General features: G+C 34.9%; 1 protein-coding gene across 1 annotated transcript; it reads right to left on the reverse strand.

The window, feature by feature from the left end:
* Positions 1-10407: 10407 nt before the first annotated feature.
* LOC128554104 (guanylate-binding protein 1-like) lies at positions 10408-53583 on the reverse strand. Its single transcript, XM_053535347.1, has 7 exons — positions 53461-53583; positions 31101-31210; positions 29375-29808; positions 25352-25626; positions 14390-14611; positions 13834-13930; positions 10408-12375 (listed from the first exon to the last, which is right to left on the reverse strand). Exons 2-7 carry the CDS (start codon positions 31139-31141, stop codon positions 11573-11575), a joined length of 1872 nt encoding a protein of 623 aa, XP_053391322.1. The 5' UTR covers positions 31142-31210; positions 53461-53583; the 3' UTR covers positions 10408-11572.
* Positions 53584-61599: the final 8016 nt, after the last annotated feature.

A 61599-nucleotide genomic window follows, 5' to 3' on the forward strand; every position in this document is an offset into this window, starting at 1 on the left:
ATGTTTTTCTGTATTTCATAACTTAAATTTTCATGTAAATTTTATTAAAATTAAATTCGGTTCAGTAATAAGGAAGTTGATATTTTCTAAACTTCTGTAATTTATGTTTTTATCCCCAAAACCACTATAACGGGCCTTAAATTGTCCAATTCAAATCCGCGCAAAATTAGTCGGATTTTCCGGCTATATCGTGATTCCCGTGGAAATCGAGATAGTCAAATTTCACGGCTATGTAGTGAGTCCCGTGTAAATCCAATATTTGGCGGGACATAACCCTACAAATAGACTGGACTAGATATGCCTTGTGCACAACATTTTTTGAGAGACAGATGAATTTATGTCACTTTGATTTCTTTTAGTAGAAATTTTGCTCGATCGAGGTAAGAAATTTATTGATTAGATATTTGTATAATTTTTGAATTACGATTTTTATTTAGTAAATATTTGTTCATTCTACAGAATTTTGTAACATGTTTACTTTTCGGCAAGAGATAAGCTAGTTTCGGTGTGCCAGGCTAATTTATTAAATTTTTCAGACTTTTGGTAATTTATTTCGAAATAGGAATCTAAAATATTTCGTCTGTATAAGCTGTAAGATGTGTACTGAAATTTGTGTAACATGATAATTGTAAAGTACTCTTTGTCATAAACATATATGTCAAACATTTCGTTGTTAATTATGGAACGCCGATACTGCATTGCATTGTAACGTATAAATGTATATGTTGGCAAGTATAGTACCGTGCATTTGATATGTTATTGTAATTTGAAATTATTGTGTGCCAGTCTGTAGCATACCTATATAATGTCCGTTTTGTTGTATGATAATTGACATTACATTCATACCAGCTATTGTATAACGTTTAATTTGCATTGCATTGTGTTAAGTTGTGGTTGTAAATAATAGCTGCAGTTTATCATTTCCTTATCTATAATTTTTTATCATAATCTTTTCATATCTTTTCCATACTTTAACATTAGACTTGTAAGTAATTAATTTGAGAAATAATGGAAGTAATAAGTGACGTATTGTAATCACGTGACGTATGAACTTAGTAGCACGTACATTTTATATAAGTAACACGTATTATTTATGTGAGCCTACGGAGGTATGGTGTACCCAAAGGAGTAGTTGTATGCCCTTATTTGTTTTTGCTATGGTGCTTACTATATGTTATATATTTTAGCTTCTTCCACCAGAAGACTTTTTACCTGGTGATGATGTCACGACCCGGAAGTTCAATACCCGAGGTTCGCTTTAGTGTACTCGACTGGATGTGATTTTCCCAGCGCAGAGCTTTCGTCCCAGGGATTTTTTTTGTTTTCTTTTCATTCTTTTCTTGTAATAAGATTTTTTTTTCATTCATTGTAAATAATCATTTTCTGTAAACAAACTTGTAAATATTGTAATGAGTGTTTAGCTGTTCCGATAGTTGCTGTCCCCGATTCTTCCAGTATTATTATTATTATTATTATTATACCTAACTTATATAGCACTCTTTTCATACAAAATATGTACGTTCAAAAGTGCTTTACAAAAAGATAAAGAACGCATACATACACCTACATACATGAAAATATATTGGTAAATTAAAATGAATTGTAATAAAAACAAGATCATCCATAAATTATGTTCAACGTTAAATTACAAATAATTACGAGACCAATCCCTTTTAAACACGAAACAAACCTTTCATGGTTTTTGGTTTAACGCAATTTTCAACAGTATTTCAGACTTTGTTATTTATTTATAACATATCTGAAAGAGATGCGTTTCCAAAGATTTTTTAAATGCAGACAGTGAGCTTGAATCTCTAATGCTTGCTGGGGAGGGGGTGGGGGGGTGGGGGGGGGGGGGGGGGGGGGGGGAGTGGGCATTCCAAAGCTTTGGAGCTGCATGCTCGAAACTTCGGTCACCATACTTTACGGTTTGACTCCTCGGCACAAACAACCAAAGACACCGAGCCATTTGCCGACCTTAAGTCTCTACGAGGCTTGTACATGTCCAGCATATCGACAATGTACTTAGGAGATTCATTGTGCACGGCTTTGTATGTAAGTGTCAAGATTTTGAACTCAATGCGGTGCTGAACCGGAAGCCAATGCAACTCCTTCAAGACCGGCATGATATGTTCGTATCTTGGAGTCCTGGTTATGATGCGGGCCGCTGTGATTTGTACACATTGAATTTTTTGCAGTGAGTCTTTGGAAATTCCAAAGAGCAGCGAGTTACAGTAGTCTGCTTTCGATTTAACCAGACAGTTCTCAAGAGACTTGGTAGCATCACCTGTGATATACTGCCTGATGTGCCCAATTTGCCGAAGTTGTAACGTAACTAGCTCGACAGAGAGTGTTAACATGCTGTGTCATGACCATGTTTAAATCCATTCTAGCACCGAGATTCTTCACACAAATTGATGGTTTAATCTGAGAGAGTCCTACTTTCACGCAGATATCTTCGGGTATTTTTGTGTGATGTGTGTGAAACAAAATGACATCAGTTATGTCAGTATTGAGCTTCAGCCTGTTCTGATGCATCCAAGATAGGGCTTCTTGTTGGTGGGAAATATTTTTTGGCTTAAACGATAAGTATAGTTGTGAGTCATCGGCATAAAAGTGATTATTCAGTCCATGGCTTCTGCAGATTGAACCAACGGGTTTTGTGCACATGATGTAGTTTTTCGGCCCTAGGACAGATCCTTGTGGTACACTGTACTTTATATTTACTGAGACTGTTTGGTAGCGGTCATTCAGATAAGAAGTCATCCACTGTAGTGGTTTGCCAATGATCCCGAAGTCCCTTTCCAAGCGTTTAAGCAACGTTTCATGGTCGATAGTATCAAACGCAGCTGATAAGTCAAGCATTACCAAGATTGTGATTTCGTTTTGATCCAGGGATTGAAGAATGTCATTTTGAACTTTGAGAAGTGCAGTTTCTGTCGAGTGATGCTTTCTGTATGCAGACTGATGCTGTTCATGTAGGTTCTTCGAAGTCAGGTGGTACTCAATGCGTTTATCTACTACTTTTTCCAGTACTTTTGAGACAAATGATAGGTTTATAACAGGCCTGTAGTTCTTTAGTTCATTGGAATCAAGGCCTGTTTTTTCAAAAGAGGTATAACGTGAGACTTTTTAAATTCGTTTGGAACATACGCGGATTCCAGTGATGTGTTGATAATTTTTGTCAAAGCCGGAAGGAGCTCGTCAAGGCATGTCTTTAAAAGCCAAGATGGTATTGGGTCTAATTCACACGTCTTACATGGAGATGCCTGAATAATATTCACTTCTTCTGGTGTTGCTGTAGTAAAACAGTTTAGACAGTCCTCCATTGATGGTTGTGTTTCAGTGTCATCAGTAATGTCTGTCCGTATTTTGTCTGTTTTGCTTATGAAAAAAGTCACTAAAGTCTTCCATCCTGTCACATTGGTGTCAGAAGTGGGATGGTCGACCAGACACAGTAGCTATTCGAACATTATTAACACTCATTAAACTGCAGCAATAGTTTGTAAAGATTCCTCTTGTTTTGTTCTATTGTTGTTACACATATAATAATTTTATCCATTTTTCAGAGTGACGACTTACCTCAGACAAGACAAGACAGGTCCATAGCTTCAGCTAACCAGATTTAGTGGTCACCGACTGATAGACAGGTGCACACGACACATGGAATCTGGGGTGAGTTCGTTCCTTTTATTTTTCTTTTGTGTTTAGTGTGTCACTCGGTGATGAAGCCACCATGTATCTGTGCTGAGAGTGACCGCCCTTGACAAGGAGAATTATCCTACTCCCTCTTACTTGTGCGTCGTCCTACTTCTCCCAGTGATTCTATTATGTATTAGTGTACTGTATATATACTAGATACAGTATTTTAATTTGTGTGTGTTTGCAAGCTTGTTACTTGCATATACTTTTAACCTACTCATGTTTTAGTGCTCCGCAGTTGTGGTATACCTACACTTTATCATAGGATAAAGCACTTTTGTTTATTTTTGTTTTTATTTATTTCACTAAAGTGTTAACACTAGTTAATGTTGATAATTACTTTGTTAGGCTATGATATTGATATAGCCTACTGTCACTGTACATTGTTTAGTGTTGCCTATACAACCTTGATTGACACATAGTACTGTTGCGCAACTTAGTGTCTTAATTTAGTGAGGACGTCTGTGTAGTATATACTTTGTAAGTATAGTATTTTGTTTTGGCTTCAGTGGTAGTGGTAACTGTAGAGCTTTATTTTAAACTGGTGTAGTTTAGTATTCCCTCACGTTTGTTTAACTAGTGTCTCAGGTTGTTCTAGTGTCTAAGGTTGTTATAGTAGCTGTTGTACTGTAGTGTTGTATAGTGTTAATATAGTGTAATCATTTAAACATGACTAGTGTAGTAGAGTTAACGAAGGTAGGACAGGAGTTAGGTTATGAAGGGGAGGAGTTACGTAACTTTGTTAAGAAAGAGCAGGCTAGGGAACGTGAGGAAAGATATATTAGATTAGAAGCAGGGAAAGATAGATTAGAAGCAGAGAAATTAAGAATAGAAGCTGAGAAGGAAAGATTAAAGTTAGAAGCTAGGTTACAGAAGGAAAAGATATAATATGAACGAAATAGTACTTTAGAAGCAGAGAAGGAAAGATTAGAATTAGAAGCTAGCTTACAGAAGGAAAAGACAGAATATGAAAGACAAAGTAGCTTAGAAGCTGAGAAGGAAAAGTTAGAGTTAGAATCTAGGTTGCAGAAGGAAAAGATCGAATTTAAACATAAGTTAGGAGTACAGTTAGAAAAGGATAAGTTAGAAATGGAAAAGCAGAAGTTAACGTTAGCTAGGGAGTTTGATAAAACAGAAGGAGGAAGCAGCAAGTAAGAAATTAGAGACAGAACATAAGTTTAAGAGAGACTTAGAAACAATGAGCAAGAAAAAGGTAAAGGTTAAGATTTCTCCCTTTGATGAGAAAATTGATTCCATGGATGCGTATTGGAATGTGTACGAAACGTACGCTGTTGCACAGGATTGGGGCGAAGAGATATGGTCTCTTAACTTATCGTTCCTTCTGAAAGACACGGCGAGAGAGGTCTTTGATAGGCTTCCATTAGAAGATCGGAAGGACTATGATAAACTAAAAGCCGCTTTGTTACGTCAGTTTGAACTCACTGACGATGGCTATAAGAAAAAGTTTAGATTTGAAAGGCCCCGTGATAATGAGACATTTTTAACGTTTTTAGCTAGAATAAATAGGTACTTAGACGGATGGCTTAGGCTGAGTAAGGTAGAGAAAACTTACGAAGGGTTGTTAGATTTTATGCTTAGGGATCAATTCTTAGATGTATGTAATAGAGAACTCTATCAGAATTTGAGTAGTAAGAGGTTAGTTAAAGCTAGGGATGTAGCAGAAGATGCAGATTTGTTTGCAAAGACACGTGGAGGTCCCAAGTATGAATCGAACCAATAAGGACCGAGGAAATAAACCGTATGAAATGCCTCAGAGACATTTTCCTAGTAATAGAAATGCAGGCACTGCTAAAAGAGGTAGTAGTAATGATGTGAATAGAGGTAGAGGTTATCAGCCCTTTGGTGTACTGAAGTGTACTAATTGTGGTCGTTTATGGCATAGCTCTTATTACTGTAGGAGCGGAAAGTCCGGTAATAGTTCGAATTCAGCTGCAGAGGTAGAGCAGGAACAGGAGATAGTAAATAGAGATAGTAAGGAAAATAGAAATAGAGATAGAGGCCGTGACCGAACTAGGAGTAGATGTAGAGGAAGAAATAGAGATAGAGATAGGAGTAAGTCTAATAGGTCGGGGAGTGGAAATAGTATTATAGAACTCAGTGATGTTGAGGAGTTAGGTATGCTTAGTGTAAACTCGTGTCCTACAAAACCCGGTACTTGTAATAGTAGGGATATAATCGCTATGCGAGATACAGGTTGTACATGTGTGATAGTGAAACGGGACTTAGTAGAAAGAAGTCAGTTTGTAGAGAAAACCCGTAGATGCAAGTACATAGATGGGAGTGAACACAGGCTAGATGTAGCTAGAGTAAATAATGATTGTCCGTATTTCAAGGGTACAGTAGAGGCGTTGTTTGTAGATAATCCTACCAATGATGTTATAATTGGTAATGTAGAGGTAGCTGTCGAACCTCAGTTTAGTAGCTTAACGTCAGCAGTAGAAACTAGGGCGCAGGCCAAAGTTAAGAAGCAAGTTAAGCTTAAAGTTCCATCTCAGATTTTAGGTATATCTAGAGAGGAAGTTTTGGAAAAGCAACAGAAAAATAGCACTTTAGCTTTGTGAAGAAAGAGGGCCGAGGAAGGTACAATTAAGCAGTGTAGAGGTAAGGGTTCAGTGAAGTTTGAGGTTAGGAATGAGTTATTATATAGAGAGTATACCGCCCAGAATGTAGAGAAAAGTAAACAGTTGGTTGTACTTAAATGTCTTAGAGAAACTGTGCTGAAAGTTACACATGATTCGTTACTGTCAGGTCATTTAGGAGTAAGGAAAACTAGTGATAGGGTATTAGGTGAATTTTACTGGCCAGGAGTAATGGCAGAGGTTAGGAGGTATTGCCGGTCATGTAGTATATATGTCAACGTACTATAGCTAAGGGAAGAATTAGCAAAGTTCCTTTAGGAAAAATGCCTTTGATTGATACTCCGTTTAAGAGAGTTGCTGTCGACATTGTTGGTCCGATCGAACCTATGACTGATAGGAAAAAAAGATATATTTTGACTATGGCAGATTATGCTACTAGATATCAGGACGCCATAGCACTACCTAGTATTGAAACTGAGAGAGTAGCAGATGCATTAGTAGATATATATTGTGGATTAGGAGTTCCAGAGGAAATGCTTACTGACTGTGGATCGCAGTTTAAGTCAGACCTTATGGCAGAAGTTAGTAGGTTATTGTCATTAAGGCAGTTAACTACAACACCGTATCGCCCTATGTGTAACGGGTTAGTAGAGAAGTTTAACGGTAGTTTGAAGCAAATGTTGAAGCGTATGTGTAGTGACAGACCTAGAGATTGGGATAGGTATTTGAATGCTATGTTGTTTGCTTACCGTGAAGTTCTGCAAGAAAGTTTGGGTTTTTCTCCCTTTGAGTTACTTTACGGCAGAGCAATCCGTAAACCGATAACTGTTCTAAGAGAGTTATGGGCTAGTAAGACGGAGAATGATGAGGTGAAAACCACTTACCAGTATGTTATGGATTTGCAAGAAAAGTTGGAGGATACGTGTAAGACAGCTCAGCAACAGTTAGCGAAAAGTAGTGCTAGGTACAAGAAGTATTACAATAGGAAGGCTAGGGATAGGAGGTTTAAGGCAGGTAGTAAGGTACTTGTATTGTTACCTACGAAACATAATAAGTTGTTGTTACATTGGAAAGGTCCTTACGAAGTAGCAGAGGTAGTAAATAGACTAGATTACAGAATAGATGTAGACGGGAAGTTGAAAACTTTTCACGCAAACATGTTAAAACAGTACTGTGAAAGAAAAGATGAAAGTAAGTCTATACGAGATAAGGGTATATTAAGTAAGGTTGGAGCAGCTATTGTAGAGGTGGGTCAGAGAGATTACGATAGATTAGATCCGAATGTGTTTAATGAATATCTATTACTGTAGTACTGACATCGTATATAAGTACTTTACGACACCGTTCTATTCATACCAGGGTTAAATAGATATGTTTGAGATGCGTAGTAATTTTGGCGAACTACTCTATCATTTGAATACCATATTACAGCTAAAGTTGTTTAACGTATTCAAGTGTTCAAGTAATTTGTTATTTCAAATTAAACGATGCCCTTCCTAAACTTATATTTTATTAGAAAAAAGTAGACTTATTTAGCAAAAGGAATTTATTAGATGTTGAACAAAATAAGTTACTCCTATAAATAGTCAGAGAGACTATTAACCCAATATATCTCATCATTCTTTGTACTTACGTATACTTCGTATATTAATGTAGATCTCATTAAAGCATTCGAAACTAAAATGACATATATTTTGCTTTTATTTACAATGACAAAGATATTTATTAAAGTCTGCCTGGTGTATAACATTTAATTGTTCCATATAATGAAGAGGCACAATGTGACTGCGGCATTCATCATTAGGATCATCAAAGTTTCGTGTCAACATATCATTGTTTTCAGACACAAATTAATCTATGTAGCCTAAAACCTCACTGACCTTGTAAAAGGACGGTCAGACAGACAAAGCTCGACCACAATACCCTGCGCAATATGCAGGTCTGTTGACAGACAGAATTAATGCATCTTGATTAAGACGAAATATAAGGATATATCAAGAGTTCGCAAGTGATTCTTTTCATTTTATCTTTTCTTGTTTTTTTAAAAAAAAAAAAATAATTTCAACTTTATATCCCGACTGTTCACAAATGTCACAGGACTGTCAAGAATCAAACGAACATTTGAAAGAACTAGGCTGCCCATCAAAAGGAACTAGTCTATGTTAGCCGGCCATGCCTTATCTAAACGATCTCTCTTTCTCTCTCTCTGTTCTGTTATTTTCTCTCTCTTTGTCCCTCTTGAGTAGCTGTGTTTTTATGTTAAGCATATTTAAATGTGTTTATCAGTAAATGAGTGCTATATAAAAAAGATGTTATCTAGATCTTGAAGTTTGGTAGCTACAAACTGTCGTGTTTATTTACTAATTAATGGTATGGTCATTTGTTAAAACTGAAGCCTATAATTGCATAATAGTTAGATAATTCACTATTGCGTATTTTGTAGTTAACATTGAAAATGGCAAAATATATATATGCGAGGTAAAATGACACGATCTCTTCTTATGGAACGTTAGATTCCATGAGATTGCATGTTTTACGGGAAAATGTATATGAAGGAATGGTAACTGCAATCTGACCTTTAATCATAACATTATATATATTTTTATATTTCTGGAATAAGTGTTTATGAAAGTTAGAATAAACAATAACACTACGAATAGTTCTTCAGTTTCCACAGTGTATCAGACTAAAACGTAATGTTTTCTCAGCAACATATTTACAGATATGAAATAGTTTACGTATTTTTCACTTGCTCTTGCAAAATATCATTATAAAAAGAAAACATTTATTATACATATGCAGCGATACATAGGCGAATAGTCAAGAGATGTCTCCTATTGGAAGAGATATGATCTGTCTGAAAATAGTTCATGTCATTGTCTGCAACTCTATCATCATAGTGGGCCTCCGTGGCCGAGTTGGTTCGGGCCTCACATGGGGTTTTCAATTCTTCACATGAGGAAGACATCCAGCTGGCTTACAGAAGATCGGTGGTTCTACCCAGGTGCTCGTCCGTGATGAAACAATGCACGGAAGGGCACCTGGGGTCTTCCTTCACCATAAAAGCTGGAAAGACGCTATACGACCTATGATTGTGTCAGTGCGACGTTAAACCAAACCAACCAACATAACAAAGAAAGAAACAAACAAACGAACAGGCTATCATCATAAGACAGCTTTTTGACAGGTATGTCAAAACGCCATTCATTGTAGCTGCTTTCTGTAGCATTACACATTGAGAACTTCAATGTATATTTCTTTATTGACGACTGCCAAAATGCCTTGTTCTGTATAAAATATTTATCATCGTGTAAACGATTCACTAGAACTTCAATTCATTGTAGTTTTTGCTTTCTTTAGCACTAGCGCACTGAGTGTATTTCTTTATTGATGAAAGCTGAAATGATTTGTCTGTATAAAATGTTTATCATCGGCTTCCTTGGCAGGCAAGGTATATTTGAATTAGAGAAAAGTTATTATTCAAAACTTTATGAATCAGCAGTAAAATGCACATCTTCCTTGAATATAGTATAACACAGAATAATACAGTTATGGCATTGAGTTTTACTATCATAACAGAAGTCTGCTTAAGCTCGGACTGGGAGTGTGTGTGTGTGTGTGTGCGGGGGTGGTGGTGGGGGGGGGGGGGGGGGGGTGCGTGTAGACATGAGGGATGTTGCACATTTCATCACCTCCGATGTAAGGAGTCAATCAACCCGTGTCTGCTATTATTTTGCTTGGTTGCATTTTGATCCAAAGGCACTTCTTATAGATTTTATGAAAAATCAAATAAGGTAGGTAAACATAAGAAATGCAACTGCATACATTAGAAACATAATTTATATACAGCCACACATGTATGTGAAAAAATAAGGAGGTTAATTATACTGTTGACGAATATTTGTAAGTGTAAGTTTAGGCAGGTTGTTTCAGTACAATTTTGCTTGAAGTACTTTCAGCACTTTCCTGTTTTTAAATTTACTTCCAATCTTACTATGTGTAAGCGAAGACGTACACGAACCTCTTTACGAGTCAGGTTAACCTCGACAACTACTAAATCATCTCAGCAAAGTATTAATTGAACAAAAGAATGACAAACACTATCAATGGTAAAAAGGATTCTATAATAAACAATTAAACAAATATAATTTCATCTAGCCTGACGTTATATCAAAACTTTTGCACAAGATTTCTTTTATTTTGATTCTCATCAATATAATTATTATCACATATCATATATACACTTAAAATAAACATTACTATCATGAAATACACTGACAATCAATTTATGAATTATAAGAGACTATACATATCGCACTATAGATACTAAAAACACTGTACGTTTATGCAAATATCTACAAGATAACACCAGGAAGAAGCTGCTTATCGTTGTATTAAACATAACAATAAGGAAAAATGTCTAAATATTGTTTATGTGTATTGGTTTAAAAATACTCCAATACGGTCAGATTTGAATTGTTCAACCTTTTTTCTGCCTGTCACTATTTTGACTGTGTTCAGTATGTTAAATGTTTGTGGTTTTAAACGGTGGCGAGTTGATATATCTCTTACTTTCCCTTCCCGGTGAGAAAGCACGGAAATCCCGCGCCGGTGCGCCTGTTAATGCCCTTGTGAGGTTCAAATTGAAAATAGTAGATTTACTTACTCACTACACTTTAATAGACGGACATTTACCAAAAGCTAAATTTCGTAAACTTCGTGACAGGAAGAGAAAAGGGGTTACAAATACGGCACAGTCACGGATTTTTTTTAACGTTCTGTTCGATGTTTAACTTTACGGTAACAGTATCTTGTTCTAAAACCGTATGTATATCAGACACCAAAGTAGGGAGCATTATATGTACGTTACGATAGAATAACTACGATCATCAGCCGCCATCTTGTTTGTCCATGCTTCTGCACACTCTTGACAATGGGTATAGACCTGATTAATTAGGCAATGTTGATTATCAGCAACAATAACATATCTTTAAAGCAAGTAAATAATTGCGAAAAGCCATAAACTTTGAGGTCAGTACCTTATAAAAATACTTTATATATGCATTTGAAATACAACCACCAGTTTCAGTCGTTTATAACATCCGCGATTCTTTATGTAAATACATGTATATGCATTTACAGAACAAATTTTGAAATTTTGTCTTATTCGTGATTCTGTTTCTTCCCTTCTCTATATTTACTACTTACTTGTTTGCACAAATTGATATGAAACGATTTATTGTTGGTTAGTAACAGGTTTTGAAAGGCCATTACACATCCACATCAAGTATTCTGTCTAGTAGGCCGCGGTTTTTCATTCGTTCTACTTTGTTTTCAGACGCTTTTCTCCTTTCTTCCTCTTTTATCTTGGCTTTTGCTAGCTGTGCTTTCTCATTTTCTAATCGTTCATTTTCTTTTGTTGTCTGTTTCTTTTCTAGTTCCAATTGCTCATTTGCAGAGGTTAACAATTCTTTTTCTTCCATGGCCTTTTTCTTTTCTTTTGATTCACATTCTGCTTGTCGTTTAGCTTTCTCTTTTTCTTGTTCAAGACTGCGCTTTTCTTTTTCATGTTTTTGTCTTTCTTCATCCTTTTCTTGTTTTGTCTTCTGTAACTCACTGCGAAATATCTGCATTTCTTGTGCCATTTTCTTTTTGTCTTCTTTTTCCATTTCTAGTAGACTGTCAAATGTTTCCTTCATTTCAACATGCTGCATGCGGTTTTTCATTTGTTCTTTTTCAAGCAGCTTTTCGAAGCGTTCCTCGCATTCCCTTTCTCGAACTAGAATCTCATCATTCAGTCTTTTAATTTCCAACTTAAATTCTTCTCGTTGTTTTTCGTTTTCTGTTGTCATCATTTGAATTTGTTTTTCACTAAGTTCCTTTTGATCTTTCCATTTATCCATCAATATCTTCATTTTGTCTTGTTCCTGTTTCAAATACATTTGCCTGTCCTTTTCCATTTTTGCGAGATGTTTATCAGAACGATCTTTTTCCTCTTTTAACATTGTTTGGAATAGTTTCTTTTGCTCCGTTTGCGCCTGTTGATTTTCTTTTTGTATCTTATCGAGTTCCCCTGTACATGAAATAGATCGGATTGTATTTTTATTATTACAAATTTGCTAAAAGGTGGCTGATCGCAGTTGAGAACTAATTCAATAACTTGAGATCTTCATTTATCTTAGTAGACGTTTACTAAATCAATATTTTTTTATGTCTTAATAGAACGATTCAAGCTCTTATCTAAAATGTATATTTGAATGACCCTTATTAAATATTTTATTAACTCCCATTATGGAAAGTGTTTGTAAATTGGTATTTTTGACAGAAATGTCTGTTTTACAGCAACTAGTCTGTATTAATAAGCCACAGTAGCAAATGATTTTGTATTAGCAGATCTGACTAATTGACATCGAAATCAACAATCTGCATATTGCTCAATCTTTTATTACCCGCCCGCTTAGCTCAGTAGGTAAGAGCGTTGGTCTACGGATCGCGGGATCGTGAGTTCGATCCTCGGGCGGGGCGAATGTTCTCCGTGACTATTTGATAAACGACATTGTGTCTGAAATCATTAGTCCTCCACTTCTGATTCATGTGGGGAAGTTGGCAGTTACTTGCGGAGAACAGGCTTGTACTGGAACAGCATCCAGGAACACTGGTTAGGTTAACTGTCCGACGTTACATGACTGAAATACTGTTGAAAAACGGCGTTAAACCCAAAACAACAACAACAACAATCTTTTATGTTTTCCTTCTGATCTGTGGAAATTGTAATACCGTCATTTTAATTTTCAATGACAAAAGACAAACATGTTTATTATTTTTTTTAAAAAATGTATTGGACCCATTGATCCATTATTACACAACTGTAAGGAAGTTCAACTAATAAAAAAAAGGCCAACCATCTTTGTTAAATGTTCACATTGAATTTCTAAAACTGCTCTTTACCTAAAGTGTTCCTATATTTGCCTTACTTTTTGTATATATTTGTAAATATAGATTTTTTCTGAAGCTAGAAGATGCATCTCTAGCTACAAATGTACATGTAGATATATTAAAGTGTTGCCATACACGCTATGTTTTTCATTGGATAGATAATTGTATTTAACAAGGAAAACATCAACACTGCATAAACCATTATCCTAATTATTTTAATGCTGTTTACCTGTCATGACATGCTTTTTATTTCATTTATGTTGCAATGCTTCAATTTGGTATATGTGATGATACATGTAAGTAAATGCATTTATGTAGAAAAATGCAATTAGAATACTATTCTAACCTTCAGCCTGCTGGTTCAAGTGATTCGGCCTTTGCGAACAGCGCAGACCAAGATCAGCCTGCATATCCCACATCCGTGCAGGCTGATCATGGTCTGCACTGTTCGCTCTTCAGTCAGTAAATTTTCATTGAACAACCCTTTGAATAATAAATGGTACTGCCTAAATTGAATGATGGACCAGTCCATTATAGAAATTCAGCAGGCTAAAGGTTAAACACTTTTTGTGCCGAACTTAAAAGCAGTTCTTACGTTTTCTGTCTGCTTCTGTAAGTTTTTGATCAGCCATCATGATCTTCCTTTCATTTATAACTTCATCCTCTAGAAATTTTTGCAAAACATGTTGTGTCTGAAAGATTTATGTAATGAGCTTGAAACAAGATGTCTGTATATATAACTTTAAGCTATCAGGCTAACCTGACGCTAAAACTTCATTAACGGTATAAATATCTTTAAAATAATTTTAGTACTAATATGACCATGCGTCTATAAACTATAAGCAGACATCGATAAAAGTGGTAGTTAGTAACATGTCTTTCAATGACATCTTGAAATGCGGTCAAGAAATATAATTGATAATTCCACAGCCAAAAAAATAAATAAATATAAAACAAAGCCATTGCAATTACTTTATAAATAAAAACAATGTTTTATTTGCACCTAGGGGCCCCCGTGAACCCATACCTTATATTTTCGCTGGTGGCAACGCCACTCGTGAAAACATTGCATCTGATGTTAACTCATCGAAAGATATTTCACTATTACACTAAAACAAAAGCTGCTCTCAATATATATCACTCAAGGTTACCTGATAGTACTCGACGTTTTTTGTTCTATTATTGTAGTTTATCTTCATATCATATAATTCTATTCTGTAGATTGAATATCCTCCAGCTACATTATATTCTCCGCTGCGCATGCGTTTTCCCACCGAATTGTTGTAGACATCTAAAAGTTGGTCGTAACAGTGCTTTTGTATTAATCTCATATTTTCCGTTGACGTCTTCCTCCATAATTCTTCCATTTTCATCTACAATATTTACATTATAAATTCATATAAAATAATGGTACATTGTTCCATGTTTTCTAATTATATCAACTATAAAGTATAATAACTTGAATGTACCATTTGCCAACTCAATTATCTGGAATTACCAAATCGTTTTTTCTATACCCTATATCATTGCGGAAGATTGTTTGAGCCCCGAATAGCCAGATGATATTAATTATCTTACAAAAATTATCCATATGAAAATTTTAAACACTATCACTACTATTACCAGAATGCGTCTTAAATCGCTACGCTTTCGTATTTGATGGTGCGTCTTACAATCACTACCCTATTAAATCGTGCGATGACTAATAAAGTGTAAGACTCTCTGATGCTTTACTCTTAAATCCTACATAAATAAAACGGACGGAGGGGGTGGAATTTTGTCTTGCAGCTTACTTAGTTATGCCCTTAAAAGTTAGGCTCTTGGTGTTCTGACTTCAGACAAGTTGTTGAGTACATTGTTGATATACCTTAGATTTACCCTATTTTTCTGTTTTACTTTAAATGATCTGGTATTTTGTCACTTAGGCTAGAGCCTTTCTCAGCGGGGAGTGATTTTATTTACAATGTTTTGTCTAACTTGTTGAAAATAGGGGAAGTGCAAGGTTGGCATGCCCTAAATGCGTTCAAACCCCCCAGTTTTCTTTATATAGGTTACTGAAAATTCCAAGGCGGTGCCCCTATTTTCAACTTGTTTTCTGTCCGTCTTGTATTTTGTGTTGCGTATGTTATCTTGTTTGTTTTTGGCGTTTCTTTTCTCTTTCTCCTCACTACCCCCATCGCCCCTCCCATCCCTTCCCATTGCATTTGCGCTCCCTTGCATTTGCATCCCTCTACTTCTACTATGAGTAAGTTATCGTGCCCACCATAATTTTGGCCGCCGGCCGTCCTTAGGCGGTACCCGACTGTTGTTGTTTCCTGCTTATGTGTGTGTCTGTGTGTACGTGCGTGCGTGCGTGTCTTTGGCGGTGACCCAATAGTGTTTTTTTTTACTTGTCTGCTTGTTTATCTGTGTATGTTAGTCGTGTGTGTTTTTCTTTTATACGTGCTGTGATTTGCTGTGTAGGGAGGGTGCGTTAAAGGAACGTGGCTTTCCCTGTTAAATATGCATCCTTACTCCACTTTCCCCCATCACCCGACCCTTTTATCTACCCCTTACCCCTCCCCCTTGTTCACTGTATTTTGCATATAATTGTCATGAACTTGTTGTAGGATTTTTGAAGTAACCCGTCTAAAATATTTTTCCGCTACATCTTCGTTTTGGTATGGGCCTACTTTGCGATGCATGGCTCTTTGGCTTTGTTTGGGTTGCTCTATGTTTCCGGGAAATCTTTTATCTAATTTACAGATTTGTATAAATCAATCCATTTAGATTGGAAGGACAATTTTAATCTAAAACATCGTTAAGTCTGAGATAATTTATTTGGTTTAATACATTAGCCAACCACGAATACTGAAATATGATAGTTTTAAAGTAAGAACAAATATATTTTATTTGGCAGCAGTGGTTTTGAGAGGACATTGTACCACGATCACGATGCATAATTTTATAATAACATGTGGTCCAAATGGGCATTAGTCGTTCATCTGAGAAGGACCTTTACTTGCCTGTTGAGCCAGGCGTTAAAAAAAGTGCACTAAACACTCTGAATATATCTATGCTGTAAATATTTTTATTGGTTGCTTACTTGTTTCTATACATTCCAATGCCACTCAGGCATAAGTAACACATATAGAGGATATTTGTTTGTTTCAGTGTAAGATCAAAATATATTTCGAACTTAGTTTTTAAAAATTAGTGTGACATGTATATAAAATAGGCTAATATTGAACTAACTAAGGATTCTAAAATCCAGTAGTTTCAATTCAGAATCAACCATAGAATCCTGGGGACAAACTATTTATTAAAAAAATTTGGACTTAAACCAGACGATTTATGTACGTTCTGTAAGCAACAGCCAGAAACCTTAGTCCATTTGTTCTGGGACTGTAACACAACACATTTTTTGGCAAAGTGAGAAGAAAATATAACATTATAGAATGAGAATGGTAAAAAATAAATGTCATTTTAGGAAATAGAATTACCCCAACTGCCTTAAATAATAATGACAGCTAAATATCATATCTATCAAAGGAAAATGATTTTTTCTGACCTAAATATTCAAGTTTTTATAAAACAGATTTCACTGCTTTTTAACATGGAAAAGTTTCAAGGAAAGCAATCAATGTCAATGAATAAATTAAATAAAATATGTGTCGGCCATGCAGTATTATTTGGAGACGACAACTAACACAAAAGGCATAATAACATTATTGAAAAAACTATGTCCTATTACCATATACCTTTTCCCCCTTTGTAATATTGGTCTTTGAAACACTCACCAAAGACTACCTTTGTACCTTTATATATTATACTTTAAACATACATTTAAGATAATAGTGACTTATTACTTTATTTGCTGGAAAAATAAATCACATTTACAAATTTGCTTCAAAAATTGGAAGGCGATGATCAGCAAGAGCCTAAATATATTCTTTATTCACCATATTTTATTTCCATGACAGAAGTTATAGTCATATATAAAGAAATTTTCTATCCTAACTAAGAGCATTTAGTGCAAGGGAAGAAAATCTTTCAAACACATTATTGAAAATGCCAGTGGGTTAATTCCCTTTTTTATCCGGTAAAAGCATATTTCTCCAATTTCAATTTTCCAAAATGTTGAGTCTTGCCGTTTCGAATTTCCAGCAAGGAACACAATAATTTTACTATTCTGAAAATAAGATTAAAAAATTCCAAAGACTATTCGATATTTATATTTATTAAAAAAACAGCTAGGTGTATGCAAATGGCTTTGTAAAATGGATATGTATGCAAGATACTCTCGTAATTATAATCAGCTCTTTCATTTATTTACTGTTTGTTAATGACACAAAAAAATGTTTTGCTTTTTGAGAATTTTGATATTGAATAAAATGATAGAAATCTCTTACCCTCAGTTATATGCAGTACTATATTTTTTTGTTATATTAAAAGTACATTTACAGGTATTAATTAGTTTAAAAAAAATAGTTAAGGGACTCGTCCCATTGATGAAATGCTAGAAAGCTTGTTTGTATATTGTAAGTGTGGAAGAAAAATAAAATGATATAGAAAAATGATCTTTCACCGAGTAAACATTAGAAAAATGCACCATTTAAAATCCGGTATCCTGTGTGAAAGATATTTCGATCTTGCATGTAAAACAGACATATATTCATTCTCGATGTATCAGTTTTACCTGCAGTGTCACGCGCATAGGGTAACGCCACAGGCAAAATCATGACGTCAAAATGTTTATACTGAAAAAAGTTAAATCATTCTTCTACTTTTTTAATTCAGTACGGTAGAGTGCATAATTATCTTTATCATTGAAAAGGTATTTAAGTACTTCTATTCCTTTATTGATGTATACCTTCAAAATAATGTCCGATTGTAGATATCTATATAGAGCGCTAATTCATATTTTCTCGCGCTGTAGTTCCGAAACAATGAAAATTGAAAATAAAAATCTCACTGTGTGAAACAGTGAAAGTTTCAAATATAATTCAGAGTTATATTTCAATAAACCACTGACAGACATGATGTCTTAAGGTGCCTCCTAATCTGATTTTGGTATCAATCAAAGGCAAACTTTGTCCAAAAATACATGAAAAGGGCAAGTGTAACTCGGAACAATATTTTCCTATTTCTTCCATAAAAATGTCTTGGTTTTAAATGATTCAGTTCCTTTCATATCTGTATGAAGGTTACCGTTAGGTAAGGAGTAATGCGGAACCTTTATATGAACACAGAATCAAAGAAAATAAGACCATTAAAATGCTCAATTTGCTTAAATGTGTATATATTTCTATATATTTTGAAGATGAAAGCAAAATTTAAATGTTATACTCAGTTATAAATAATACACGTATATATTGGCACGCATCCTTTATAGTTGTTTTTAATAATTCAAAAGTTTAGATACTATCCCTATATAATCTAATATATAAAAAGAGACCTATATTATTACAAGATAATCACATTAACCCTTAGACAGACATAGACGTACCTGAAAAAAAGGTTCTGTGTATACTTAATGGGTAAAAAATTATTAAAAAAAATTGAGATAGGTCTATACGAGGATGCATACAAAGATGCTACCAGTTTGGTGAAGATCCATCAAGTGGTACACGAGAAGGTCAGTTTAAGTATCTCTGGATAGCGGCATCTAAGTGGTGTCAATGGGAACCATTTGAACAAGTTGGAGTCAAGTCTATACAAGAATGCTGCAGAACGAGTTTATCGTTACCGTCTTCTTTTAGTGTAAGTCTGACTGTTGATTAGAGAGGAAGATGTTTTACAATGTAGTTCAAATGATGACCCAGGACGCTGGATGACAAACAGTGGACAATGGACGCCGGAACATCCACCTATACTAATAGCTTCCCCAGGAACTGAATTGTTCTCAGATTTATATTTAAACAGCAGATTTGTTATATATACACCAACACACCAGAGTTTCAGCATTCAAGATTTACCAACAAAAGTTGTTACAGAGAGATCATTATCGAGTACACTTCAAAGATACTTTACATACTTTTTTTAATATTAAAAGTATCACCTTTGCACAAGCTTATCTGAATACAATTTGCTTCAAACATTTAGTCGAACATCCTTCATGTGAAGATGATCTGTACTTAAAACTTTGCTATTTAGATGAAGGGGCATCTGTGTCCAATGGACACAATACTTGTTTTTGTCTATTAACCATTTACTGTATTCTATATTGCTAAATGCATTACCAACAATATTACTTTTGACAAAAGTGCTTTTATGCAAGAAAAGAATAGCCTTATCATCTGCTTAGTAAACTAATTTATATTTTTTCACTTAATACCATCCTGATACCATTGACATGCACGTAACATAAACAAGGTGGATCTGGTAAACTACCGTTGGTAACCGCCTGATTAGGCAAGTGACTGATTTGGGATTTTTCTTAATACTATACTTTAGTTTGTTTTTTTGTTGTTGTTGATTAATCTAATATTTTTCTAAGAAAATGTTGTATGATTGATTTTCTGTCATATGTATTAAGCTTCTGTAATTCATATTCATTTATTTATTTTGTTTGGTTCAACGTCCAACCGACACAATTATAGGTCATATGGCGACGTTCCAGCTTTGCTGGTGGAGAAAGTCCCCAGGTGCCCCTCCGTGTATTATTTCATCACGAGCGGGCACCTGGGTAGAACCACCGACCTTCCGTTAGCCAGCTGGATGGCTTCCTCACATGAAACATTCAACGCCCCGAGTGAGGCTCGAACTCATTGATAAGGGCCAGTGAATTGAAGTCAGCGACCTTAACAACTCGGCCACGGTGGCCCCTCTGCAGTTCATACGAAACAAATATTTAATCACCTTTTTAAAGTATGTTAAACCATTAAACATGAATTCAATTTATTACGACAATATATACATAGCGTTTATTTTGATACCAATTAGTGATTAAAGGAGCTCATTCTCTAATTTTGTAGTAACTTGTGGTCCAACCCTTTTGGTTTTGTTTGTAATTGCTTGTAATAATGCTCCTACGTTAAATTTATTATTTCATGTTACGTAAATATCTTTTATTGACAAACGTTAAGAGAAAGTAAGAAAATATTATATAACTAAATCTAGAAGTACAAATTACTATGTACGTGATATATTCTGCAATTGTAAAAGTCTGCGTTTTTCTACCTGAAATAGGGGTCTTGAACGTTTGCGTTTCATATTTCTGCAGTGATACCTGAAGTGAGAATTTATATTTTTGCTGTTTGAAAGCCTTTGTTGAATAAATATCTTAAAACGTCTCAAAATGTGTTTGTTTTGTCGGAAGAGATACCTGTTTAAGAAGGCATTTTGTGTACACATTTTATTTTATCAAATTTAACCATCCTAAGAAACGAAATTCCCTACAAAAAGTGTTATAATTTCCAGATCGAATAGTGTACTACTGCTGTTTTGTTAACCAGGTAACTATACCAGTCAATAATTTATCAATAGCAGGCCATTTAGTTATCATAATTCGGCATGTTTAAATTTAATCCGACGTATTTATATTGTACATTAAAATGGTTACACCTTAGCAAAAGGTAAATGTATAATGGTTATAGGTATACAGATCTTAAAAACAGAACCAATTTAATAAGTAATGAAGTAATGTACTGTTTTTGTTTTGTAAATTAAAAAAAAAACAACAACAAAATAATGCAAACAATAAGAGCAGGTTGACAGTTGTACATGACATGTTCACTCCGTAATTATTTACTGTATTTGTGTTCGTATTTGTTTCCCTTTACTGACTATATGTATGTTATACCTTGCCGATATGAATGTTTCGGTCGCCTACTCGAAAGTTTGATCAAGAATTTGCGATTTTTTTTCTGAGGAATTAATTTCTACGTTACAATGGTATTCCAAAAACAGAGCAGAAATAATGTTCCCGCACACAAAAAACACTTATAAATACGGTAATTCTGACAAGGAGTGCCGAATTTATAGTTTTATGAGCGGAATTTATACTTTTTACTTCGCAGAATTACTTTTCATACCTTTGGCTCAAATTTATACAGGTAAAAATTGTAATTGTATTACACGTTCTCGTAATTCCGAGTCAAGAATACACAGATCTTTGGTCAGATATACTTTAAGATAAAATTTTCCGAATAATTATTTTTCATAATATATAGTAAAACATTCTTCTAGCTTCTCTAGAAAAAATATAATATGTTTGTGCAATATAATTTTTCAAAATATTTCCAGAAATTAACTATTTATCATGATTAATTTACACGTAATTTGGAAAGAAGAGATGTCGCGAAATGATACTTGTTAAATCGTCTTTTTAAATCATTAACCGTGTAAACAATAGGGCCATGAGTGTCCTATATCGCTCATTTGAGTTTCAGAGCTTAAACATGCTAGAGAGTACCCCTAAAAGGTGCCATAACATAATCCCTATTTGCATAAAACTGGGAGGAAACCTAATAATGATGCTACATCCTAAGCTTCTTGGATTCATGAGAAGACGTTATTTAAAGGTATTCTATATTCAACTCTACTGACCCCTAAATTTGCACTGATCATCAACAGTTATTATAATTGTACGTTACCATTGCAATGTTCACACCAATGTCTTTCAATGCATTTCAATACACAGACTAAACAATATTGATTTTATTTGTAAGAGATAGTATATGCATGTGATGAAATCGAAGGAGATCCAAAATCAGAGTAAAATAACAACAGAAACATAAAGAGTGAAAATAAGTCTTCGATTACTATTTGGATACATGAGTCAATGTACTGTAGGCTCCACCTAAATGAATATTAATGAGCTTTACTACTTAAAGTATCGATTAGATGTCAAAGATTATTAATGAGATTATGTAGGTTCCATGGTGTAGCAGAATTCCTCAAAGGTTCTGATATGGAAGTGGCAGACGCCTTATCAAGATCACCGTTACAAATATGTGAGGCAAATATTGAAAGTGAGGTGAATCTGTTTGTAGAAAATATCTATGAACATTTACCAGTGTCAGATTTAAGGTTGAAATCCTTATCAGAGGCTACCAAAATGATGCAGATTTGCAATACATCATGTCATATGTTAAAACAGGGTGGCCAGAAAAAGCTTCAAAGTGCCAGAATCAATTCAAGTATATTTTGGTGTAAGAAATGATTTGTCAGTTGTTAATAAATTAGTATTGTTAAGACGAAGAATAGCGACCCCAAAAGGTGAAAGAGTAATAGTACTTGAAAACTGCATAAAGGACATCAAGGGGTAAATAAATCAAGAAATCTTGTGCAACAAAGTGTGTGGTGGACGTCTATTAACAGAGACATTGAATAGGCTACACAAACTGTCAGGAAGAAAAGCCATCAAATAGGAGAGAACCGTTAAACCATCGGACATTCCGCAAGGGCCATGGATTAACGTTTCTGCAGACATCTGTGAACACTTAAACAAACAATATCTTGACTCTTATTCAGATATACTTTGAAATAAGACACCTTGCAAAGGCAACAACGGAAACTGTCATTCAAAAGTTACAGAGCCAATTCCTTCACTTGGGTGACTCAGGACAAATATAAACAGATAGAGGATCACAAACCACTTCGCAGTAAATGGCTGATTTCTGTGAACAACGTAGAATTAAACATAATTGTAAATTTTCAAGCCCGCATTATCACGAAACCAATTTTGCTGAGGCGGGAGTCCAAATTGCAAAAAGATTCTTACGACAGAAAGACATGTTTACAGCGATGATGGCTTATCATAATACAAGTACATCAGCGACAGGGTTTAGTCCTAATCAGCTGATGATGGTAAGAAACATCAGGACTGACATTCTGTGTATACCAGAGAAAACCAGACCTAAATGGCCAGAGTTTTCACACAAGAAAAATATTATTAACAAGAGGACCATGATGGTCCTGAACCGCTCACTTGTTCCCACATGACCCAGTTTTGAGTATGACGTCGTTTTTTTCTATAATTTGACATAGTGACCTAGTGTTTGAGCTCATGTGATCCAGTTTTGAAATTGACCTAGATATTATCAAGATAAAAATTCTGACCAATTTTCATGAAGATCCATTTAAAAAAATGGCCTCTAGAGAGGTCACAAGGTTTTTCTATTATCTGACCTACTGACCTAGTTTTCGAAGGTACGTGACGCTGTTTTGAACTCTACCTAGATATCATCAAGGTGAGCATTCAGATTAATTTTCATGAAGATCCATTGAAAAATATGGCCTCTAGAGAGGTCAAAAGATTTTTCTAATTTTAGACCTACTGACCTAGTTTTTGACCGCAGTTGACCCAGTTTCGAACTTGACCTAGATATCATCAAGATAAACATTCAGACTAACTTTCATACAGATCCCGTGAAAAAGTATGGCCTCTAGAGAGGTCACAAGGTTTTCTTATTATTTAACCTACTGACCTAGTTTTTAACGGCATGTAACCCAGTTTCAAACTTGACCTATATATCATCAAATGAACATTCTGACCAATTTTTATGGAGATCCATTCACAAGTATGGCCTCTAGAGAGGTCACAAGGTTTTTCTATTTTTAGATCTACTGATCTAGTTTTTGACCGCACGTAATCCAGTTTCAAACTTGACCTAGATATCACCAAGATAAACATTCAGACCAACTTTCATACAGATCCCATGAAAAATATGGCCTTTAGAGAGGTCACAAGGTTTTTCTATTATTTGACCTTCTGACCTAGTTTTTGACGGCACATGATCTACTTTTGAAGTTGTCCTAGATATCATCAAGATGAACATTCTGACTAATTTTCATGAAGATCTAATGAAATGTATGGCCTCTAGAGAGGTCACAAGGTTTTTCTAGTTTTAGACCTACTGACCTAGTTTTTGACCGCACGTGACCCAGTTTCGAACTTGACCTAGATATCATCAAGATAAACATTCTGACCAATTTTCATAAAGACCCCTTGAAAAATGTGACCTCTAGAGTGGTCACAAGCAAAAGTTTACGCACGCACGCACGGACGACGGACGCTGCGCGATCACAAATGCTCACCTTGTCACTTTGTGACAGGTGAGCTAAAAACTCCAAAGTACAGCACAAAAAATTTTGTGACAGAAAAAGGACTTAGCATTTCCTACGTAGGACTTCTAAGTCTTACGTAGATACTAAGTCCTACGGAAGAAGTACTTACTCCTACGTAGGAAATATTATGTTCTACGTAGGAGACACTATGTCCTACGTAGGATATATAATGTCCTACATAGGAGATACGAAGACATACGTAGGAGATGCTAACTCCTACGTAGAAGATAATTCCTACGTAGGAGATACTAACTCCTACGTAGTACTTATTAATAATATCTCCTACGTAAGAGATACTAAGTCCTACGTAGGAGATACTAAGTCTTTCATAGGAGATACTAAGTCCTATGTAAGACAAAATTATTTTGCCATGGCAACACATTTTGCCATGGCAAAAGACCGATTTGCCATGGCAAAACCGTTTTTGCCATGGCAAATGTAATTTTCTCGTACTGATTTACAAAAAACTAGTAATGATATCATATCAAAACATACTAACTTTAAAATAGGTGGGTTAATGTAACAATTTAAGGCAATTTTCATTTTTGTAAAGCGCGTATAAATATGGGCTGAATTTGCCAAATACCGGCGTGGCAAAAAGAAACCGGCGGCTATTTTAATATCTCCTACGTAAGAGATACTAAGTCCTACGTAGGAGATACTAAGTCTTTCATAGGAGATACTAAGTCCTATGTAAGACAAATTTAAATCTCGCTGCTGGCACCAGGACGCTACGGCACAGCGTTACTCAATAGGAAACCAATAGTCATTGAAATCGTTTTTCTGCTATCTGTATTTCATCTTTTATGTTACTTTAAGTTACTTTGCATAAATATTTCGGGTATAGTAGAAAACACGTGAACCAGTCTTCGAACTCATCGTCGAGTAGAACGAGTTTGCCAACTTTTCTAATTTGTAGGCACACAATACTTGTACATACTGTTATGACTGATAAAATCTGAGTATATTGGCTTGATACAAGGGTTGCTAGTACATTAAATGATAAAAGTGGTCAGTCGAACACTAATAAAGTTTGCTGATGCATATATTGTTAAACTTACGGCTGCTTCCTTTTCAAATGGTTCAGTGTCAAACATTGCATCTTGTCTGAAAGTTAAAAGGGATGATTCCTGTATGCTCTGAAATAGTTTCCTGAAATCGTCTTTTTTGATGACTGGTAGTTTGATGCGTTTCAGTTGTTGGGAAAACGATTGTATTGCCTTATCGGAAGCTCGTCGGTTTTCAAGTTTAGATACAACCGATATTGCGTCATCTACGTCTGGAACTGCCCCATTTTGTATTGCATGCACATATGATTCCATCAATGATGCTAACACTGCAAATGTAAAGTATTAGTTTGATAGAGAAAACAAGTTTTCGATACCAAATCTGTATCAATTGCAGCTGATAAAACGAAACTTAAGAAAAATTAATTTGTTGCGAGTACATTATTTTCTGTATAATAATTGCAAGAGACAGTGTATGTATCAATGTTTTGAAACAAAAGAAGGACTATTTCATTACAAACTGAAAAGGAAAGACCATTCTAAGTTTCATCCAAGCATACGTAAGCTTTTCATCAATTGATAGGAATGTTAGGAAAGAAGTTAGATGTTTATAGAAACCGAACGATTGACTTTTTCTTTCAGTAATTTTAAGTTTATGATAAAAAAATGGCAAAATATGCATCTTTTATTCGAATTTTGTTTTCTACCTTCTACTTAAATTGTTAGTTTTGTTTTTGTTATCAGCTTAATCAGAAAACTACCAGGGTATATTTTCTCATTTTATACATCGATTGTTTTGTTGATTCCGGCGGGAAAATCACATCATATGGAAGAACATATATTCAACTTTATTTAATTGAATAACTCTTTCATCTTATCAATAGTTGAGAAGCAGATGTCAAAATAAGAATTTCAAACCGCATATATCAAATACTATTTGTATTGTATTATGAAACATATTGTCATATTAATAAAACATTAAATGCCAACAAAGCGTTATTTGTATGTCTGGACTTGTGTTGTCCAATTTTCTGGAGATAAAAGTACAGATAAAAAAGTTTGTATCATCATCGCCGTTTATTGGTATGGAGATAAAATTACATATTCGTGCTAATTATGTCTGATGTTCCATTAACCAATAAGCTGATATTCTTAGCATATTTTACAAAAAGTGCTTTATTTCAATGAACCATTACTACTTATACAAATTTGGTGTTGGTTAAAATTTCAGAGGCGACGTTTGTATATCAAACTGTGCTTATAACATTATGATTCACTATTGCTAAATATTTTTTTTTGATTTTCTCAACCAATTGTCAATACTTTTGAGTCTTGTTATTGACATTCGTTGTAAAAGTGTTGTAGTGAATTATTCAAACTGCATAGTACCAAGATAAAGGACATTAAAGAACACTGTTCTGTACAATACCATTCCCTTGTTCACCTTTTAAATTTACTCTCTTAACTCAAGGGCAGTAACTCCAAAAGTAGTGATGAATTGAATGTATTCAAACTGCATACACATAGGGAGAACATAAAGAGAAATTGTTATGTACAAGAACCATTTCTTTTTAATTACCTTTCTTTACGTATACAACATTATTAACTGGAGAATAACACCCAAACCTATCGGACGGATCTGGTTGATTTCATACAATGACAGGTGACGTTGAGAAGTACAGTGTACAAGAACCATAACTCCACCATGCTGAAGTTTTTTATTATCATCCAGCATTACTAAAACTATAGAAGGAAGTTCATTTAAACTGCGCCCAAGTATAGATTACATTTTCTGTAAAAATATAACTCTACTTTGCCTCACTTATCAATCATTACCCCTTATAACCTTCATCCTCTTTAATACATTTTAAATGATTTCTCAAGAAATATTTAAGCGGGTTGGTACATATTTCATAAAATGATAGAGAATATTTAGAGAAATTGCACCGTCAAAGAACCATATTTCTACATTGCCATATATAAATTATATTCCTTTATTTCATTATATCATGCTTTTCCCGATCATTACTAAAACTGCTCACAATTCACACAATAATATAGAGGACATTGAGAAAAGATGTAATGTCCAAGAACTGTAGCTATTTCGATTGTCTATACAAATTTATACCACGTTTGTGATTTTGGTCCAACAACCTTCTTGTTGGTATTGAATATTCTGTCGTTTTTACACAACGACTTCAAATGCGATAGACTTTGAACAACACATTGAAAATGTTTTATTAGGTGTGTTCCTCTGAGTGCTGATGTTTTAGTCCACGCAGTTTCTTTAACACAACTCGACTATATACTTAAAGAGTTTGAAAAATAAGTTTCGTGTGTGTTTATGCAAAATACTTGTTTCAGTAGGCAAAGAAATTTAAGAAATTAGCTTAACGAAAAACTAAAAATCCCTCTCCACAAATGTAATACAAAGCAACGAAAAAAAAAAAAAAAAAGAAAAAAACAACAACATTTTATGGCGTGAAAATGTCAAACTATGAACTGCAACTGTATTTGTAAATAATATTAATACAAATGTACTATTACTTTTGTGTTAATATTACATTTATATTTACTGTGACGTTGTTATTCCGTAATACAAAAGCATTACTAAAATTACATATAATACCACACCAGTTGAACCAACATATTATACCGAGCCAAATAGCTAACCTCCAGTTTGTTATTTTGTCATTACGTTATAACTGACTTGAAATTAACGTACACTCAGAACAATATTGTTGACGAAATATCAAATTTTAAACAAAATGAAACAATTTTGTCAGATAGATTTACTCATTTTACGACTTTAGCCCAGTTTGAAAAGTCATAAACATAAGCTAAAATGTCTACAATTACAAAGTATCAAAATACGTTATGTAGGATAAAATTGTCGTGCCCTTTCTAAAATTATTTGTAGGATATTAAACCCTTTACTAGTAAATGAAACAATAAGAACACCGCTGTTTTTTTATAAGTGATATTCAATAGAACTTTTATTTGCAATATGAGACATTTTACAAGAGTTGGGGTAGTCCAATTAATAAAATTATATCTTTTTGTCATTTGATATTTTTGAAATTTTAAAATGTTATCAACAATATTTTGTTCTAAATGTATTTACAGTAACTTTTAAGATATTGGCAAAATATCAGATGGTTCGGTTAGCTGACTTCTACACCCTGTAACCATTAACCTTAATAAATGACCCCACGATACATTTTTTGAGTGCAAGTCTATCATTTTAATTGCATACAAGTAAATATAATAATTTAAACCTAAATGTAAATTAAATCAAATATAACATTAACTTGCTGATGAATCATTGCAGCAGTTCCGTAAAGTTATGTGAGAATATCGGTTTTAACTAATAACATTTCTATTATTTGCATATAAAGGCCATATATTGTTCGAAGACGGCACCCAGATGAACCGGGGTTGTTTCTACCTTTATAAGGTATTTGTCTCGAACCATCAACATTCTGGTTCTCATTAACTTTTTCAGGAGCAAAGACCACATTTCTAACTTGCCGTTATCTTGTTATCTTGAATTGTTGTTTTTATTTAAAATAAATTGATTGTGATAGTGAAATGCAAAACAAACAATGTTTCATTTTCACCAACTAATGGCAAATTAGCAACCGGGAAACAGTTCAAATACAATACTGATTACCTTTGTGATTGCAACTTAAAGTAACAGAAATCATCTGCGACGAAACACAAAATCGACTCGGAAAATGGTGCTTTTTCATAGTAAAATATTAATTTTCCAAATCACCTGTTGTAAAATTCTTCTTTAAAGGAAGCAGTTGTAAATATGTCTAGCCTTTGTTCTATATTTTTACTTATGAAATTAGGACAAAGCTAGCTTGAAGTCGAAGTAAAATCAATTTGATATAAAAGCATTTTGTTCAAAATCGTTTGATATATTTTATGTTCCGATTATTAAACTTTGTGAACATGCCTAAAACAAAATATATGTTTTCAATACTGTGCAACAGTTGAGATCGTTATTGAAGTAAGAAATCAATTTATACTTAATCAGTGACAATATTAACAAATATTTATATCGCATACTTATCCCTCTCACAGGTTTACTGCTCAGCAGAACTTTTCCTTTGCATCCGTAAACAAAGTGAATGAAGCATTCCGTATCTTCAACAAATGATTTTGACAAATCTTTAACATGAACTGTTTCAAGTTTTTGCATAATTTCTCTGTCGCCTGGTCTGTCAAATGTGAAGCATCTTCGAGTTGGGAAATATTTTCTTATGCACTTTCGAGGTCTGTTGTATTTTTCTGCGTCGTTGTCTTTTCCTGGTTTTAGGTCTAGACAATCTTCAAGATATTGATCTGCACTTATTTTGACGCCATCTTTTACTAATGCCAGAGAGAAATCTCTTACACAAAGGACAAACGTTGGTAAGATTAGAGCTAGCTTATCACCGCTGTATTGGTCCATTTCTGACCTGCTCTTGAAGTTTATGTTCTTTGACATTTCCGTTATGAATCTGTATGAATCATTGTAAGGAATATGTCTACACATGTGTTTTCTTTTAACTTTCGAAGTTCATTCATTAAGCATATTCAACATTAATATAAAAGTGAGAGTTCGGGGATATAACAAGTTTCTTCCATATTGCATTAGTTAATGTGCTGTTTCAAAAAACATGATCATCTGATAGTCTAACGATTAATTACGGTAATAAATTCCCAATTATCTAGCCCAAAGGGTGATTTATGCACTTTCAGACATGTTTTCTGATTTAGCAGCCGATTTTACCACGTAACGAGCTCAGGTACGATGTGCATATATCACCTCTACTACCAAGTTGTGAATTCATGCAGTGAGAAAAACTGAGAAGAATTGTTTTTTATTAAATGAAGCTCAAGACTGGTATTCAGTCTTAAAGTTGACAGTTTTGTTTATAAAGAATACAGTTACATGTAAATATAAAATTGATTTAAATATCGGTCATGTATATCTTATTACCTTGACTGATTTATGTCTTTCACATTTTTTAGTTATTTTATACTTTTCGTTTTTTAAAGATTATTTATAGAATTATTTCCTCTTGATGTCTAGGAATACTCTAGTTTCATTATTTTGAAAACGTTAGATTTCGTTACAATATAATTACATATAGATACTTATAGACATCTAAGAAGTACTTTATTTCTCATATATTTCTAAATGTATTCTTTCTTTAAATCTACATAAAGAGGACATTCTAAAAATGTTCTCCATCTTCTTATGTCTTACGAATTATATATATTTTTTTTTCGTCAAATGGCAAACGGTAACTTTTAAGGTTTTTCCCTCGGCCAAAGTCTATGAGATGACATTCTTAGTTTGATAATAAAATACAATAATTTGTCACATTTGTGATATTCAAATACAGTTTAAATTAAAGAGATGCGACTAAACTGTAAAATAAAGTTTCAGAAGACTCATTAAAATTAACTTGCCATTCTTGTTAAATGTTGCAATAGGAAGAAAAACAACTTGATTTAGCAATACGTCGTAAATCTCCATAACGACTGAGAAAGCCGTGAAGAAGTGCTACGTATGTGCAAGCCATTCCTACAAAAAACTCTACTTTACCATGACAAATCGAAAAAATATTTTTTATGATTTTTTATTTTTGGCGGAAGTTTCGGGCACTCTGTTATTTTAAAAGCGACTAAAATGGCTAAAAATAGTAAAACCAGTGTAAACGTTACAAGTGTAACAAATCATGCGTGACATATGCACGTACCCTTGACATGTAAACCAAGAAAATAAACAGTAAGAAAAGGATACGTCAGTTTTTCTACGGCATCCTGGTTAAATGCAGACATCATATTGTAGACGAGTACGTTGCAGAGTAACGCAGCAAGTGTGAATATCTTATTATCATGCAATGAGTCACCCTGAAAAGAAAAATGCATTCGTTGGTGTCATATAAATATAAGACTTCTTGAAAGAATTTAACGATTTTCTCTCATAAAGATAAAAGACTTTTCGCACTTTGTTCTGTTTGTCAAAAGGTTCTTAGACCGTAACTGATAGTCCTTCAATAGCAAAATTTAAGTGATGTTTTGACTTTAATTAATGACTATACAAGAGCATTATGCGATTATGTCAGTTACCACTTAGACAACTAACCGTAATGTTTCTGGAGCTAGTTAGTTTAATTTATGGTTCAGCAATGGCATTAACAAATGCTTATTCATTGCGTTATGATTTGTTACTGTCACATATATAAATTTACACAGCATTGTTTGTGATTTTTCTTACAATTGCGTCTATAACAAAGTCATTTTCCGGAAACAACTTTATTTATACCCCCGCCAAAGGCGAGGGGGATATTAGAAATGCTCTCCGTCCGTGCGTGCGTCCGTCCGTGCGTCCGCAACGATCTTTGTCCGGAGCATAACTCCAAAAGTATTGGAGGGATTTTCTTCAAACTTCATACACTGATAGAACACACTGGGAGAAAGTGCAGTGTGCAAGAACAATAACTCTACCTTGCCTATTTTTTGAGTTATTCCCCTTGATAATATTTTCTTAAAAAATTTTGTCCGGAGCATAACTCCAAAAGTACTGGAGGGATTTTCTTCAAACTTCATACACTGATAGAACACATTGGGAGGAAGTGCAATGTGCAAGAACAATAACTCTACCCTGCCTATTTTTAGAGTTATTCCCCTTTATCATATTTTCTTTAAAAATTTTGTCCGAAGCATAACTCCAAAAGTACTGTAGGGATTTTCTTCAAACTTCATACACTGATAGAACACATTGAGAGGAAGTGCAGTGTGCAAGAACAATAACTCTACCTAGCCTACTTTTTGAGTTATTCCCCATTATCATATTTTCTTAAAAAAATTGTCCGCAGCATATCTTTTTCATGCATGGAGGGATTTTGATATATCTTGGCACAAATGTTCACCACCACGAGGTGGAGTGTCCTGCGCAAGAACCAGGTCCCTAGTTCTAAGGTCAAGGTCACACTTAGAGGTCAAAGGATACAAGAATGAAAACCTTGTCCGGAGCACTTCTTCTTCATGCATAGAGGGATTTTGATATAACTTGGCACAAATGTTCACCACCACAAGACAGAGTGTCATGCGCAAGATCCAGGTCCCTAGGTCTAAGGTCTAGGTCACACTTAGAGGTCAAAGGTCAGATACAAGAATGACTTTGTCCGAAGCATTTCTTCTTCATGCATGGAGGGATTTTGATGTAACTTGGCACAATTATACACCATCATGAGACGAAGTGTCATGCGCAGTTCCCTTCTTTAGAATTATTTCCCTTTGTTGTTACTTTATATAGCTTTTATTATAACTTTTTCATTACTAGTCGTAGGGAAAAATCGATACCACTTTTCAGTAGTACAACATGCATGCTACATTCAATTTTGAGGTGTATTTTGACCAATCTCTACCTAGTAAAGATTTTTATGTGGACTTACAATTTTTTTTTTTTTTTTTTTTTTTTTTTTAAACATTAACTTCCATTAGTTGTTACTATAAATAACTTATGTTGTAACATTGTAACATTGTTATAATTGACCACAGGGAAAAAACAAGACCACTTTTCTGTGGTACAACCGGGATGTTACTTTCCAATTTTAGGTGTATTTTAAGACATCTCTACCTGGTAAGGAGTATTTTGTGGACTTAGAAAAACAAAAGACTTACAATGATTACTAAACAACCACAAAATTAAAATTCCATTTGCAAACACAGCTGCTAGAGTAAAGAAATTTGCTGTGACGGGCATATATTGTGACATTCTGGCACTCTTGTTCCCTGTTAGCTTTCCATTCCTTCTTTTTATAGTAGCCATATAGAAAAACATCATACAGCTATACTGTTCATGAAAATTAATAAAATTTAGCAGTAAACCACCTCACCACTGAATAATTCTTTCTTCCACATCTAACAAATCCCTGATGTGGACCACAACTAAACGGTTTTTCAAAGCTTCTCCCAAAATGAATACTTTCAGACACTAATTTGCCAGGAACTTTTAGCCTTCAATTATAATATGCCCGGCGGGGGGATTGGCCATGTCTAACATGGCTCTTGTTTAATTTAAACGTACTCATAACCAACAAAATACATATTTATTTTACATATAGCGATGGTAAGGATTAGAACGAAAGACAGGCTTATGTTCTAAAATTAGAAGGAAAGTGTGCTAAGTGTTGATTCAAGAAACCTTTTCAAATAAGGACTCCAAACCTCTGTTTTAGTTCTAGGATGAAACTAAACATGCTGGTCGATGTTCTAATGATAAAGAATTGACAATGAATGACAGAGACAGAAATACATTTTTGCCGAAAAGTAAAGTTGATTGTCAATTCTGTGACATTATTAATGTTCCTATGAAAAATCTCTTTTGAACTGTATATGATTTTACTGTTTCTAGTTTTGGAAATGACAACCGTATAGATGATAATCTATCAGATGGTGGTCAGTTTTGGTAATAAAACAATAACAAGAGGGCCATGATGGCCCTATATCGCTCACCTGTTATCATTGCACTTGAGGACAAGAAGGTCCTCAGAAAAAATATCTAAATCCAAAGGACAGGAACAACCAAGGGAAGAAATTTAACCAAAAAGAGAAAACAATTCTTACAAGGTATAGATATGTCAAAATACACCTAAACATTGGAGGTACCATCCATGTTGTACCACAGAAAAGTGGTCTCGGTTTTTCCCTATGGCCAATAATAAAAAAGTTACTAAAATAAGCTATTTATAGTAACGTCAAAGGGAAGTAATTAAAAAAAAATATTGTAAGTGAACAAAAGAAGGATCTGCCAAATAAATCTGTTGGCATAAATGAAATTTCAGATCAGTATCTTTATTAGTTACGGAGATATACCCATTTTAATTTGAAATAAAGGGAGGTAATTGACATAAAATCAGTCCATAGTTATCTACCCTGATTGTCTCAGTCCAACTAATACTAATAATGAAATTTCAAATAAGTCCTATAAGTACTTACTGATATAAATCCATTTTGATTACTATCAGGGGAGGTAATCAGATATAAAATAACTCTGGAACCTACGACTGGATCTGATTGGTCATGGAATCCAAGATTTATTGTTGTTGAAGATATTTTGGAAGTTTGTATCAAACAAAACCATAAATGAAGTCTCTATATGGCTGCAAAAGCCAAAATAGCCGATTTTTGACCTTAAAGGGACCATAACTCTGGAACCCATTAAGGAATTTGGCCAGTTCAAGAAAGGAAGAGAGATCTTGTGGTGATACAAGTTGTGTGCAAGTTTGGTTAAAATCAAATCATAAATGAAGCTGCTATTGTGCAGACAAGGTCAAAATAGCTAATTTTGGCCCTTGCAGGGGCCATAACTCTGGACCCCATTATGGGATCTGGCCGGTTCAAGAAAGGAAGAGAGATCTTGTGGTGACACAAGTTGTGTGCAAGTCTGATTAAATTCAAATCATAAACGAAGCTGCTATTGTGCAGACAAGGTCAAAATAGCTTATTCTGGCCCTTTCAGGGGCCATAACTCTGGAACCCATAAAGGAATCTCGCCAGTTCAAGAAACGAAATAAGATCGTATAGTGATACAAGTTGTATGCAAGTTTGGTTAAAATAAAATAATAAATGAAGCTGTTATTGTGCAGACAAGGTCAAAATAGCTAATTCTGGCCATTTCAGGGGCCATAACTCTGGAACCCATAACGGAATCTGGCCAGTTCAAAAAAGAAACAAGATCTTATGGTGATACAAGTTGTGTGCCAGTTTGGTAAAAACCAAATCATAAATAAAGCTGATATTGTGCAGACAAGGTCAAAATAGCTATTTTTGGCCTTTTCAAGGGCCATAACTCTGGAACCCATAAAGAGATCTGGCCAGTTCAAGTGATGTGTGGTGTGATCTTGTGGTGATACAAGCTGTGTGCAAGTTTGGTTAAAATAAAATCATAAATAAAACCACTATCGTGCAGACAAGAAATTGTTGACGTACGGACGGACGCACGGACGCACAGACGACGGACGACGGACGAAGGGTGATCACAAAAGCTCACCTTGTCACTATGTGACAGGTGAGCTAAAACGGTACTAAATTGAGCTGAGAAACTGGTATTTTATTATCAGCTTTCTTATAATTAATAAACTAATTTGCATATTAATGAGAATGTTACTAAATGACACAATGTTGTTCAAAAAAATCTTTTTGAGTTTAAAATCAATTTCAATGTATCAGGTAGTTTTAATTTGGTTTTAAAGTCCCTTTGTAATTTCTGAAATAGTGTTTGTTACTATGATGATAAATGATTTACTCCACTTTAGGGATGTTTGGCTAATTTGCATAAAATCAACCAATGCCACAACCAAAGTTTTCAAAAGAAAAATAATAAAACATATGATGCAACATTTAAAAAGAAACAGTTAATTGTTTGGACTCAGGTTTTGAGCCATTACTTAACATGCTTAACATAAATTATGTTAATATATATTAGTATTTTCTGTAATTATAACTTGATTATCTGTCTGTTTATTGCAAAAGTATGCAGGGCTACATGTGTCTGAAAATGTTAATGTAGTAAGGTAACAAGTCGCCCCGACTTCATCTCAGTGTTGTTATATTATTTGGTCCTTCGGGATCATTGATTTCAACTCATTTAGATTTGAAGATTGAATACTACTTAAGCCGGTGCTAGGGGGCGTGGGCAGTGTTGCATTTTCCATTACTGCTCATGAACAGACTCAATCAAACCGAGTCTGCAATTTTCACTGTTTGCCTTGCTCTCGGTGCTTCCGAGGGATCTATTTTTCAGATTATATTTACTTCACAACAGCGGGTGTTAAGTGTTGTGTGGCGGCCGTAAAAAGTCGCCCCGACTTCATCTCAGTGTTGTTATTTTTTCTGGTCCTTCGGGATCATTGATTTAAACTCATTTAGATTTGAAGATTGAATACTGCTTAAGCCGGTGCTAGGGGGCGTGGGCAGTGTTGCATTTTCCATTACTCCTCATGAACAGACTCAATCAAACCGAGTCTGCAATTTTCACTGTTTGCCTTGTTCTCGGTGCTTCCGAGGGATCTACTTTTCAGATTATATTTACTTCACAACAGCGGGTGTTAAGTGCTGTGTGGCGGCCGAAAAAAGTCGCCCCGACTTCATCTCAGTGTTGTTATATTTTCTGGTCCTTCGGGATCATTGATTTCAACTCATTTAGATTTGAAGATTGAATACTGCTTAAGCCGGTGCTAGGGGGCGTGGGCAGTGTTGCATTTTCCATTACTGCTCATGAACAGACTCAATCAAACCGAGTCTGCAATTTTCACTGTTTGCCTTGTTCTCGGTACTTCCGAGGGATCTACTGTTCAGATTATATTTACTTCACAACAGCGGGTGTTAAGTGCTGTGTGGCGGCCGTAAAAGTCGCCCCGACTTCATCTCAGTGTTGTTATTTTTTCTGGTCCTTCGGGATCATTGATTTCAACTCATTTAGATTTGAAGATTGAATACTGCTTAAGCCGGTGCTAGGGGGCGTGGGCAGTGTTGCATTTTCCATTACTGCTCATGAACAGACTCAATCAAACCGAGTCTGCAATTTTCACTGTTTGCCTTGTTCTCGGTGCTTCCGAGGGATCTACTTTTAGATTATATTTACTTCACAACACCGGGTGTTAAGTGCTGTGTGGCGGCCGTTAAAAGTCGCTCCGACTTCATCTCAGTGTTGTTATATTTTCTGGTCCTTCGGGATCATTGATTTCAACTCATTTAGATTTGAAGATTGAATACTGCTTAAGCCGGTGCTAGGGGGCGTGGGCAGTGTTGCATTTTCCATTACTGCTCATGAACAGACTCAATCAAACCGAGTCTGCAATTTTCACTGTTTGCCTTGTTCTCGGTGCTTCCGAGGGATCTACTTTTCAGATTATATTTACTTCACAACAGCGGGTGTTAAGTGCTGTGTGGCGGCCGAAAAAAGTCGCCCCGACTTCATCTCAGTGTTGTTATATTTTCTGGTCCTTCGGGATCATTGATTTCAACTCATTTAGATTTGAAGATTGAATACTGCTTAAGCCGGTGCTAGGGGGCGTGGGCAGTGTTGCATTTTCCATTACTGCTCAAGAACAGACTCAATCAAACCGAGTCTGCAATTTTCACTGTTTGCCTTGTTCTCGGTGCCTCCGAGGGATCTGCTTTTCAGATTATATTTACTTCACAACAGCGGGTGTTAAGTGCTGTGTGGCGGCCGTAAAAAGTCGCCCCGACTTCATCTCAGTGTTGTTATATTTTCTGGTCCTTCGGGATCATTGATTTCAACTCATTTAGATTTGAAGATTGAATACTGCTTAAGCCGGTGCTAGGGGGCGTGGGCAGTGTTGCATTTTCCATTACTGCTCATGAACAGACTCAATCAAACCGAGTCTGCAATTTTCACTGTTTGCCTTGTTCTCGGTGCCTCCGAGGGATCTACTTTTCAGATTATATTTACTTCACAACAGCGGGTGTTAAGTGCTGTGTGGCGGCCGTAAAAAGTCGCCCCGACTTCATCTCAGTGTTGTTATATTTTCTGGTCCTTCGGGATCATTGATTTCAACTCATTTAGATTTGAAAATTGAATACTGCTGAAGCCGGTGCTAGGGGGCGTGGGCAGTGTTGCATTTTCCATTACTGCTCATGAACAGACTCAATCAAACCGAGTCTTCAATTTTCACTGTTTGCCTTGTTCTCGGTGCTTCCGAGGGATCTACTTTTCAGATTATATTTACTTCACAACAGCGGGTGTTAAGTGCTATGTGGCGGCCGTAAAAAGTCGCCCCGACTTCATCTCAGTGTTGTTATATTTCTGGTCCTTCGGGATTATTGATTTCAACTCATTTAGATTTGAAGATTGAATACTGCTGAAGCCGGTGCTAGGGGGCGTGGGCAGTGTTGCATTTTCCATTACTGCTCATGAACAGACTCAATCAAACCGAGTCTGCAATTTTCACTGTTTGCCTTGTTCTCGTTGCTTCCGAGGGATCTACTTTTCAGATTATATTTACTTCACAACAGCGGGTGTTAAGCGCTGTGTGGCGGGCGTAAAAAGTCGCCCCGACTTCATCTCAGTGTTGTTATATTTTCTGGTCCTTCGGGATCAATGATTTCAACACATTTAGATTTGAAGATTGAATACTGCTTAAACCGGTGTTAGGGGGCGTGGGCAGTGTTGCATTTTCCATTACTGCACATGAACAGACTCAATCAAACCGAGTCTGCAATTTTCACTGTTTGCCTTGTTCTCGGTGCTTCCGAGGGATCTACTTTTCAGATCATATTTACTCCACAACAGCGGGTGTTAAGTGCTGTGTGGCGGCCGTAAAAAGTCGCCCCGACTTCATCTCAGTGTTTTTATATTTTCTGGTCCTTCGGGATCATTGATTTCAACTCATTTAGATTTGAAGATTGAATACTGCTTAAGCCGGTGCTAGGGGGCGTGGGCAGTGTTGCATTTTCCATTACTGCTCATGAACAGACTCAATCAAACCGAGTCTGCAATTTTCACTGTTTGCCTTGTTCTCGGTGCTTCCGAGGGATCTACTTTTCAGATTATATTTACTTCACAACAGCGGGTGTTAAGTGCTGTGTGGCGGGCGTAAAAAGTCGCCCCGACTTCATCTCAGTGTTGTTATATTTTCTGGTCCTTCGGGATCATTGATTTCAACTCATTTAGATTTGAAGATTGAATACTACTTATGCCGGTGCTAGGGGGCGTGGGCAGTGTTGCATTTTCCATTACTGCTCAAGAACAGACTCAATCAAACCGAGTCTGCAATTTTCACTGTTTGCCTTGTTCTCGGTGCTTCCGAGGGATCTACTTTTCAGATTATATTTCTTTCAATTTACATGGTATGTGCAGGATACTTTCATTTAATGAAAACTTGACTGATGAAGTTACCCTATAAACAAGTAAAAAGGGAATCAGTTGAGCATAATAAGCGCTTCCTCTTCTATACAACCTTAGTACTTGCAAAACGGGGTAAATTATCATATTGTTTTAACTGTCTATAGTATATTACACCATAATTTTGTATAGGCTGGTCATTTTAATTTTTGGGGTTGACACCAATTCCATCATATCGGTTTTAGTGTGGAATAAGTAGTATATAAGGAAATGAAACATACAAAAAAGTCCTCAAAAATATCATGGCACATTTTTGAGATATAGCATCTGGAATTTTGAAGTAACGTCTGTTATGTATTGTGACCGTTACTGTGTACCGTATGTTGTATTTTCCACTACTTGTATATTATAGCATAAAGGTCTGCTTTGTGTATATCAGAAAGAAAAATCGGAAAAAAATATAGTTTAAGATTACTTGCAAGTACTGGTCGACTACATTTAGTATTTAATCAGCTTTGTCAAAAAGCCTTGATTGTCAAAATTCAGAACACGGGTGTCTAAAGTTAGAAAATATAATTTCTAACCAATTGTATACATACATGTTTCTAAAACAAAGTCATCGGCATTGGAGTTAAAGTGGCTGAAGACCAAACATGTTTATCTCCAAGTAAGAAACAAGAAATAAAATCATTCACAGGAGATTCGTATTCACAATATTACTGTAAACTTGTAGGGTACTTGATGACGTCAATATTTGCTTGAAAGTAATAAACACAGCAATTATTTAAAACAAAGCTTTCTGAACTGCTCATACATATTAAAGAAATATGCTAATTTCATTTTAGATAAATTTGCAATGCATTGTTTAATTAAAGTCCTTGCATATCACCTGATTTTCAGAGTTTGGTTTGAATTTCTTGTATTTCATTACAAAAATAATATTAATACAGGCAAGGAAAACTAACTTATATGCAAATATACATTAGGAAGAATCTGTGTGAAAAAATGAAAGACTAAAATAATATTTTAGCATTCATGCCATGAGGCCAGGCTGTATTCAATGTATGAATCCAACGAGTCTCTTTCAAGAGCCTAAACCAGTCATTTTTTACCAAGTCGATTGGCATGAAAGAAAAATCACTAACAGAATGATTTTCAGAATTGAAATGTTCAGATACATTTGTAGGAGTATCAGGAAAATGTCTGATATCAAATTTATGGCTGTTCATTCTTTGAGAACATTTCTGATGTGTTTGTCCCACATATTGTAACTTACACTTTTTGCATGTGATTAAATAGATAACATTTTCAGACATGCAGTTAAGATTTTGTTTAACATCGTAAGTTTTTAAAGTTTGAGAGCTTGTAAACTGTACAGATTCAGTGATATTAGCGCAATGAGAACACCGTGTTCTATTACATTTAAGAACACCACCATTTACATCCGAAGACATCAGGCTACTGTGAACCAAGATATCACTAAGATTTGTAGGTCGCTTGTAAGCAATAATTGGTTTGCATTTAACCAGGTTGCGTACACTGCTTTTCTCAGATAGTTCAAAAAGCCCCCAATATTTATTAAGGATCTGACCAATGTTTGGTAGGGATGGGTTGTATACGCAAACAAAGGGGATAATATCATCTGTGTTCTGCCTGTGATTGGTCATGGCTTCTTCGGTTGACAATGCTGATGCTTTATCTAAAGCATCATCAAGGATATGACTTGGATAATTACGATTTTGGAAATACGTTCGCAATTTCTCCAATTCATTTGTGAACAAATCATCATTAGAAGTGAGACGCCTGTATCGCTTAGCTTGGCTATACGGATCCCTTTCTTGCATGAAAGAGGGTGACAGGATGAAAATTCAATGTATTGATGTGTATTGGTTGCTTTTTCATGAACAGAAAAATCAAAATTACCATCTCCTGTTCTACCAATATTAACATCAAGAAATGTAGCTGTATCTCTTGAATAACTGTGGGTGAATTTTATATTGGGATGGACATTGTTTAAACTGTCAATAAATTTAAGTAGGTCTGCTTCACTGTGTTCCCATATAAAAAAATGTCATCGAGGAAACGTAACCAAAGCGATGGCTTAACAGTAGTAATAGCTAGGAAATCGCTTTCCAGTTTACCCATAAAAGTGAAGCATAAGTAGGAGCCATACGTGTACCCATAGCAGTACCTAAAATTTGAACATAATTTTCATTATTGAACTGAAAATGGTTTTTAGTCAAGACTAGTTCAATAAGCTGGCAAATATCATTGACTGACTGATGTGACAAGTATGAATGAGCTTTGTCCAAATATTCCCGGCAAGCCTCTATCCCGTCATCATGCGGAATATTAGTGTATAAGGATGAAACATCCATAGTAACCAAAAATGCATTAGGGGAGATATTAGGCATAGACCCTAGCTTTTTAATGAAGTCAGTAGAGTCTTTAACATATGAGGGCAGGGCTTCCATGTGTGGCTTCAAGATATTATCAATGTATTCAGATATGCCTTCAGTAACAGAGTTATACCCAGATACAATTGGCCGTCCCGGGTAACCAAGTGGTAGTTCTGAGTTAATATCTTTATGAATTTTGGGCAAGATGTAAAACTGTGGCGTTCTGGCACCACTAGGTACAACTAAAGTATCATTAGAATCACCATTAACATTCCTACAAATAACATCTAAAACATCAGTAACATCTTTTGAAAACTGTTCAACAGGGTTATGATCAAGTTTTTTGTAGTAAGCAGTATTATTCAGCTGTCTGTTGACTTCAGCAATATATATCGACTTGGTAAAAAATGACTGGTTTAGGCTCTTGAAAGAGACTCGTTGGATTCATACATTGAATACAGCCTGGCCTCATGGCATGAATGCTAAAATATTATTTTAGTCTTTCATTTTTTCACACAGATTCTTCCTAATGTATATTTGCATATAAGTTAGTTTTCCTTGCCTGTATTAATATTAATTTTGCTTTGCAATTTTTGCAGGGAATAAGTATCTATTTTTGATCCTATACTATATGTGAATATTACGCCAAAATGGGTAACGTCTTTTGACGTCGTCATTGACGTCGTACTTTCCTGTGACGTCATACTATTTTGTTATTATACTCTGATGAAGTCCAATGGACGAAACATGTTAGTTTTGAAGTAAAAAGTATATTTCTGGAGTTAGTTCTTCGCTTTATCTATTTCTTGTATTTCATTAAGAACTCAATATTGTAAATCATCAATAAAACATTTATGTTGGAATAAGTTTGAGGTTCTATCGTTATTTCTAGTAATATAAATGACCTAATAAGCTATATTTTAAGCGGTGGTGTCTTAACCATTGTGTTATCTTTTTGTCACATCTTCCACATTTTACGCTAATTTGTCTTAATTTTAAGTATTTCTATAATCCGGATACGAGGCAATATCCGTTTGATGACGAAAAATTAAAAGAAATCACACATTCAGTCAGTTTATCCGTTTAATATTATTCTTGCAAAGACTAAAAATCCACGAATCCGAGTCTAAATGTCTTGTTTATGTAAGTGGCTGTAGTAAGAGATATACATGTTTTGATTAGCATAAGAGCTTTTGCTTAACTTGGTCCTCCTCAGCTAAGCTCTTCTTCATTTTTTAAGATGATTACTATTTTAGTGGCAGCAATGTCTACCTCATGTTCATCAAACCTGTTCTACATGTTTTGTCTTTATGATAAAAAGATAACGTTCTAAACTGGATTATCTGAGTTAATAACTAGCTTACGAGGCCAAAGCATAGAAATATCTAGTAGATATTCTAAAAGTAATGTATTATACAATATATCATATATCTATAATCCATATGATTCCAAGTGATCTTTTCACAGATTTCATTGATATAATCTAGAAGAGTTGTCAGGGGTAAGAAACTAGTTCATATACAATGCCTTGGTAACATTCTTACACCACAATTAATACTAAATTTATATGAAATATGGTTAGAATTTGAAACTAGGTCATCCAGTGCCAAAATCTAGGACACTAGTTCAAAACCTTTTTTACACGTTCCAGATGGGCATTTTCAAGGAAATGTACTGTCCATGAAACCATTTTCGGATGTTACCTTTATGAAATCTAGATCTGGTTTGAATATGAATCATCTAGGGTCAAGAGCTTAGTCACATGTTTAATCATAGAAATCATTGCAAACTATCCAGAGGCCGTATGATCTAGGTCAAGTGCGACACTAGGTCATCTGGGTTAAACCCAGGCCATTTAAAGTAAGTAACACTCAAAAGATCGCGTGTTCGTCAGATTTACAGGAAATCTGATCAGAATTTTTGTCTCTGTATAGGAATTGTAAATGGTGAAACTGGGTCATCTAGGTTCAAGAACAGGGTCAAAAGTTTTAGTCACTTCTAAGCATCATTGGCACGTGGTTAGGGCTAGGTTTCATGAGGTATTATACCATTTTAAAGAATGAAAATCATCTGGTCAAACTACGGTGAGTATGACCTTCTTGAATATGAAACAAGGTTTTTAATTTAATAATTTGTATCTAGAATATATTGATAACATAATAATAATAAACAATCATAAGTGCACCTCATCCTCGCAACAGTATCATTTATAATACGATTTTATATACTTAATGACTGACTGATATGAAAAATATTGATGACTTTAGTTATTCAAATAACTGCAGTAGCAAAACAAAATCCATCGAGAAAAGAATCCGTTTCAGAGAGACATGACTGACTTATAAGAAAGTTCAAACAGACTTTGACCAATCGTTATCTTCTGAAGTGATATTGAAATTTAAGTCTTTGAAAATAGATTTCAGCCGACTTTAGAAAAGGATGAAGGAAGGTCATTTTAACTACATATCACATATGTTTCTACATTTTAGATATCTTTCAAATTAATGTTCATATACCTGTCTTGCTGTGGTGGAGATTTTTATTGACATATTATTCGGTAATTTTGTTTCAAAAAAATTAAATAACATCGTGAAGTACCGTACATTTCAATGTAAACTTATAAGATACATGAGAATTGTATAAGAAATGTTCTTAATCTGTTAGTAGTATGCACAAAAAAGCAGAGATTAATGGCAATGTAATATCTATATCCCTTACATTAATATAGTGTTGCATCCTTCGAAGAGATCTTAATTTGTTAGAGTGTCTACTAACTGTAGTTGTTTTACAGGCGAGTGTTTTGTGTCGTGTGACACTGACAATTTTTATTGCAAATGTCCGTTAATATGTCTATATCACATAAAAGATAAAAGTAAAGGCAGATATTATGGGATAGTATCCCAAACATAGTCACAGAGTCATGTATCGAATTTTTACACAACTGTTCTATTGTTCTCGGCGAGTTAAGAACCAAAATGAATACCTCCATACCATACCTGCGCACGTGCACAGGTATCATACCATACCTGCGCTCGTGCACAGGTATCATACCATACCTGCGCTCGTGCACAGGTATCATACCATATCTGAGCACGTGAAAAGAATGTAAGATGAGTCTAAACTGTTATGTTTATTAAATGTCATGTTATTGTATGTAAGTATTGACCTGACACTCGAGAATATTCCTTATATTTTCTGTTAATTAATTTTTGGTGTTTGAAGTTAAACAGTGATAAAATAATGCGTATATATTTCTTTATGATTTTTCATAATGTCACATGTGCAAATAGATCTGCGGACAAAACGTTTAGCTGCTAAACTGTATTTTTGGTTCAACTTATTTTCCTCCAGATTTTATCGGTAGAAATATTGCAATACTTATCCGATCAAACCTTATGGTCTATAAATCTACAAGAGAAAACAATCAGAGTTCGTGAAATATGTTACGCAGATATTTTAAGAGTAAAAGTGACTACGAAAACAACATTACATTGAATTAAAAAAAAAATCAACTCGTGGTACAGTGCGTGGCAGTCAGACAGCTACCACTATGCCACCGTGCCATTGGTTATTTTTATTGGTAATTTTAGGATAATAATATTTCGTAAAATAATGGAAACCCCCGAAAATACTGGCGAAGATTAATGAGTGCCAGATCAATACTTACGAACAATAGACAATACCTGCGTCAGGTAGCATTTACAAATGTATACTTATATTTTTTTTTTTTTATTTCTTTTTATTTTGTAAATTTTGACCTTTGAATTACGATCGTCATGTTTTCACCTACAAGATACATTCATGGCTAAGTACTTAACACGACAGAGTAGAAGAAGAAGATAAGCATTTTAATTATTATTGTTAGATGATGATGATGAAGATGACGACGACATCAACGACCACGACGAAACCCTAATTAGCCCAAAACTAGGTTTATCATGAAAATGTTTTATAAACATGCAACCGAAGTGTGAAGTTGTGCATTAAAAAAGAAAAAGAAAAAAAGAAAAAAGAAAAAAAAAAACAGACGTTACCCTTTTCGGATACATAATTGTTAAATATCACTTCAGAGAATATGAACTTCAGAAAGTAAAATACTGATGTTACAGAGACCATACTGGTGCGTTGTTTTTTTTTCAGTAAAATGAAACAAAGGAAACCTTCCAACAAATAATGGCTAACAAAAATGCAATTACATTGGCGAATTAGCAGGACTTTCATTTTATGCATTTCAATTTACCTGCTGAAGTAAGAGTAATTCCCACAATCATGTTTTTTCTGACTGGGAGAAGGAAAGACATGAATAAACTAATTAATAAAAACTAACAAATTAAAAAAAAACGTTGTGTAAGTCAGTTACTTACCTCTTAGATCGGTATTCATGAATTGAAAATACCTGCGCTCGTGCGGTAACACCTCGAGCGTCGCGCTCTCGGTGTCACGATTCGCACGAGCGCGGGTATTTTCAATTCATGAACACCTCCTACTCGGTTAGTAACCTACAAATAACAAAATACACTAAAACCTTGAAAATATAGTCGACAGTTTGTTGCTTCAAAATTCGAACAACAAGTACATTTTAATTATATGCCATATACAAGAAGAGGGGATAAGTGGTAGACAAAAGAATTGAGGTGTTGGTGGAAAGGGAAAAAAGAAAGTATAAATTTTAAACAAGGAAAGCAACCTTCGTAACATTTCAGAGTACAATATTTTCAACTAGTGATAGTTTCATTACTATTTTTCTTCCGTCAGTACAACAAATAATTAAGATCTGCCAAACCATAACACCATTATGAGCATGTAACATATATCAATTTGCTTTACTTTTAAAAGTGGATGCGGGGCCTACGTGGCCGAGTGGTTAAGGGCGCTGACTGCAAATCACTTGCCCCTCATCGATGTGGGTTCGAGCCCCACTCGGGGTGTTAAATTTTTCATGTGAGGAAGCCATCAAGCTGGTTTACGGAAGGTCGGTGAAATAATGCACGGAGGGTCACCTGGGTCTTCATCCACCATCAAAGCTGGAAAGTCGCCATATTACCTATAATTGTGTCGGTGCGACGTTAAACCCAACAAAAAAGATATATAAATAAAATCGGATGAATGGTAATGGAACGTCTAATAAAAATCTTCAAACAATGACTTTCACATTACCACCGAGAATGACCTTCGGTGTGCAATTTGGATGACCTCATTATAACAAAAAACATTTTTGGTTGATCAGTAGACAGATCACGACTCTATAAATCAGTATCTAGATGGGATAACCGAAACTTAGAGAACAGTGTAAGTCTTAACTTAACGACTGATTTTCGCGCAGTGCATGCCAGTCTTAATATTGACTCGGCTGCACTGACTACTCCTTGCTCGGATTAATATGATACAGCTCAGTTCACCCTGAAAACTCGTTCTACTTGATCCTCGGATAATAGCCAGAACGAGTACCAATGCTCCTACTCGAAGTTTCTTCGAGTCGGCCATTTTCAGTCAAAACGTTTCACTATCTGACTCCGAGCATTTATGCAGAGTCAGTCAAAGGAACTCTTTGGAGTGACTCGAGATGAAGTCCAAGTAGCTGAATTCACAATTGTACTGATATGACTTTTTTCCCGAAGCACTTGACGAAATTCCTTGGAATGACTCCGAGTCGAAGAAATAATTACCATAAAGATTTTACTGGGTCACAAGTAATTTTGAGGACAGATTTCACAATATTTGGAGAATGGTGATACTGGCACTTGAAGGTTAACGAGCATTTATACGTTATCAGTTAGATCTATTCATTGCTTCATTTTTTTCCGTAAATCGTTTCGCTATATAGTTTTATACTGTTATCAATGACCATAAATCTACATGTTTATTCAATTTATCATGCAACTACAATGCAAAGTGTCTGATGTCACTTGGCTGATATTTTATTTTGCTTTTTTTATAAAATTAAGCTCCTCCCATATTGACGGATTAGTTTTTACATCAGTTTCCTTCCAGATTGAATTTTATTACAGAGTCTAATTTCGATGTTGCACAACTTTTTCTAAATAGATTCTGTATTCTCAACATTTCCTTAAATGTGGTAGTCTCTACATTTAACACACAGACAATAGCACTGAACGACGTCACTGTGTAACAATCATCATGACATCACAATGTTTACATGGATCGATTCTTGGAAAGGTTTATAGTACACTTCACAATGTATACTTATTCTTGATTAATGCCTAATTTAAGGCAAGCACATTTAATTTATTAAGTATTAGCAAAATTATTTGTGTTAATTATTAGTCCCCTACTGGTTGAAAACCAGTTTCGGGGACTATAGGAATGCGCCTTTCCGTCCGTTATTCCGTCCAGATCAAGATCACAATTTGACGTCAAAGGTCAACAGGGCTTTTTTCCTGTGTGGTCCATAACTCTGCCATCCATGAAGGGATTTTAATATTATTTGGCACAAATGTACCTCATAATAAGATGATGTGTCACGCATGACTTTCAGACCCCTAGCTTAAAGGTCAAGGTCACACTTGGCTGTCAGATGTTAACATGGCATGAACAGGGTCTGTTTCGTGTCCGGTTCATAACTCTGTCATTCATTAAGGGATTTAAATATCACTTGGCAAAAATGTTCCCCATGATGAGACGACGTGTCATGCGGAAATCCCGAACACCTGGCTCAAAGGTCAAGGTCACAATTGGAGGTCAAAGGTCAACGGACTTTTTTTCTGTCCGGGCCATAACTCTGTCATTCATCAAGGGATTTTGATATTACTTGGCCTAAATGTTCCCCATGATGAGAGGACGTGTCATGCACAACACCCAGAACCCTAGCACAAAGATCAAGGTCACAATTGGAGATTAAACGTCAATGGGACATTTTTGTTGTCCGGTGTATAACTTTGTCATGCAAAAAAGGATTTGAGTATTACTTGGCATAAATGTTCACCACTATTAGACGGAGTGTCATGCGCAAGAACCTGGTCCCTAGGTCGAAGGTCAAGGTCACACATAGAGGCCAAAGGTCAGATACAGGAATGACTTTGTCTGGAATATTTCTTCTTAATTCATAGAGGGATTTTGATGTAACTTGGCATAAATGTTGACCATGAAACGGATTGTTGTGTGCAAGAACCAGGTCCCTAGGTCTAAGGTCATGGTCACACTTAGAGATCAAATGCCAAATTCAAGAATGACTTTGTCCGGAGCATTTCTTCTTCATGCATAGAGGGATTTTGATGTAGCTCGGCACAATTGTACACCATTATGAGACGAAGTGTCATGCGCAGGTCCCTTCTTTAGAATTACTTCCCTTTGGTGTTACTATAAATAGCTTTTATTGTAACTTTTTCATTACTAGTCATAAGGAAGAATCGAGACCACTTTTCTGTGGTACAACATGCATGTTACATCCATTTTTGAGGTTTATTTTGACCTATCTCTATCTCAGGTAAGGATTTTTGTCTGGACTTAGAATTTGTTTTGGATGTTTTTTTTTCCTTTAGATTAACTTCCCTTACTTGTTACTATAAATAACTTATATTGTAACTTTTTGTAATTGACCATAGGGAAAAACCAAGACCACTTTTCTGTGGTAAAACATAAATGTTACTTTCAAATTTTAGGTGTATTTTAAGGTATCTCTGCCTGGTAAGGGTTTTTTGTGGATCCAGACAAAACAAAAGAATTACAATAATTACTACACAACCACAGAATTAAAATTCCATTTGCAAATACAGGTGTTAGTGTAAAGAAATTTGCTATGACGGGCGTATATTGTGACATTCTGGCACTCATTTTTTTCTTTCTTACTTTAAATAACTTATATGATACCTTTTTTGATAATTGGCCAAAAAATGCTATATGAAAACAACTATAGGTTTTTATACATACAAATTTTAATCCAAGTGTTTTGTTATAACATATTGTATATATAGTACAATATTGTTTATACATTATTGACATATATCATTATGTTATACTGCAGTAGAGAAAATTAGTTGCCTTCCAGTAGGGGACTTTGTATTGCATGGTAATACTTCATTCACTTGTTATTCTTGGATCAGTTAATTATATTTCTTGGATCAGTGCAAAATTAGATCTAAGTGATTAAACTTTAAAGTATTTCTGAGACTGACCTGAGTTTGGAACTGGAAGTGAATTTTTCAGCGCTTTGGACATGTTGTCTGAGTCAAAGATTTAATAATGTGGAAATAAAGCATGTTCTGGTTTATTCAAGAGGATGATTTTTTATTTTTACTCAGGGAAGGGTTTATTTGATTGATATTCTTTACAACAATATCAGAAAGTCAAAAAACATTGTCGAAGTTGAATTCAATATGGCTGTCGTATTGTTTCGTTCAGATGTTTCAAGGGCAGATGAATTTTCAAATCCGTAAAGTATAAATTTATTAATGTTTTGCTTCGGAAGTCAATTTTACGAAATAAGAGATGAAGACATATGTTGCTTTAGGCAGTTTGCATAAGTTTCATGATAAATAGAATAACAGGCCACTGTCTTTTGAAATCAATGTTATCAGGTCTCGGCTGATATGGGCGAAAGGGGCTCGGTTCCCTCACCACTTTCAGCCCGTATCAGTCTCGACTTGATAACATTCATATCAAAAGACAGTAGCCTGTTATTCTCTATTTGATAGATAATATATTTCGATTCCCCTTTAAAATGTAGTTAAAGATGTCATAAAAGTGTGAAATGTTAGATGCTATTGCGATGTTATTATAGTTTCTATCCTAAGTGTCATTTAAAACGGAATTACCGTATACCTCTGAAAGAGGAAATTCTGTTGTTTACCAGGCGTGCATATAGCAAGAGTCTGCAAGTTTGAAAACGATCGGTTATGACTCAGGAAGGAATTGCTTAACCTTTGTTCCAATATTATAGAACGTTACGTCACATAATCATTATTACTTATTAATCATAGAAGGTATGGTCTTCTTTTATGTTTCATTTTGACTCAGAATTGTAATTATATATTTATAGAAGCAGGGGAAATCATTCATGCGTATCCAGCAGGTGCAGCAGCAGGAACGCCGGGAGTGCCGCAGGAAGCGACGGGAGAGCCGCAGGAAGCGACGGGAGAGCCGCAGGGAGCGCCACCACCACCACCGCCACCACCACCGCCAGGAGAGGGATGACGAGGAGGAGGAGGGAAGATGAGAAGAAGGAGGAGGGTGGTGGCTGCTGCGGTGGTGGTGGCGCTCTCTGCGGCGCTCCCGGCTTGTCTCTATACCTGTCAATGTCCTAACACATTTTTCAAATTATTGCCTTTCGCATCCTTATTTCAGATTTGTTTAAATTTGGTTAAGTATCATTCCATTTGACAGTACAGAAATATCCAACAATTTTTCCTCAGGGTCAAGAACAGGTTCAAATCTTCAGATCAAGATCAGATGTGAATAAAGGCTAATCAAATATATTAACATAATCATTAGCCATAAGCTTGTCATGTTACCAAAGCTTTAAGATGTTTCCCTTAATGTAAGCTTATCATTTTTAGGACATAGTTTTTATAAGATTTAACCATTTAATAATACAATATTATACACGTGACGTTTCAAATTCAAGTTAATCAGGAATCAAAGGCAAAAAGAATCTTGTAGTATCCACAAACGCAAATTGTCTTGTGATAAACGTTTTTCTTTCGATCTACCCGCGTACAAGGTAATCGCGTTCGTACAAGGTAATCTCGTTGTTACGTTTGAAATATGATTTTACGGTGGCTTAAAGCCGTCGTTGTATAATGCATCATTTGAAAATGAGACATATTTTGTCTGTTGTCTGTCCGCCTCAAAACATGACTCCACATTTTACATTGTATTTCCATACATGCAAAGATTGAGCTAAATTTAAAAACAAGTGTCAATATGAATCTACAAAAATAGTTGTCAGGTGATTATAAGGGGGCTGGGAGTGGGGGATTGGGGGGGGGGGGGAGCGTGCGTTATGGACCTTGCATTTATTCACATTTTCATGTTCTTAACATTTATCGTCACTTCACTTACAAAAAGTATTATTAATACTCGCAAAAACAACATGCCGCGAAAATGTCAACAGATGTATGCTTTTTTTATTTAAAACTTGTTTTTCTGCATTCAGCCCGTTTAAACAAATTTCAATTCGTCGATGATAACATCTGAAGCTCGTCCTCAAATATTTTGCGTGGTGTTTTAATTCTTGTATTCTGAGGCTGTGTTTTTGGTGCTCTGTGCTTCCTAGAAATCTACCCTTACGTATTATCTTTTATATACGTAATAATTTCAGCATTAATACGTTCATATTAGCAAAATGAATACAATTTGTCACGGTCCAGTGGTTTCTGTCATAAGCTTCAGAACATTGTATGAGAACATTACAATGAAATTGTCAACTAAAAAAGTTTCAGAAAAGTCTACTTATGTCAACATTAACATTTTGTCCACTTTAATATCAATTCTAGTTGATACGGCTTCAATCTTGTTCTTTACATGCATTTTTACAAAAAGGTCAATGTGTACATGTTTAACATGCAAAAATGCTTAAATCAATAAAGTTCGACACGCTCCAGTAATTTTGCAACAAATACCAAACAAATATAAGCATCGCGTCAGCATTTAAAAGCCAAATATTTGTACAAAATATTTTTAGAATTAAACAAAAAAAAAAATATGATAAGTACAATGAAAATCTCCGCTGGTAAATTTTCATAAAAATCGGCCTATATTTTGTGAAATATTTCATGCATCGATGGGTTCTATATCAGAATTGTAATATTAGGATATAATACGCAAGAATCATACAAAACAAAAACTCTTCTACAAAGTGCACAATTTTTCGGCTTATAACCTTCACTATTATATGCGTTAGCATGTATAAAAAACATCCATTGATCTAGATGAATGTCAACACACAAAATAATGCAGTTTTCTTATATTCAGTAAAGTTTCCTGAGCATACTGTGCAAACATCATCAGTTTATTAATTTTGTCCGATGGCGATTCCTGGTATAACATAATGTGTTAATACTATCCTTAAGTATCAAATTCAGTTGAGTGTTAAACTAAAACGTTCATCTGCATGTAGAAATTTTAATATTCGTGTTGGATAGATTTCTGGCGCAAGAAAGTCCATTATCATAATCAAATGTAATGACATCTTTTTCATTATAAGAAATCACTATTTTGCAACGGCCGTTATTTGGAAGTTTATTTAGATTTATGTTATTTTTAATTAAGTCCATTTCACATTAACTTATTTCTAGATATATTTCGCTAAATCAGACGCCATCTTATCACCATATGTAGCAAATCGGCATTCTCAAACGTTTTTCTGTTTTATATAAATTCCTAATTTAGTCCATTTTACATAAAGTTATTTCTAGTTTTATTCGCACAGTCCGAAACAATTCCAGTGCCATACTTAACACATTTGAAAAGAAGATATAACAAACTAAATATATAACAATTTCATCCAGATAAAAAATGAAATATTGTCTCGAAGTTTCGCGAAATAATCTATCGGCACTCAAATGGTCGGTCAGTTCTTGATTACATACTCGGAGGCGCGGGGAATGGCCATAAAGTACGGTTACCGTACATATTATAGTGTTACCTGTATAATTACGCCTCGGAGTTCTGTCAAGTAATTTCTTGAAGTTACTTGGCGAAAGAAATACAACTACAGTCGGTACACCGAGTCAGAATTATGTAGTACTCAGTGGAATTCCTCACTAAGCTATAATTTTGCTTCGAAGCAAAACGGAAAGTGGGTTTTAGGCGTGAGCTGATCTGAATAAAAAACATAATTATTTAGAGATAAAGCAAAATGTCAAGTGGCACCTCGAAAACTTTTCACATCAAGAGATGCGTTCATTCCTCGATATTAAAATTTAACCTACCTTTGCAACATCACCAAGTCCTTCTGTATCTAAAAGCAATAGAACATGGTCTTCCTTTTTTGGATGAGGTCTACACCAGGCCCATATCCCTTTTGTTTCTGATTGTATTGTATTCCCAAGCTGAAAACCTAGATAAACAATCAATTTATATAGTAACAATTTTCAGTAACATCAAATCGTATTGAGTAGATAGTATACAATTATGTATTTTTGTTGCTGATATGAATGCATTGAAACATATATCGTCTGTTACATATTTCTATATTTACCATTATAACTCGAAAAAATACTAGCAAGCATTTAAACCTTTTGATAACTTTTTGCAGTATTCAAACGAACTTAATGAGTTGCATTTATGTTTTTATTGTTACCTATTTTATATAAAAGTTATTTGTAATAACATAGTTAAGGTAATCAATCTATAACTGTAAACGTCTGCGGGCGTTGTCTTTGGTCGCTATCAACATTATATAGGCACATTAAAGTGACCTATGTGACATGGTGGCCAAAACTCTGGACTTGTAATTGTCATGGGTTCAAATCCAATCAGACCCATTTATTTTACTTTTTCTGCTGTTTTCTTTCTTTTTCACACTTAAACGTTATTTTCGTGGCCGAGTGATAAAGGTCGCTGACTTCAGGTCTCTTGCCCGTGATGAGCACGGAGGGGCACCTTAGATCTTCCTCCACCATCAAAGCTGTAAAGCCGCCATATGACCTATAATTGTGTCGCTGTGACGTAAAACCCAATAAAAAAGCAAATAAACATTATTTTATTGGATGGTTGTTTTTACAAATTTTTATATGGATAATGAACATTTTGAATAAAGACTAAGAATGAAAATTACTGTTATTGTCTATCTGAAATCTGCTTTCTCTGAACTTCTACACGCTTAACTGTTGACGTATTTATTAAGATGGGTCGCATATTAGCCTATAAACATCTTGTAAATACTTATAAACTTATTTTAGTTCATTAAATTACGTTTGTGATAATAAATCCCTTAAATGTTATTTCTGGCGATAAATTGCAATAAATAGTGTGTAACGATGTCTTTGTAAAATTACTCTAAAATCGGACAATTTATTTTCTGGTAAGAATATTTTGAAATGCATATCTGGAATAGTAATAGTAATGGACATGCTTTTGGCATGGTTTTGACAGACCAAATTAATATGAGTATTGTTATTAAAAAGTCAAAATTAAGGCTTCAGTTACTGCCAAGATACTTTTTAAAATTTCCGCTCTATAAATGGAGAAAAGTGTGACCATGTCCAAGGGCGGCCATGTTTTTCATTTGGACAATCTTAGCAGAATATCATCCCAAGAAACATTTCTGAGAATTATCGTAAAATCAACCTGGTTTAGTGAAGATGTCGTTTGGGGATTTGATTTTGTTTTAAGCTTTGGTGGTCATGTTTTTTGATGAATCAGAATAATTTGGCACTCTTTATAAAGGGTTACCCAAGGAATATTATCGTACAATGATTGTAAAATCGGACTAGCTGTTGAGAATATGTAAAAATTACTAGGATTAGCAACCCCAGCTTTTCTAAGGGTCATTAGGTTTAATAGCCAAATAAACCATTTTCTTACTAACTAATTTACATAAAACTAACATCATATAAATTAGAAATGAATTATCTTTCAAAAGCTGCAAATTTGAAGAAAATCCGTTAAAAATAAGTATGTCATTAAATTTATTGATTACCAATTATTGGTAATAATCGATATTTTTCACACATAAGCGCGCGGCTATTTATGGTGAACCATGTTTATGACGGGATGTGTTTTCATTGAAAGATGCGGTAAACTTGCCATTTATGAATATTTATGAGCCTGCAGGGCGTCCACTGGGATTTTAAAAGTTGGAGCCATCAGTTTAGCCACTTTCAAAATTTTAGAGCCACTTAGGAGCCAATCCATTTTTTTGAAGCCATGGTCTGTTTTGTATGCATAAAGAAGGGATATGTGTATAAAATAAACAACATAATACTTGTTACACATACTATGTATTAATGTAATATCTTTTGTGTTTTATATTTTCTTGTAACAAATAAATAAATAACAATTTTAAGTCTTTTTATCAATGATGATACAAAATTAAATTAGCATGCTTATTAACAACACAATCTCATATTCGTCATATAAATCAACTTTCAACTATCAACAGACTCTTTTAAACAGAAAGATGTGCAGTTATAGGGATTTTTCGAGAGCTCTTAAAAGGGCAGGGTACTGTTAAAAATGGGACAGGGTGCATTTTGCGCGTTGCACACCTTTGTCTACAACAAACAAAAGGTATATTTCCAAGGTTTTTTGGTTATAAATGTCTATTTTGTAAGTTACTGCATTGTTTACTACATGGTGTGCAATACAATCTTGATGCAGAACCTAACATTTTATGATATTTCCAATAAAGAAAACTTGCAAGACAAAAATAATGACTGCAATCATTAATCAGACAGTAGGTATTTATTAATCATAAGCATGTTATATAAACAAACAGGAATAATGTTCTGTTTCTTTGTTTTTCATTTGAATTCATAGTTTCTTCTAGTGCAAATCTGAATACATTTTCAACAAATGTCATTATACTTTCATTATATTACAGAACATACCGTTGATACTCATGTAAAATGTGCAGATTTATGACCTCCGGGACCACCCCCGAATCGTGAGGGCGTAGTAGTCACAGGTATACACAATTTTTTAACTTTGAAATAAGTTTATTTACGATTTTCGCCAGTTTGGTAAAGGGAAACTACTCTCTGCGCTAATTGCCTACGCTAAAATTTAATATTAACGTTACATTCCGTAAAAGATCGAGTGTTTGTTGTTGATTTTTTCCTTATACAATTTTAATTTCATGTAAATTTAACATTATTTTGCTGAAAGAAATATAAAAATCATAGATATTACGATACTAAGTAATTAAATATCGAGTATCAACTCCAACCGAGATCAAACTGTGAACAACAAAACTGACACGAGGTATCATGCTAAAATTACAAAATACGGCGGAAATTGAAAGGAAAGTTTGAAATTATTTAAAAATGTCGGATTATAATTAAATTATCGCAATTACCGTAAATATTATCTGATTAAGTTAATCTCGTACAAAGAACCGAAAAAATCGTCGGAAAACAGCGTGGAAACAGTCATTCGAAACAAATGGGTCGCCGCTCATTGATCAATAAAATTGGTTTGGTCATAGATAATTGGATCAATTAAAATAAACATCAGCGGATACTTCAAACATATCCATTGAAAACGTGCTTTCTTTAATAATTGATCGCATCCGTCTTCCCCGCTCCAGTTAACTCGCACACACATGTCACAACACTATGTAATATACACACCTGTCAAAACATGCGTCAGCTGATTACTTGCTATCGGTTTTATCTATCCGGGAGAATATCCGAGAGGCGCGAAACGGGAACCACGCTTCCGGATCAAATACACAATAACAACGTGGGGGAAAATGAAAATATATGTGGAGCCATAATGTTTCGCCACTCGAGATTTTTTGGAGCCACTTTAGTCAAAGTTTAGCCAAATGCGATAGGCAGCGGACGCTTCTCTGATTGGATTACATTACCGTAATGTAATCCAATCAGAGAAAAGAATGAGCTTCCCAATGGAGTTACTTCCGTAAAAATTGACCGAGAAAAAAAATGTGTACAATGCCGTAAAGTCTGCTCAGATTCGTTTTACATTGTATGCGACCAAGGAATGATTCGTCATATTTTCAAACTCGGCCTAGATTTCATCAAGCTTATCATTCTGACCAATATTCATGAAGAATAATTGAAAAATACAGCCTCTATCGCATACACAAGGTTTTTCTTTGATTTGACCTAGTGACCTAGTTTTTGACCCGAGATAACCCATATTCAAAATCGACCTAGATTTCATGAAGGCAATAACTCTCACCAAATTTCATAAAGATCAATTGAAAAATACATCCTCTATTGCATACACAATGTTTTTCCTCGATTTGACCTAGTGACTTAGTTTTTGACCCGAGATAACCCATTTTCGAACTCGGCCTAGATTTTATCAAGGTAATCATTTTGGCTAAATTTCATGAAGATCAGTTGAAAAATACAGCCTCTATTGCATACACAAGGTTTTTCTTTGATTTGACCTAGTGACTTAGTTTGTGACCCCAGATGACCCATTTTCGAATTTGGTCTAATTGCATCAATGTAATCATTCTGACCAAAATTCATGAAGATCAATTGAAAAATACAGCCTCTATCGCATACACAAGGTTTTTCTTTGATTTGACCTAGTGACCTAGTTTTTGACCCGAGAAGACATATTTTCAAACTCGGCCTAGATTTCATCAAGCTTATCATTCTGACCAACATTCATGAAGAATAATTGAAAAATACAGCCTCTATCGCATACACAAGGTTTTTCTTTGATTTGAGCTAGTGACCTAGTTTTTTATCCGAGATAACCCATTTTCAAACTCGGCTAAGATTTCATCATGGCAATCATTCTGACCAATATTCATGAAGATCAATTGAAAAATACAGCCTCTAGCGCGTGCACAAGGTTTTTCTTTGATTTGACCTAGTGACCTAGTTTTTGACCCGAGAAGACATATTTTCAAACTCGGCCTAGATTTCATCAAGCTTATCATTCTGACCAATATTCATGAAGAATAATTGAAAAATACAGCCTCTATCGCATACACAAGGTTTTTCTTTGATTTGACCTAGTGACCTAGTTTTTGACCCGAGATAACCCATTTTCGAACTCGGCCTAGATTTTATCAAGGTTATCATTCTGACCAAATTTCATGAAGATCAGTTGAAAAATACAGCCTCTATCGCATACACAAACTAAATGTTGACGGACAGACAGACGACAGACGACAGACAGACGCCGGACATTGAGTGATCAGAAAAACTCACCTGAGCAAATGATGACAGTAAAAGGGCAAGGCGGTCAATATTAAATAGTGAAGACCATGTTCAACAACTTATGTTATAAAATGAAAGTCTTAAAGGAAAGCTAGGTGAACAAGGTGCCAGTGGCGCAAAGCAAAAACAGTCCGTTAACTATTTTAAGAGGAGCTTGAATAAACTCAGAACGGGAATGAGTTCCAATGACACTGTAAAGAAACTAAACAAAATTGTTGCAGATAAAGATATGGAAATTCAGAACTTAGAAGCTATTCAAGACAAACTTCAGGAGAAGCTCCAAGACAATTTCCAGACTAAAAACTCTGACGGTTCCTTCAATGACGATGTAAGATTGTGTGTGATTGAACTAGCTGGTCTTGAGGTAGAAAATCCCAAAAGTCATGCAATCTGTTTCCCATCACATGTTCTCTAAAGATCTTGCTATCAGTGACCTTCCCTCAAAGTCAACTACCCAAACTATTGTCGACGAAGGCCACATCATCACAAAGGAATTTATTGCCTCCAAGATTGATACAGCTGACAGTTTCGGTATTAACCGTGATGGAACCACGAGAAAAAAATACAATACTGGATACTTCAGTGACTTTAGACAGTGGAGAGTTCATGAGCCTTGGTTTTACACGAGTTGCACATGAAACTGCAAAATAATAAATGAAGTAACACAACACCATGTTCAAGAAATGTGTGATATACAAACAGATGAAAAGAGCGGCGAATCAGATTCTAAACAGAACATTAGAAATACATTAGAAAAGCACTCTTCTAGTATGTCGGATCGTGCAAGCAATGAAAAAGCTGCAGATAGGTTGCTTGATGAATGGAGAGACAGTTTGATAAATGATAATCCTGAAAATGATAAGCAAAAAAATAAACACTGTATTGCTCATGTTTTACTAGGTTTTCACAAGTACGCATGTGATGATGTAAAAAAAAATCGGAAATAATATTGCAGAAGCAGAAGGCCCACTCGGACGGGACAGTCTCGAACAATTCAAGTTCTGGGGTAAGACTGGTACCGTCGTAGAGAGAGTTGTAAGCACAGTATATCCGACATATTTGCATCAGCCGGAGACCACCGTCGGTTACGAGACAGATTTGAAGCTCATTGTAGCGAAAATGGTATCAAGTATGTTATAGGAAACTATAAAAACAACAGGTCCAACGGTATACTCCAGACCTCAGCTGAGATACTTCATCATTCAAATGACATGATCGAGGTCCTTAGTACAGTACAGCAACCAAATATACAAACACTTCTTCACTGTTTGACTGTTCTTTCTCAGATTTACAGGACCTTACAGGAATCTTGTAACATCTGTCTTAGTGCCTTATTTGAAGTTTTATTCACATATTCAGAGCTTAGCAGACTATTTACAAACTTGTGTTGCAAAATCCCGAAACTCTCTTGAACCCTGCAAACACTGGGAATCCAATGATGTTGCAGATGTGCAAAACAGAGAAGTATTCGAAAATTAAGTGTTCAAAGAATCTGACAAAACAGAGTTACTGCTTAAATTAATCAAAGTAGTTTCTAGTGCTATGCTTAGCTGCATTAAAAAGCAGTTAAAGGATTTTTCCCTGGTGGCCCAGATGATTTGAAATGCACAGGCTATGCACAGTCGACCAATCTTGGCTGCGAGCATCATTTCGGGGACTTGGATTCTAGTCAAAAACGTCGCCCAAATGCATCTATGCACCACCACTCCTTGATACTGTTGCTGAAAAGAAATCTCAATAACATGATGAAATGGCTTTCTCAAATGCCCTCTACAGACAAAAATAAAGTCATGAAAGACGCAAGAAAAGGGGGCTGTCACTGAGAAATTTACATTTTTGAATCAGAAAAAAAGTGTACTAAAAGAAATTCACAATGACATGTTAGTACAAAAAGAGAAAGAGACAGAAATAGACGGTGAAAATGAGTTCGAAAATGATATGAATATAAACAATGAGAATTTCAGTCTCGGTGAATATGTAGCAATTGCATACCAGGACAGTTGGTACCCAGGCATAATTGAAAACAACTTGTGATGACTGTCTGTTTGTGAATTTCATGGCTCTAACAAAGCGACCTGGGCATTTCACTTGGCCGAGTGCAGAAATTCTGGGCGTTTGTAGTACATTTCTGGTCACGAAGAAATAAACACAACATTAAAAAATTACAGCAAAATATACTTTTCAGTTGTGATAAAGGTTGTTGTCTGTATGATAAGAATATGTTATTTATTCTTTCATTGAGCCATGTCATGACGAAACAGAATCTGACTTTGAGCCAACATATGCAGGTTTCTCACATTCACATTCTGGTTCAAGCTACTTTGATTGTAATAAATGCAATTTATTTTTAATTTAGATAACCAAGTGATATTGCAATGTTTTAGTGTTTACATTGTATAAAACAGATATTGTTAATTGTTATTGTTTTATGTGTATTATACGTCTTCATCCATAAATAAATGAATATAAATGTCGAAATCTACATTGATTATTTGCCAACTTAAAGAAACCTGACACGTATATACCAGGTCATAGCCAAACTTCAAGTGCAAAAATGAAGAGATCATCAAAAATTACAAAAGACTGCTAATTTCCATGAAGTTATCTCAAGTAACAAAAAAATGATGGCTAATTTACTAAAAAATCTGTCGTTTTCCGTGCCAACGATTTTATGCAAAATTGACCGAAAATGAGAAAATGTAATAAAAAAGTGCGTGAGATTTTGCGAAAAATACACAAATTCAAATTGCCATAACTTTTATTTACTAGTTGAGATATTTAGAAAACTTAAACTGTTCTGAGCATGTCTAATCATCAAGATCTTTATTATTAAATAGGTCTTATTGATAAATAGGACATATAGAAAATTAGCTGGGGTTGTTACTAGGATAGATATGTTTCCATTACATGCATATATGGAAATATGAGCATACCATCTAGCGGACATGTTTTTTGACAAATCAGAATATTTTGAAAGCTGTATTTATAAAGAGTCGCCAAAGTATAATTTTACATTAATTTCTTTTTTAAATGAAACTAGCGGTTTAGGCGGAGGAAACTTTTGAGGGTTGTATTCCATTTGTAGAACTTTATAGCGGTCATGTTTATGGCCAATCGCCTTACTGTTGAGATCAAATCGGTCAAGCAGTTTCTCTCAAAATGAATTGAAGTTTCACCTTATATACATATAGGGTTTTGACG

This window comes from Mercenaria mercenaria, unplaced genomic scaffold (genome assembly GCF_021730395.1).
Source record: "Mercenaria mercenaria strain notata unplaced genomic scaffold, MADL_Memer_1 contig_4720, whole genome shotgun sequence".
NCBI lineage: Eukaryota > Metazoa > Mollusca > Bivalvia > Venerida > Veneridae > Mercenaria > Mercenaria mercenaria.

Coding starts and splice junctions, on each gene's coding strand:
- LOC128554104 (XM_053535347.1), bottom strand. CDS start 31,141: ATGATGTCTGCATTTAACCAGGATGCCGTAGAAAAACTGAC. Junction 29,809..31,100: donor GATGCCGTAGAAAAACTGAC/GTATCCTTTTCT, acceptor TGATTCATACAG/ATTCATAACGGAAATGTCAA. Junction 14,612..25,351: donor CATTTGAAAAGGAAGCAGCC/GTAAGTTTAACA, acceptor TAAATATTGTAG/ATGAAAATGGAAGAATTATG.